The following is a 72,089-nucleotide window of genomic DNA, read 5'->3' on the forward strand; positions in this document are numbered from 1 at the left end:
ACATCAGCTTGCACTACTTCTGTAACAGATCTTCTTTATCTAGTTCTACATAAAAGGCCAACAAATCAGTCTTGAGGAATCTAACCCCCTCTCCTTTTCCCCTGAAATGATTATATTATTTAGGCTGGTTATGAAATTTGCTTTATTTGTGACTCCTTCTCCATCTTCAAGGTATTAAAACAAGAGATTTGATATTAATTTTATCATTCTCCATTGAGCTAGGCACCCCCAGAATGCTGCAATTCACATAATGGAAATGCACTCCAGTGAACTTTCTATAACAATAGCTTAGTTAGAAAATTTGGACTTCAATTAAAATGTGAATCAGCCAGAGTTAAAATACCATTTGTGGTGAAATTATTCTGCTAAACATAACAGTCCAGGACACTAAACAGAAGAGATCTAGTTATTATGTTGAGTTCTATCTATGTTATTCTGACCAGTACTAAATACCATTTGAAACAAAAAAGGCATGTATCTGGTGTATTATGAGGCTGATACCTTAGTTGATTATTATATTGTCATTACAACTTTCTTTTTTTTGACTGAGCACTGAAAGGAGTCCTAGAGATTTACATGAATAACATGTATTTTGTACTGACACCAATTTTACATTACGCTTTCTTGCTCCTGTGATTTGCTTAATTTGTTTTCAGACTTGCAAGTCCTAGCACATAACTTGCACTGATTAAAACAAGAAAAGCACCCTCCCCCAAAACCTAGTTTTAATTTCTCAAATTGTGCTCTGATTAGTCTTTTAGTGAGAATTTTACTGACAAATTTCTGCAAGGATGTTGTTTCTCATGTTCCCACACTAAGACAACTTTTAAATTATACTTAAGACAATTTGAATTCAAAATGTTGAGACAATCGAAGAAAGAAACTATCAGGTTATTTGAAATACCTCAATGTCATCAGGTTTATACAGGGTCTCATTTGCTGAAGCTGTAAATATTCAAAATAGGTGACCAAATAATTTATGGGCCATTTGGGCAGCACATGGAGTATCACTGCCCCAGGGGAGCACTGGAGGCATTTAGCCTGGAGCTTCATAGCACAGACAGGAGCACACAAATTGTTACGCCTTTCTGAGACTATGCACGCGGGAACAAGATAACCTAGGAAAACTCCAGCAGCGCAGACAACAAAAGTTTGTAAAATGAGATGCATTTCTTTACACTGTTGTACAGCCATACTTGGGAAGTTTTACGTGTTTTCAGTCTAAGAGGAAAGACTCTCTGACTCCAGCCAACAGTTACCTGGAGAATTTTCTTCCAACATAGTTTGCCTCAAGATTTCTGGTGGTAGGAAAGCTGTTTGCACTGCCATGGCACACGAGGTCCAACAAATTTCCATTGCCTCCCAGTTTTCACTGCAAGTCGTGTCATGACCACTGACTTTTCACAACCTATTTCCTTCTCTGCTCCCTGAAGCAACAGGAACTCTAGTCACAAACACTCATGTGAGTTAAAGAAATGCAACTTTCCATAGTCATTAGAAAGGCTGCCCAAAGGTATCGCCCTTAAACACCTACTCCATGTTACTGTGTGGGTCTTTGTATAGAAAAAATTATTACTGACTTTTGGACTGCTGTTCACATGTGTTTTAGTGCAGACCCTACCAAAACTTGGTAGAAGAGAAACTACCATCAAGAACAAGCAAACAGCAGAGATTCCAGAAAGTAAGTCACAGTGAGAACTAATCCCAACTATTCCATTTTACTACCCTCATGCCCTTACATACCCTCAATACAATAAAAGAAGTGGTTTACTGCTTCTACAGTACAAGGGGTAAGATTCTGCCCGGAGGCTGTTAAAGCAAAGCAACCAATACACACGGTCAGTAAATTTCCACCTTTCCTTACTTTATGGTAATTTGTTTGTGGGCCCATGTTCTTAAGAATGCCTCATTGTAAAACACTGCTGCTCTTTAAAATATACTATTTGGTTACAAGATAATGAGACTTAGAGTAATGGGTGAGATGTCTAGGAAAAAAAAAAAAAAAAGCAGCTGCTGCTTCAGATTATCCCTGGTCAACCAATGCAATTCCATACTATCACATCTAATCCAAAGGCTAAAACTCCTTCTAAAACAGTGCTTTGAATATTGAGCATAGAATAGGATAAACAAAGACAATGTTAAATCCTCAGTATCCTCATACTATCTACACCTGCCCATATTACAGGCTTTACCTGTTATATTTATACCAGGCTGTTAAATGCATTTAGTCATAGTAGCTTGGAGGGAAAATGGCAAATATTTCAACTGATTATATTGGGTTTTATTGGTGTGGCTGGAGACTTGCATCATATCCATGACAAAATACTTCAGAAATGTTGCTGCAAATACTTTCCTTCAGCACTATTATGAGCTGCATTAAGCCAGTCGTGTGAACAAAGTCAGAGCTGAAGATGTGCATAATAGTTCTCTTAAATATGAAAAGGGAAGAGATTTTTAAAAAGCTTTGCAAATCCTTCACTCAAATATTTCTGATTACCCTAACACATCACATGCTGTGGTTCCCAGCTTCTCCCATCATACCTCTAGCTTCTTCAAACCTCTTTATAAGAACCTTCTCAAGATCATTTTTTCCCCAGAAACTTGATCCCATTTCTGATTTAAAAACATAAATTAGGTGAAATCAATAAAATAAACCCCCCAAATCTCTGATTTTAATATCTATTAAGCCACTACACCACAGATAGACGCAATCTATTGCACAAAAATAAGTAAATCAATCTGTATTCTACCTATAATTTCACAGTTCGCAAAGTATATTCCCTAAATCACCGGCAGGTCATGAGGCATTGTTATTTGCTTACTGTCTTCTTATGCTGACCTAAACCCTTAATTAAAAAAAAAAAAAAAAAAAAATTAAAACTACTTCAGGACCAATTATCCTGCATGACATTCTAATTTTCCACTCTTTACTTTTTCCTTCCCTTAAGGCCGGACACAACAGCCATCTCCACAGCTGGGCAGGGTTGGAGACAGCTCTTACAGAGCTCATCAGTACCATTCTGGGTGCTGGCCAGAGGTATCATCAACTGCGAGCAAGTTGCTCTTTCCCCCGGCGTCTGGTGTGCTGCCTCGCTAGTGCTTCCACCTCTTGCCAGAACAGGTCTCTGAAAGGAACAGAAACCAACCATCAAACTTAATCTCCGATACCCATGTGGTTGCACAACACACCAGAGCCTGGCCACTGCATTAATCCCAAAAGAATCATCTTTTAAAGGAATATATGGCATGTACTGCAGCAAATATATACTGGGTTCCCACGTACAGCGTACAGCTACAGGGTACTACAGTGCAGCTGTTATGGGTGTTCCAGGCTCATTTTCCTGAGCTGCACATAGATACGTGAACTTCCTGAACAAGAGCAGATAAAAAAAATTTAAGCTCAGTGCAAAAGTGATGGCCATTCGGTTCTCGTAACACTAAACCACCGTGTAGTCAGAAAAACTGCCAACAGCAGCCTCCTGCAGTCATCGGTAAGGTCCCCATCCTGGGAGAACAGACTACGAATGGACCGTCTAAAACTACAACTGTCAAAAGATAGCGAATGCTAACAGCTGCAGAGAACAACCCCGCGATTTTAAACCACGTAATTAAAACCAGAAGTCATTACCACTCTGATGGCTGTACAATGACTCATGTGAAACCAGCTTATGGTCCAAGTGCAGTTCCTAAGGACCAGGTGTCCACAGTCCTGCAACTCCTGTCAGGACTGGCGAGGTCTGGGCGAGAGCCACAGCCCCGCGCTCCCACGCACAGCCTCTGCGGGTCAGGGACGGATAATTACTTCACTTAAATGACTAGTTATGTCAGCAAGTGACTGCCTACAGGGGCCAGGGTTGCAAAAACAGGGCTTTTGCTTCTTCTTGTAATTATACATACTACTGGGCCAAACTTTCTGCCAATTTAGCAGTAAACAACTCTGAGGAATGTAAAGGTATCACATTGCATACACTTTAAAACTAAAACATGCTTTCTTGTAAACTCCTGGGTGTAAGTATACAATCTCTGTAGCCCTCAGAGAAGCACTAAGAAAGCAGTGTGACTCAGAAATATTGTTCCACAGCACAGTACTGCCTTAAGTGTTTTGGGGATTTTTCTTTTTTTTTTTTTCATCAGTATGCTGAGCTTAAGTGACAACATAGCAGTTAGACAAGAAGCAAAAATCGTAAGACCACTTGATTTTAGCTATGTACCCTACTTCTTAGCAATACAGTTTCCCAATATGCTGGATCACTGAGCATTTTTATCCCTCCTGCCCAGTGTGTTCAGAGACACCAGCAAAGTAAGTATTGTGGAACACACACTGGAAGGAGTAAAACAGAGATCCCAAGCTCTCTTTCACTACTTATTCACTAGCCCCTAGGGCTAGGTAAAAATCAAAGACTCAATTTAATTTTCAGGAAAAGAAAGTTACCAGTATTTACTTAGCTTTGTGTACCACGTGCTTTCCTAAAATGATGGAAGGAGATGCATCTTTCAGCAGCTCTACCTCAGGTTTTCCTCCATCATCCTCAGAGATTTAACGTTTCAGTAATTCTCTTTTTAAATATGGAATCTGAATAACAGAATTTAAACCAAACAGACACACAAAAGTAATCAACATTTAATTCGTTAGACTGACCACACCAAGAACCCATTTTGCCCATTTTTTTCCCCTAAAAGAACTGAAGCCAGCCATACAACAGCAATATTCCAGATGGCTGTAGAAAGTCCTCCCTCTTTTTCAACAAAATGTTGATAGGGATCCAAAAGGCAGGAAAGTGATTTTGATGGACATGCATGTCTTTCTGCAATGTGACACATCCTACAAAACGGAAGAAGAAGAAAAGCAATCTCATTTACAAAGAAGTCTGAGCTTAGGATGCAATTTGGAAGATTAGAATGAGGAAACATATAATCGACAAGACTAGTAATTAGAAATGATTTATTGCCTTCCCTTGTTAAGCCTATTATTAAGAGAATATTTTCCTACACTTACTACTCCTAACTTATATAAAACCTCAATTATTTACATCTTTTGGTTTTTACAAAAACTTCAGACAACTGTTTTAATAACTTCCACTTAACTAAGAATCAAAGCACTGTTAGCTGCGTTTGCTCACTAAAAATCTTTAATGAAGCTAGTAACTACCAAGGAATTCAAAAAACTATACTTTATTCCACAGTGAAAAGCAATCAACTGTTATCTCTGTGTCTGCATTTTCTGTGCTACCAAAGAAAAGTGTTTCCCAAAATGACTGTGCATCTCAGCACGCTTTGCCTGCAAAGCTTAATTTTTTCTTGACACTTGTCCCAGGGTAAATTTTTTAAAAGAGTTTGCCTTAATTTTGAAAATTACTTTTAATGATACTCATATTTCAAAAGGCTAGATTTTAAATACACTGAATTTCTGGTGTCACTTGGATAAATTCATGAAAGGACACAGGCAACAGGTTTTTTAAAACAAAACAAAACAAAACAAAACAAAACAAAACCCCCACAAACAAAAAATCAAACCCATCCAAAAAACAAATATCACAATTTTCTTGCTCTATCCATCAAGGTCCCTAACTCTCCATATCTGTTGAGGTCCCTAGCATAAAGACCTCATAACAACCTAACCAACTAGTATTATTTTTCCTCAGCTAGGAAAAAAAAAAAAAAAAAAAAAAGAAGCTGAGGGACAAAATATCATCTTCCATTTATTTGGCTGCTCAGTAGTTAGGTTAGTCAGAGGCACAAGAGTACCCATATTTAATTCCTTTCCTACCAAAAAGAGATTCATGTCTATACCACTTCCTTTTTTGACAGGTCTTAACCTCCCGGTCCTAAGCAACCATCAACTGAAGCTTATTCTGGTGTAAGAGTAACTGTCAAAGCTAAGCAATTTTACAAGAAATAATTAAATGTTCAATAGGTTAAAATAAGAAAGCAGACACGAGCAGAATTCTCTTTTATGATACTTTTATTAGTGGTGACACCAATACTAAAAGTCACTGTATAAAATATTAAATGCTTGCCTGAAAACACACACCTCTCACAACCCCTAAGATTTTCTACGAAATACCAGAGACTGAATTCACAATTGTTTTTCTCCAGCTTATGTCAGCTTAACTTCACCGATTTCAACTGAACCAAGCTCATAGCTATTTTTTCCAGCAAGAGTCCCCTGACAGCTCCATCAGCACAATAGCAGGTATTTTCCACTTTTGCACAGTGGTAGTTTTCTACTTTCTGAATGGTAGCATAGTAGTTCTGCTAGCTGTTTAAAATACAAACTGTATGATGCAAGATACTCACCAAGTTCTGCCCATGAAATACTCCATAATAGAGGTTTTTGCGTTAAATTATTTGAACAATACACGCTACCTGTTATTGACTTGCCATTCCTTTCTGCTTAAATTTCCCTGTGCTCCTAGTTTATTGGCCTGTAATGAATGGCTGAAAGAAAAAAGTGCCAGTAGTGAAAGCATTGATACAGCCTTTGAACACACATTTTCCACCACTTTATCTCTATCTAGAATAACTTCCAGAAATGAAAACACTTATTTCCTTTGTCACAAGTGATCACAACTAAATATGAGAAAACTTAGTTCTTAAGAGTAATTTTTTTTTTCCTTTTTCCTTCTCATTTTTGTCTTTTATCAGTGTAAGAATGCTGCAAATCAATGTCATTTACACTGCAATATCAAATTGATGCATTTTATTCTTGGTCATATCCTGCCAATTTCCATAGATGTTTCAGGCAAATTTTCTTTCAGAGGACTTCGGGGACTTAACAGTAAAATGCTGCTTTGGTTTAATGTCAAGGCGGCATCTTTAAAGGTGTCTTTGTTCATTGAAACTCATTTCCTCCCACTCACCTGCTGCAGAAACGAGTATCTTGGTCAGCCCCATGGCTTTCTGGGCATCACATCACTTTTCTTGACTGCTGTCAGCTCAATTCAGTCAAACTCTGCTTCAATTTCACATACTGCAGTTGAGAGCAGTTAAGAGCTCTTAAATGTTACCTACTTACTCTCTAGATGAAAAGCCTTATTTTTAAGTATTTCTTAATATAAAACATTTTAATTAAAAAAAAAAAATATGTCTGAAACGGCCTTAAAGGTATGAACAACAATGACAGTGCAGTGGCTTCTGCCTGAGTTAAGAATATCTTAAAACCAGTTTCGACTCAGTTCACTGACAAGGATGTGATTCCAAGTCCCCAGATGGCACCAAAATAAATGTTTTTTCTATTCACCAACACATGCAACAATGGCAAGAGAAGAACCTAAGCCAGCAATTTGTGCTATTTGTAATGAAGTTCAGAGATGCAGCCACTCACCCCCTCCCTCCTCCAACCTCTGCCTCAAAAGGAAAAAAAAGTCAGACCCAACATACCTAAGACAGTGCAAAAGTCCTTACGCAGAACTAAGCATCGCAAGTCCGGTGAAGGGTGCAAACTTGACAAAGAAAATACCAAACACGAGCTGTTTGCCTTGATGTGTAGGGAGGTGAGAGATGACTGCAACTTGAACACGTGGCTTTGCGTGTCTGACACAAAAAGCGACCGTTTCAGAGAGAAATGCCACTGTCACCTCTTTCCACCAGTCCTCCTCCCTCTGTTCCCTGCTGCTACACTTTCAGTCTAGACAGCAGCAAAGACAAAGAAAATGGATGATCATAACAGGAACTATCACCAAACTTGTCTAAGGCGAGGGCTCAGCGCTTCGTGGAGATAAGATGACAACTCCTAATGTAATTACATGATGCAGTGATTAATTCAACTGTTAATTTACAGTTTGAAAATTGGATAAGCTATACCATGATACCATTTCAGATCAGGTACAGGATTTCAGATTCTTGTAATTCACTCTAAATAAATCAAGCTCTATCATCACACGTAGAAATAAATTTTCCTATTGTCTCCATTTAGGTCTCACAAAATAAAGTACTTTGAGAAAAAAAAAGTTCAAAATTATCAGAAGATTTTTTTCTCTCTCTCTCTTTTTTTTTTTTTTTTTTTTTTTTTTTTTTTTTTTTTTTTTTTTGGTTAAGAAAAACTGATGTTGATGGAAAAGAACCAATCTGCTCTCAGGACCAGACAAAAGACCACAAAGCTCAAAACTCATCACTTTTTCAATCATGTCAGCCATTCTAATTAAAAAATTACTACCTCTTCCTACAAACCCCGCATCTCTGGTCTTGCTTCTTGAGATACATAACATGTATGATTATCATACATAACATGTATGCTCTAACCCTGTAATACCACCTCTTCCCAACGGTCCCAAACTCCCATAGCACGATCCAAAAGTCTATGAGCTGCTATCAGATCACCTCCCTACCTCTCACAACAAATTTGCTCACCTTTCCCTCTTACAGACACAACGTCCCTATAGCAATTACAAAAACAGTGAGGATGAACCAATACCGGCAGAAATAGCAGCAGCTGGGACAGCACTACATGAACTGTCCTTTTCTATGAAGTTCTCCATCAATTATCAGGGTTGAAACGTCCACTCTGTGTCTAGGGGGACAAAATTCACTCCTTCCATCTTGGCATTAGAGAGTTCTTAAAAAGAGTGGTGGAAACATGAAACGCAATAAAAGTGCTCCTCACCAGCTGTATCTCATGGCCTAAATGATTCCAGGATGATCAAAATCAGTAAGGAGTTTATTAATTTGAAAACATTCTTGTTATTCCTTACACGGACATAAATACAGAGGCCAACCTTTCAGCGGAGCCTTTTCCACATTAAGGATTTGACAATGCACTCGAGATTTTGCAAGAAAGTATCTAACAATGTTTAAATAATGTTTAAGCTAGTACTTACTAAAATTAAGGGGGAAACATTTAAATTCTATTCTACTCCATAGGCAAATGCATATTTTCATAGATAAGCCAATTATTTTGAATTTGCAGATATAAAAGCATTCAACAAATCATACCTCTGTTTTCAACCAGTAATTAGTTCTAGGTAATATCTCTACACTCATGCACTACAATTAAAGACTAATAAAAGATAATTATCCCAGTCTCAAATGTCAGAAGGTTGCATTTCTCTTTTCTAATCTAAAATATGTTTTGTTTTTAAATGTAAGGCTCTCATTTGCAGTTAAGATGATCTGCACTTATTTCTGGGATGTCTTGGACTAATATTTTTGTACTGCAGCAATATTGGAATATGAACGCACACATATTTTTATATCGCATATTGCTGCAGGTTTATGTTTATCTCATATTTTAAAAAAAAACCTTATATGACTTTTAGATTTCTTCACAGTGCAGAGGTGAGAAAGAGATGCTAACATGAATTGTTGGGTCAGTGAGCATTAGTCAATCTAAAAGTTTTAGGTTCATAAAGCATATGTGAAGAACAGGATTCAAAAGTTAACTTGTGTATGTCTCAATCCGGTGAAACTCTAATTTGGATTTCTCACAAGACTTTTACGAGGTTCAACTAACAAAAAAATTTAGAACAGTCTATTATTACTAGACATAGAAATACAAAATACTATTAATACTTTCTGCAGGCAGTTATTATATGTTACTACAGAGTGCATGTATGCAAAGCCAAGAAAGGATAATATAAAAATATCTGAAAGCGTAATATACATAACTGCGATTCAGTGAGCACAATGTTAAGAAAGGGTGAGGCATTAAAAGATTTGTGTCATGAATTAATGTTTTCATTAAATAAAGTAACTTGAACCTTTACAAAGATTTTCTTGAGAACATTATAACTGTATCAATATCTCATTTGCAATTCCTTACAAGCAGCCAGGTTTATTGTTTGGCAGCAAAGCACAGATGTTTTACAAGTCAAACCCTTGAGTTTAGGAAAGGTTTTGTTGATTGTTCAAGGTCTTAACTGAGAGTTTAAATGTATTAGCACTCTGCACCGCTGGTTAACCCAAGGCCATACAAGGTAAGATGTGTTAGACAAATGCAGTTAAGCAGCATAACTATACAGCATGTGCTCGACAATGAAGTAATCATTGCTGTTAAAGAACTACCTCATGAGTTTTCCAACACTGGCAGGCTACAAACCATCACTGTCAAGATGACTTTTCTCCTGGGTGGCCGGTTGGTGGTGGTTCAGCACAGATTCCCCTTTCTTGACAAACGACAACTGCTCAAGCTGTGATTTTCTTTCTGCTCATTTTCTTTTATAGGTGGCTCTATTCCCAGTGCTCTAATGTGATTCAGCTTCATAGCCAGTCTGGTTATATTTCTTCAAGAGATTGCAATTATATTTCTAAACTATTCTTTGTGTTACTATGAGAATCAAACAAAAGGAAAAAAAATTTAAAAGTTTCAATGAAGAAAATTTCCATAATATGTGGTGGCTGTCACAATCTTGCTGATAGAAATAATTACTCCTCCTGATGTAACTACACTAAACCACCAAGAAATGTGGATAAAAGCTCTTACCCATCTGTGCAAAGCTCTTTCATAAATGCATATGAAAGAAGAGCTAAATACGGAGATTAGTATACTCTGGGATGCACAGCAGGACACAGATCCCAAGGTGATAGGCCCCTGTTACCTCAGTCTCTGAGATAAGGAAGGTATTAGCTCTCCTTTTAACAGCCGTGAGGGAAGGCTACATAGGATACATTGCGATTTTGGCTAACTTTGTGCTTGGCCTTCATGTGATCCACTAGATTATGCATGCTAATCCTCGTTTTTGGCTGATAAACTGGAAGTATCAAAAAACAAAAGCGCAAGCTGCTGTAGCATGAGCTAATGATGTTTTTCTGAGGCAAGAGAAAACCACATCGTCTGCAGATAACAGACACTGCTTACAGATAAAACACATTGCTTTCGTGGTTGCATTGGTGAACAGGGAAAAAAAAAAAAAAAAAAAGACCATTTCCAGTGACAGTGTGCTTCTGCTCTTACCCAAACACCAGCCATAAGACAGTTCAATTTATTACCAGGTGCACCTCTCCAATCACCGGCACTTTAGGATACAGCCGCTACAACACAGAGATGTGTAGATGCAGCTCGGATGGAAGCACCTGAGCACTGCTGAATTTGCTGTCTCGGGTACTTGTAAGAGGTTTCAACAGCAGAGCTCGAAACCTGCCTGAAAGTGAAGTAAATAAGCCACTAGGCAACAGCTCTTACGGAACTTTTTGAGCAAAGCTGTATCTAGGTAATCAGTTAAAAGTTAACTGAGGTGGCAGTCGCTGAAATGTAACCATGTCTATACGGACATGTAAGGGAGTGCTGCTGGATATTAATACAGACACCACAGCCAGAAAGCATTGCAAAAAATATTAGAAGAGAGAGAGAGAGTTATTGTAGATCTGTTCTGTTGCTAAGACCTAATCAAAGTAAGACCCACTGTTAAACTGCTCTATAACAGCAGTGTTGCCAAGTTAGAGACTGTACCCAAAATTAGCGGAAAACTTTCATATTGACAACCCTAAAAAGTTACAGGCAGTCTATTATGGAAATCTCTGTACCAACCTACCTGAGCAAAATTACCTTCCCTGCTCAGTGCAAAATCATAACCTCTTAATACAGCCCAACACCGCTTACTAGGGCCAACCATTCCCAGGAGCCACAGACTCCTTACATCACGCCTGCCCACTTCTGGTGACCACCCTCCACAGCTACACTGGCAGAGAGACAGTCCTCCAAATACCTTTCAGTAGAAAAGAAAGTTGAACAACAAACTAGATTGCCTAAGGGTGGAATTGCACCTGCAGCCCAAAGCAACTTGAGCCCAACAGCACTATAAACTCTTCATCCAGGAGAAGTGCTGCTAAAACACTACCCTGCAGCAAACTCACTGGCAGGCTAAGCTAATAGCTCCAGGGCTGCTATCTCCAGACACCCAGTCTAACTGATGGGGGTCTTACTGGTACAAACTCTAGTCACTTTATTATTATTCTTTTAATCCCTAAATACAAGCTAAGCGTATAGTGCCATCATTATGGTCGGACATAATAAAACCCTTTTGCACGAAGCATCTAACAAGTAATCACGATCAACTATGGAAGACCAGAACGTCCAGAGTTGTAAACCCAGTAATCCATGTTAATACACATCCCCCTCCTTAAAAACACCCATGGAAATACAGGTTAGAAAGATCATAGATTATTAACAATGCTCTATAGAGCGACCAAGAGCTAGCCACGTTTTTCTTAGCATAGGAGAAGACCCAAAGCATCTGTGCAAGAAGAAGTATTGCCAGCAAACATTTTTATACTGTCGCTGAACCCTCACCAGCTCCTTAAACAGCTGTCAGGTAGATGAGTTCACAGATTCTGTTTGTTTTTCTGCATGAACTAAAAGCATCCCAAATATCCAATGCAGCATTTGAACCATTATGTCATCCTCCTTGAAGCTGCATATTCAAGTTTAGGCACGGAAAAACAGCAGTTATTTTTGAACTACTCCAAATAATAAGCATTATTTGAGATTAACCCTCAATGTAATGTATTTTTTTCTACTTCAATAGATTTCATGGGCCTATGTTTTCTTACTTGCAACATTATATATCATAATGTTTAGAAATCTTTTCATTTTAAAATATGCAAAAATAATTTTTCAGTGTCTTCTGAATTCATCCCTTTTACGTAGAATTGAAACATTTAAGTGAAAATTATCGTATTCATAAAATGACAGTAAACAGCAATAATAACAATAAATAATGATTATTTGAAACATGCCTCAAACTGGAACTACTTCTCCTAATTACTAAGTCAATTATTTTTGTGTTAGATAAAATGACCAGAATCATCAACCTTTTGAATTATTTCAAAAGAAAATTCTGAACGAGATTGCTTTGAGAAACCAAAACCCTCCTTGGAGTTATTCCACCTAACAACAGATCAGGAAGATGGGAATAACTTACCCAACTCTCTACAACAGTGGCTGTGAGTTTGGATAAACAGTGACTGAGTTACAATATACCTGTATCTACAGCAGATGCAAACTCAATTAGAGGTTGCGATTCAGAAGGAATTCCCACATTTCCCCCAAATTAGAAAAAAAAAAAAAAAAAAAAAAAAAAAAAAAAAAAAAAAAGCTGCAAAATAACCTCCCCAACTGATAGGTTAACTATAGAAGAGTGGAACTTCTCTCATGGCAGACTAAAAATTATCCCCAACTCTGTTGTCAAAAGTGGGAATTGTCCACAATTTGTATCTTATAGATTCCCAGCTCTTAGGTTTGGGAAGAATTCAAAAGCAGTCGTGAGTTTGCAACAAATGAGAATGTACAAAGAAAAGCATCTACTTGGCTTGTAGCTAACAAAAGAAGAAAATTATTTAGTTGGCCTGAACCCTGTCTTTTCCAGAGATTGGATTCATTACATGTATGCTTCTCCAAATGATTTTAATTCCATCACTGTCAACACGAGTTCTTCAAAGGAATGTAGGAGATAACGATGACTTTATTGGACCTGTTGGCCACTTTGTTACATCTAGCTGTGTTCTTCCTTTCTAGGGCAATTAAGGGATGTTGTGGTGCTATTTCTGAGCATGATACAGCAAGAAGTCACACAGATCTAAATCTCGAAGTTGCTTCAGGTTGCATTTCAGTCCTGTAACTTAGAGGATGCTGCCACCAAGAGTTTTGAAGACATAAATGGCATGCTGACAGCTGTTGTCAGTGAGGACAATGAAAATTGGCAGATTTAGCCAAGTATGAAGCATGACAAATTGCAGGAAAGCAAAAGGAAGGCAGTGCTTCGCTCAATTCAGAAGTAAGATGACATTTGCTAGGAAGCTTGTGGGAATTCTTCAGTCAGTCTACAAGATGTGCTAAATGTTATTTGCATTATAACAAATCATAAGGTATCGACTGCAAAATCGTTTCCCTTTAATGAAGACTTCTTGAGAAAAAAAAAATCAGAGTCAATTAGAAAACTGAAACTACAAATATGTTGTGCTTTAGATATCTCTGAAGCATGAAGAACCTAATAAAGTGCATTTAATAAAAACGAACAGCAAAATCACTGCAGCTTATCAGATTGACAGTATTTTTGAGTTTATGGCATTCTTAGGAGGTCTCCTCTCCTCTCTTCACATCTACACTAGTGGTACATTTTCCAAAAAACATGTTATTCTGCATGAAAAAATACATCCTATGTACATAGAATCATAGAATGGGTTGGGTTGGAAGGGACCTTAAAGATCACCTAGTTCCAACACCCCTGCCATGGGCAGGGACACCTTCCACCAGACCAGGTTGCTCAAAGCCCCATCCAACCTGGCCTGGAACACTGCCAGGGATGGGGCATCCACAGCTTCTCTGGGCAACCTGTCCCAGTGCCTCACCACCCTCACAGTGAAGAATTTCTTCCCAGTACCTAATCTAAATCCACCCTCTTTCAGTTTAAAGCCATTACCCCTTGTCCTATCCCTACCTGCCCTTGTAAAAAGTCCCTCTCCAGCTTTCTTGGAGACTCCCTTTAGGTACTGGCAGGCTGCTGTAAGGTCTCCCCGGAGCCTTCTCTTCTCCAGGCAGAACAACCCCAACTCTCTCAGCTTGTCTTCATAGGAGAGGTGCTCCAGCCCTCTGATCATCTCCTCTGGAGCCACTCAAGTAGGTCCATGTCCTTCTTACGTTGGGGGCCCCAGAGCTGAACGCAGTTGTATCTGTTGTTTATTACCATCGGAGTGGAATAGTCACTTCTTTTCTTCTCAAAAAGCAACCCAATTTCACTGCATCAACGCATTACAAAATAATAGTTGAAACCATGACCTACATTTGCTTAACATCAATAGGAGGGTTTTTTTTATTTTTGACAGATTTGTGGGGTCTTTTAATAAACAGGTTTTGTTTTGTCTGTTGATCATGTTTTCAGCTTTTATAATATTTGGTTTCAATTGCTTTAGAATCTGAGTAATTTTTCATTGCACTGGAAAAAGAAAAAAAAAGAAAGGAAAAAAAAAAAAAAACCCTGGCTTTTTAAGTACTACCTGTCATCCCGAAAGAACTCTGCAAACCGATAATAAAGAAGTAATAATTTTCTTTCAAAATACTACCATCTGTAGGAATAAATATAACTACATTTTAACTATAAAGAATTCAAGCAACAGTATATTTCAATACCGTAACAGAAACCAGCATGCATCTGAATTTCACATTTTAAAAGCAGAATAGAAAATTTAGCTACAGCCCATGATTCCAGTATTACTCATGGAAGAAACAGTAATATAATAGACAGACTTCAAGGTCCTTGAAGCAGTCTGTCTCACTACATCTGCCTGATCTTTGACATGCATCCAAAAGAGAAACTTTGAACATAGCCTGTTTCACATCTTGTTATTCTTCTGAGCACATGGCATCCTCAAGGACACCTTGTTCACATTTGCAGAGTTGCATCATTATAGTTTTAAGGAGACTCATTCGATCTAACTCTAGGCACCTAACTTAGTTCGCCTACTAGTCTCCGCGGACTTCCTTACAAAGACTGGAGAGCATCTAGGGGTTTTGAAAAGGTTATTCTGAATAATAGCCTATTCTAGGTGATGTGGACTGCTTCTGGAGACACGTAATTTCACCTCATTTTACAGGGGAAATCCCAGAGAGAGGAGCCAGCTACATTAAAGGCCTAATGTAAAGACTGATTGCCCGCACTTCCAGCATCTACGTGCTCCCTTTCATTTTGTCTTTATTTTTTATCTATTCTTATATCAAAGTCCTTGAAGGTAAAGAATCATTGATACTGCATCAGTAACAATGCTATGCTATTTTTCATGATTTACCAAAAGGCACTCAGAAAGACCCTTTTTTTCTTAATGATTTGACTATCATCTAACTTATATAGTCGAGAGAAACAGCATCAAACATCCTTTATCTCTGAAGTTAGAGCTGTTCAGTTAAACCCAAGGGGTGACTAAGTCTGCTATATTATGTCCCACTCCTTGGCCCCTCTGTGGCAAGAAGTGACAATTACAGCACGCTAAGTGACATATTTAATTGGATACCATGCTTCTCTGAGTTAAACAAGTGACCCCTAACACCTCAGCTAAGAGCATGACATTTATTGCATCCTGAAACCAGGTAAAAAACTTTACTCTTAATTTGGATGCCTATTCTTTCTCATTAGGTAGATTTTCATACACTTTGTTCAGGGAGATGGTGGGTACACAAAGGAAAAAAAGATTTTTTTTTTTCTTCTCCTTCATATTTTATAATAAAGTAATTTAAATTATTAAGGACCAGCTCATATTTCTAGTTTAAATGAAAGCCTGACTCGGAAACACAGACTATGCATAATATACAGGGAGGAAATTGGGTCATATACTTAGGAATCAATATATGGATTTCAAAATGTAATTTTTAGTATTTATGTTTGAGCATACATTTTAGCCCAATGCTCTGCACATATTGGTCTTTTTTAAAATATAAATTATCACAATGTGTTACACATAGCTTATTAATTACAATCTGAGCAGCCTCAAAGTCAATTCAATAGCTCTTGATCCAGATACAAATTCAACATGACTCAACAGGCAATAAGATAGTGAACTCTGATCCAAATCTGGGAGATACAGCCCTGTGAAGAATTCCTGCAAACTGAAAATGCCATGTAAAGAGACACGGGCAGTGAAATGCCAGCCAGTTCTAGTCTCTCAACACTAACAGGTAGTTCATGTAATTTAACGTGAGAGAATGTAGAGTAACGAGGACTGGGACAAAGGCTGAGGAGGAGGAGGTTGCTGAGGGATCAGTGGGATTTGCAAGCATAAACAGGCTTTTGAAAAGCTTCCCCAGATGAATGCTATGATTTCCCCCACTTGCAGGGCGAACCAAAGCAGAGGCAGGGATGCTGTTAGTTTCAGAGGGCACCACCAATTCCAGCACTTCTTTCCTTACAAAATTCCCACCACCCAGTTCAGCCATAGCACCTTGCGTGGCAACCTGCTGATCAGGTTGCTTTATTCAAATACACCTCAGCGGAAGGTGTTTGAGCTGCTTTTAAAAAAAGCTCAAATACTTCCACGTTTCTTTGGTATAGCAGAAAAATAACAACAGGTTGGGCACATCACTGAGGAGCGAGCAGAGGTCACTAGATTGCAGTGGAACGAAACTAAGGCTGTTGTGAGATGGCTGTCAGGTAAGGTGATACAAACCATCCTCTGAACAGCACCTTCTCCACCCCTAGACATACAGACGTGACTGCAGAGCTCACACACTTCAAGGAAGCTGGATGCAAAGAAGAGAGAAAGCAAAAGACTTAGAATCAAGACTGTTAATGTTGTATATATTGTAATTTCTCTACTTTTGAATCTCACTTAAAATAGGAGCTCGGCATAACCTACATGAGGTGGTTTCATATCCAATAGCCATAATCGCTGTGGATGAAGGGAGGAATTGTCTTAGGCTGTAAAGAAGTAGGAGCTTAATTGTCATTACTTGGAAAGACCCCTCCTTAGAAGTTATGAACAACCTAACAGAGTTTGAGAACATGGTGCAGATCCTAATTAATATAACTTGTAGGAACACTGGTGAAGTATGAGGTATGAAAGCAACCCACACAACAGGCTTTGTTTTCACCAAAAAAATAAATAAATTTAAAAAAATCAGTAAACGTTTAACAAATTTTCATCCACCTTTCTATTCTTCACTTACAAATACTGCTGTTTCCCCAAGAGACTTAGGCATTTGCAAGCTCTGCTGTACATGAGAAAAAAAATAGAGCAAGACATTCAATGTTTTTGATAAAAGAGAGTTAAAAGGGAAATCTAAAATCCCTAATGTTGTCCTCCATGTCAAAAAGGAATACTTTTATCTTCATAAAAAGATTACAACAACAAAAATTAAATATTCTAAGTCCCAATTTCTTAGGCCTTTCAAAGATAAGATGGTGAGAAGTAAACTTTTTGTAAGAAGTAGGAAAAAAGGCTTTGCTATGTGTCTAAATTCATCTGCAGCTCAGGAGTGACCTTCTGCCTCTTTGCACTGCAACAAAACACTACAGTTTTTGATTTATTAGTTATTTCTTATTAAGATAAGCATGAGCCGCAAAGTCCAGCTCTGTATCCTGTCTGAGTTACTGAAAACTGGGTAAAATCTATCTGTTGGGTGCTTCCATCCTGGAAGTGACAGTGGTTAAGTCCCAGCTTCCAAGGCAGATGATAACAATCGTACAATTTGAGCCTCCTCTGCTGAGATGAATCCTTCATTGGTAGAAAGGAACAAAATCACTTCTGTGTCTCATTAACACTTCCTACTCTCAAGGATAAGATTTGCCATCTTTTAATCCCTTATTATTTTCTAGGGATTTATCTTCCCCAGTTTTTTTCTCTGCTTTATACCATTGAATTCATAGCCAAAGCAATGGAAACCAGGGTAAATATTCTGACAAACATTACAGTTTAAAAAAAAAAAAAAAAAAAAAAACAAATGGCTGTGAAAGAACAATTACACCTTCCTATAGCATAAAAGCACAACAGCATGATATCAGAGTGGTCTCAATTCAAATTGCACACCAATGTTTTCTTGAAACAAACCATATTTCTTGAAAATAAAATACTTTGAAAAGTCACTTTTTCCTTCCTCCCCCTCTTTTTCTTTACTAACGTTGGCACACTCTGGAAGTCCTTGTATTATGAGACATCCTTCTCCCTTTGATCATAACACCACAAAGAAGCACTCCTCCCAGATGAGGCAAATGAGATATAGCAAAAAAAAAAAGAAAAAGAAGAGCTGCTGAAACCAAAAAAATAATTAAAAAGTAACACTTCTTCCCATGTAGGATCATTATTTTCCTTTCACCATACAGCTCCTGAAGCTCTGTTGACCTTTGCAGGGTCACACTGAGCAGCACACCATGCATATGTATGGTAGTTCAAAAATAGCATTACAGTGAAGGTAATTGAATGGAATTAGGGTGCATTTTTACTTCAGTAACTGCAGTAGACATAAAGGGAGCCCTCGAACTCTACATACTTCCCACATGGTGGCCCTTTGGTTTGCTTCGTGTCTTCGAAATTCCACAGGGAAGCCAGCCAAAATAAAACCGACAGTTGCTCAGCTTTTACATTATAGTTCAGTTGGATTTAAGGCTTGCCCTTTATTTTTGTAGCAGGAAAATAAAAGGGATAACATGCAGGAGAATTCTCTATATTATCATGAGTGTACTTGTGTGCTGGTTTTTATAGTGCTGTGCTCAATGGATGTGATGTTCCTCCCCAGGAACAGAGCACACTAAATTCTGTAATGGCAGAAACTGCTGTTTTAAATTGTTTTAAGGTCACTGAATGGAAACATACTGGCTGCAAATGTCGCTCTAAGTTTCATCTTGGCAACATCATGCAGTGGTGGCAGGGTGTACGAGGGAGGGGAGACCGCCAGCATCCAAGTACGTTTGGTGATTTTTAGTCAGCTGCAGCTCTATTTAAATCATCATCAAAAAGTAAAACTATTAAAGGACAATCACCCCAACATCAAGTTGTTTTCTGGTGCAGTCACAGCCATGTATACAAGGAACAACTCCAAGGCAATAACATAGGGGGAAAAAATTTCCTCAAGCTCATTGTGTAATCTCAGTTTAGATATTCGCTCTCATTTTAACTTCATCTATTCTACTTCCCTCTATTAGACAAAGTTTCAGGTGTACAAGAATTTAGCAACACTTTTTCTGCTGCCCTATGATTCTTGAGGAACATATTTAAGCCCTCACAGACATACGATACCAGTCACTCAATTTAGATCTCAGCACTTCTGACTTCCTTGAGAATTTCTCATGCGCCTGCATCCTTATCCAAATAAAAAAGGCAGACACATTTCTAATCATAAATTCGGTCTTGTTCACAGTAAATTACTAACTTCCTTTTAACACTGAGAAGCACAATGGCAGTCCACATTGAAGATGAATGTGAAATACCTTACCAACCCACAAACGCTGGAGTGTTACAAATATTAAGATAAAAATTGAGTATACAAAATCTGCCATAAATCTGGAGGGGGGAACCACACTTTGAAATAATTTTAATATTCCTTTTCAAGAATTTGAATCACTGGAATTTAAGTCAAACTTCAATTTTACAGGCAGGGGGTTGATTCAATGTAATTTCTTCTTAAATTTTCAACACAAGAATTTGAATTTTGTTAAATAAAAAAATCCAATCTGTCAACTGCATGAAATATTTTTTCAAGATGGTTGACTGTAGAAACAAATCAGAATAAACTGGCTGCCATCAGCAATTTGGTTTTGACAGATCAGCACATATCAAGAAATTTCATGGGAAATACCTGTTAAATTCCCCTCTCAGAAACAGTTTTTATCATGGAAGAGAAGTGGACAAGATAAGAGAAGTAACTGATGTATCATCCAGGATTATCCTTCATTATTTTCATTCTTATTTAAAATGCCTTTCTTTACTGCTGTTCAGAGTGATTCAGTACACACACAAATCACCTATGTCTTCCCCAAGATACCTATCTTTATCAAAACAGGATCTTTCAGTAACAGGGTATCAGATAGAAAAACTTCAATAAACATCAGCAGGTTCTTGGACTATGGTAGCTCTGAAAATAAGGTGTTTAATAGCAAGCTTTCTGCTGTTCTGCACATTCTGAAATACACGTTAAACATATTTATGGGTTCTGTAGTTGGCAAGTCAAAGTAGTTATTCCAACTGAAGATGCTCACACATGTTAACACAGAAAAACACGCTATATATTTACTTACATTTCTGAAAGTCAGCATGACGCACACAGAATACTGCTGATTGACTTTTAATTGCACCCTATTAAAAATGTTACCACTGAATTAAAATTCCCTTAGAATAAAAGGTTACTTAACACACATGCCAGCACATCTCTACAGTGGTTTGGTGACACTGCAAAAATCTACAGTACTACAGAGAAAGGCTTCAGTACAGCTAAATACACAATTTTAAAACACAATAAGCACATGCCATTTTAATGTATGAGTTCAAAGCCTATAAGCTTATAGATCATAGTTCAAAAAAAATTTTTTTTCCTTTAAAAAACAGCTTACAAGGTATTTCACTTTTAACATCTGGAAATCTTACTGTATCACTTTAGAAAACTTTAATAAATAGAAAAAAAACCTTTAATATCTTCTCTCTATATGAAAAGCAAATATGCACTTTCTGTTCATAGTCATCTTACTTTAGATGAAGAAAAAACCAGCAAGATGAGAACCAAAGTAAAATCTGAAGGAAAGAACAGTGTGTGCATGTGCCTGTTTGGAACAATACACTACCAACAAACTCACAATAACAGTAACAAATGGATACTCATGAAAGTGAGTTAATGCAAACACCATGCACTGATCCGGTACATTACAGATTTGAATTTATTTAGATACCTTTGTACCATCTGCTATCACAATTAAGAAAAGAAAATAAAAACAGTGAGAATAAAGGAGCTGCTTACAAAGCAGTGAATTTTAAGCAAACTTCTAAAATCTTACTTTGTGTTATAACCTTATGACATTCCCTGAATTTCTCAGCATCTTGCTGTAGCTTCACAAATGAAGAACTTCCTTGCAACTTTCCTCCATCCAGGAGGAAGAACCTTCTCCAGCAAAGGCATGAATTGCTTTTCACTTTACCCTTAGGACACCAGGGGCTGTAGGTCCCACAGTCCAAATCCCAAAGCCCAGCTGTGCACCCAACAACTCCCAGACAGCAGCACCAAACACACACAGACAGCCCTGGAGGCTCTACTACCGATCGGGAAAGGATTTCATCATCCTATAGCACTGTGGTTCCCCCAGACGCCAACGTCGTTTACTCTGCTTGCACAAAGAGATCACAATAAAATAAAAATAAAATCTTAAAAAAACCCCTGTTCCTTGTTGAAACATTAGTCCACCCTTCACTAGAGCCAGACTTTTTAAGACCTTCCAGTACAGATAGGAACCTATTTAGATATTTAAACTTTCTGGAATTTAATGGGATCTAGTTGCATTTGAAATTCCCATGAGATGTTTAAGTATATTTCAAAAATAAAAAAAAATCTAGAGCTGGACAACTTGAGATTAGCAGTTTCCATTTAAAGATCAAAGTCTCTACAGGTATTTAGAATTTGTAGCCCAGGAAGGAGTAGAGACATAATCATCCCCAAAAGTCTGCCCTCTAGATTTGTAGTCCCTCAACACATTTAACATTCTGAACCTACTTAACTTGATAATCTAATACTATAACTCACAGTTTCTTCCTGCTAATGAATTTTGATTTCACATGTGCTAGACTCTGGCACTGCAGAAAAAAATTAAGGAATCAGAAGCAGCTGATTGGAAAGAAAAACAACTAATGATTTTTTGAAATGTTAAGTTTGCAGCGATCTTTTAAAAGTTTGCATTACTACCAAACTCCGATAAGAAATAAAAACAAATCAGAGTGATACTGTGGAAGTTGTCTCAGGTATCCAAAATTATTTGTTTAAGAAATGGAGCCCATTTTTTATACTTAGAAAATGCCTCCGCCAAGTATGTGCCTTGCAGCTTTTCACTGTTCAAATTATTGAGTGATTCACCCAATTATGTCATCATTCACTTGTACGCCCTGCCTATGTACCCAGTGCATATGGAAACCAAAATACAGTAATTCTAAGTTTGTTAAGGTGTTGGTCTGCTTAACATTGCAGGGTCTTTTACAGGTAATTAGGTACAGATAGTCATTTAATGGTTCTTTTACTTTTTTAAACACACAATATTCAATACAGGCAGGTGTGCATTCATGCAGACTAGTGTTTACACTGTGCCACAACTTAATCAAACATATAGAAACTATCCAAAATATCTTGGTGTTTCTATTCTCTTTTTCATACCTGTTTTTCTTATCCAAACCTTGGAATTGTGCTTAGCAAAGTTCCTGACTGACCAAGAAACTGAAATACAGTTTTATTCCCTACCCAACAGATTTTATACTCAATTTTCTTTTCTTATTTCAACACCAAATAATTGCTTGTGCATGCATGTGAACAGTTGCTATTTAAATGCTTGTGGAGAGCTCAGTTTCTGGCTCATTTAATTGCCTGAGGCCATTGGCTAAGAAGATCTAAGGAGCTGTGTAGGAGGGTGGTGAGGCACTGGGACAGGTTGCCCAGAGAAGCTGTGGATGCCCCATCCCTGGCAGTGTTCCCGGCCAGGCTGGACGGGGCTTTGAGCAACCTGGTCTGGTGGAAGGTGTCCCTGCCCATGGCAGGGGGGTTGGAACTGGGTGATCTTTAAGGTCCCTTCCAACCCAAACCATTCTGTGATTCTATGACTACATAATTTATTTTATCTGCCCAGAATGAACCCTCTGGTATCCTTTGCAATAGTGATGGTGTTTGTCCTCACTCCATAATTCAGAAGCGTCATTAATTGCATACATGGACAGGACCCTTTGCAAAGTGTGCATTCACATACCCTTGTCTCTCTCATTTTATTAGCTGCATAGTGCCAGGCCTCCTGGCATTAGGGATTAGGAAACATGTCTTTCTGATGGATTGCTGGGTCCCACCTGTATATGCTCATCCATAGTTTATAATTCTGCCAAATGCAACTTTTGCTGTGCTGTAATTCACAAGCCATTTACTGCAGTCCTTAATGGCATTTTTGTTATTCCCACACTAACATTACATCAGCCCATTTGTACAATCCCTTCTACACAACAACAATGTTGTACATACACTGACGGTATGCATCGCTTCCAGTGATCTTACGTCAAACGTCTTTCCCACTGATACTAAGACGTTTTATAGTAAGGATTCAGAGGGGTTTGGATTGAAGGTTTCATTTGGAGCTTTTCTCTAGGAAAGTTAAGCTCATGCCTGTGTAACCTTCCTCATTCACACCATTCCAGTTCTTGCAATTATTGCCACAAAAACAAACTCTCCGATTTGGAGTTTCCAGTGTAGTCAGTGAAATAAACCACTCTACTCTGAATGCATTAATCACTTCATATTGTGGCCTACAGCTTCCCCACAGAAAAGGAAGCTGTAATCAAGAAGCAAAGATACAACAGAAAGTCAGAAATGAAACAAGGATTACTAGAAAAGGTCAGAGTAGCCCTGCACAAAGAATGCAGAAAAGCTTCAGATTTCTTCCCTGACTCCTGCTCGTATTCGTCCTGTCGGGGTACCTCAGACTAGTTAAAGAAATTCACAGCTCTGGTTACGAAACCGGGGGTCATCGAGGGTATTCCCAGCAGGTGTCTCTGCTTTTCTTACCAAAAAATTTGACATGGCTCTGCAAGGATGATAAACCTGCCCGGTGCCCCCGAAGTACTTAAAAAAGGGATATAAGACTGTTCAAAAGACCAGAGCTGTCCATCATTAGCCCATCCCTTGTCCCATTAAAGTTTGGAACAAACTCCTGTCAAACTGCAAGGGCACAGGTAGAAAATGCCTATTGGGGGGGGGGGGGGGGGGGGGAAGGGAAGGAAAAAAAAAAAGAAATAACAGTTTTCAGAACAGCTTCTACTCAGATTTGAATAATCATTACCCCACAAAACTGAATTCCCATCAGGCTGGGTATGGTAAGATTTAAAGTGCGTGTAAGCAAGTTACTGAAGGCAAGCAGTAGCTACGCCCATGTCTAAACTGCATTACTCTGTAAGGCATTTAGCCCTACTTTCAAATAAATAACATAAAAATAACACTTCTGCAGGTAGTTTTGTTCTGAGTTTGTTGCTCAGCTAGTCAGACATTTCCTCTGAGCACAATGCTTTAGTTTCAGATACTCTGACATACAAAACACAGGAAGAATTATCAATCTTTGGTATGTTTAAAAGCACATTTTTCTGATATTCTGGTAAGTATTTGGTAGTGTTCATCACTGGATTTATCATATTCTTTTCAGAAGGTCTTGAAAATTACAGTAAAAGTTTCGTTCTTAGATGTCTTGAATGGTTAATGCAGCTTTTTTCATTGGTTTGCTCTGACATGGAACTCTCTAGGGGTTACCAGACCTTAGAGCAGTATAGAAACAGTCAAGATAAATGAAGGGTTGTCTTGTTGCCATTACTTAAAACCAAATTATAACTAGGGATTTTCTATTTTGATTATATGTGTTCAACACAGGTAAATTCATTATCTTCACAACATGTACTAAACTTAACCACATTCCCAAAAGATTAAAAGGAGGCATCAGCAAAAGAGCATCTGCTTTTTACCCTCGTCATTGAAGTTTATATTCTAAGACACCTGTTCACATATAAACCTGTAGGAACAGGGACAAATTCAATTTACCCTTAGTGAGGGGAATGGTCCCTGCTCCATGCTCAGATGGCAAGTAATGCTAAGTCCTGCACAATGTTGCTTATGCCTGCAAAGTCAATACATATTATGGGACTGAAAGTCTAAACAGTTGAGGGTACAAAAAAAAAAAAGAGACAGCATAAAAAAAATAATCTCTTTCGGCCTTTGCATACAGCAGACCACTCAGAAGGTAGAGAGCCGCCTTCTGTTTTGTTCACACTCTCTCTCTAGGGCTTCCATTTTCCATTTGCCTCTCAAACACCGGCGCTGATCCAGGGAGACACTCAGCCTCTTTCTTATTCCTTTCACTCCAACGGCAATCAAATAATGGCTATTTCAGTCACTTGGAAATATTTACTACCGTAATTTCTTACTATTTAGGAATTATGATCTACAGATGAAACGTCTGGGGCCAGGTTAAGTATTTATATGTAAAGAAGTAGGGTTTTGCTAGTTTGATTTTGCCCTCTGCTCCTCTGGTTCAGGCAAATGCAGTGAATAATGACATTCACTAATGATAAAATACAGGTTCCAGCTTGCTGCAGCTTAAGTGCACTGACTCTGTGCTAACTTGCTCTATGAGGTCCAATAGTCCTGCAAAGCATTCAAACTATCCATCTATCAGAATAACAAAACAACAAGCAAGCTGAATAGTTTTCATTAAAAGAAACTTGAATAAAAAGATTTTGTTCTGAATGGAGGCAGTGCTCTCCTATGAGGCTTGTTTTCATGACTTTTTTTTCCTTTTTAAACAGAATTCACAATGCTCCCATTTTCTATTTCTTCCTGCAAAACACCTTAGATTCCCTGAAATTGAGCAACTGAAATAAAAATTAATTAAACATCAGACTAAAGTGAGATTATCGGGCTTTATAAATTCTTTCCTTTGGGATAGAGGCTTCTGTTCAAAAAATTTAAAATTAAAAAAAAAAAAAAACCACCTAATACCACAGTGTTCAGTGTTTTGGTATTAAGCTACTTATCAAAAGCTTTTCAGGGAGGAAAGAAATTATAATGTTAAATGAAACTCATGGGTATAGTTTATGCATTTTATGGAAAAGAAAAAAACAGCAGCAGCTGGGTCATATGCAGTAGACTTTGTGCTCTCTGTGACATCATTCAGAGAATCTCCAAACGGAATGAGTTAAGTTATTTTGGGGGAAAATAGCAAGATCTCGTACATTGGAGTTATTAATCTGTATTTCTCTCTTCTTGTACTCTTAGAGACATCATCCATGCACAGACTACAAGGTAAAAGCAACAACCGTGATCAACTAGCCTCCAGCGGAGCACAGGCCACGGGATTTCCCTGAATTAATTCATCGTACAATGCCCATTTAGGGATCTCACTGACAAAATACACATTTGACTCCAGCTCCTAGTGCATAACTGGAAAAAGCACCCATGCACCAGGAGCTGCCACATCTCTGCGTTCCTGTATGTATGTATACATCTTGCTCAGAAAGCCTGACAACTCAGCTGCCATCCCAGCTCTACTCAGCTGACCTCAGAAAAGGGAAAGCTCTTTAGCTGTAGATCCATCTCTATGGCTCCAGTCACAGTCCCAGTTCACTCTGGAGCTCTACACACAACATATAAATCAGAACACCCTCAGATCTTCATAAGTTCTTTTATATATTCCCTAGAAGAAAGCATAGCACATAAAAACCAGCTCAAGTGTTCCTAATGTGCTGAGCTGGACAGATTACAAAGCTCTTATTGCCACAAAGAACACTAACTTGATGCTTCAATGATCTTAAGACTGTCTTAAGCTGTTTAAAAATCCTCTGGAACTCAATTTTCCTGAATTTATTTTCCTGAACTTTGAGAAACACAAACAGCAATTCATTGTTTGGGAAATACTAATAATTGTAAGTAACTGAAGGGGAAAACACTGCTGCAAGGTGTTTTTCCTATGTATAAAGATTCAAATCAAAGCTCAGATGGGGTTTGGGTAGATATTACCATAGAATGGCATGGCAGATGTCAATATTTTTTCTCCATCAGAGGTGTAGTAGAGTAGAAAAGTTCTCAAAATGCAGTCTGACTCTGAAGATTTCAAACTTACCACAACAAACGGCAGCAAGATTTTTTTTTTTTTTTTTTACTACAAACAAACCTAATGGATAAGATCCTAGCAGTGTACTAAAAGTTCATCCTACCGCCACATATCAAACCTAAGTGTCAAGATTTGCCAACAGGACAGTGCAGTTAGAATAACTCCATAAAAGTATACTCAAACACTCCATGTACTCAACAGCCCTAAGACTTAGGCTCTTTCTATTTTATCAGTACAATTTAAAAGTCAGAACTTAGCTTAAAAAGGCAACGAGATGGGAGATCCTGCAACCTAATTGCATTCAGATGTCTAAAATTGTAGCAGTCAGCAATGACTTCTGGCATAAACTGCAAGACAGAAATTGGGCTGCAGCTAGATACAAGACAAGTACAATGAAGCCCTGGGCTAATAAGCATTAATTTCACTGTAATGAAAGCAAAAATTGGATCATAGAATAAAACAGAAAAACTAGTAATTGAGTGTTGGAATGCAGGTGATACTGAGAAGGCAAACTTCTGAAATTAATTCCTAACAATTGCATAGTACCTCTTCACCCGCCACGGAAAAGCTTGATTCCTGATCCTCCTCCGAAGGTGTGAATATGGGTCCACTCTGGATGCAGCACGAATGTCAACAATAGAAGGCAATGGTACTCCAAGTCTTGTACTGAGCCCACTGTGAATAAAAGGTCCATGTCTTCTTTCCATGTCAGTGGCAAAGCTCTTGCTGAATTTTGTGGGAGCAAAACTAAGCCTAGAATGAAGCCAAAGCTCTGTAGCCCATTTAATCTTATCGCCTGCTCTACACCTGCTATGGCATGAGCAGCAGCCAATGGCTGTCTGATAATAAATAGTTTGCCAAAGCTTTTTTGATAAATTGGAAAGATAACAGTCCCCTTTCTCAGATCCATACCAGTCAACAGTTTAGAAGGAAAAACTGGTCTCTGCATTGCTGCCTAATTACCTTAAGAGTCTGCCAACTCATTTCCCTGCACCATATATGATCCTGTTGGTTTTTCAAGCTCCACTGAAATACACACGATACTGAAATACCAATGAAAGCCAAATGCCAAAAATTGATCTACATTATTTCCTGGAGAGACAAAAAAAAAAAAAAAAAAAAAAAAAAAAAGGCAGGAGCACTTAAAACACAACAAAAAGAGATGCAACTAAATTTGTTATCTATACTGTTCAATAAAATACAATGGCAAGTACTCAGGCCAGCAAAAACTGCCAGGTCTAAAAAACAGGAAACAGCCCCAGGACTTAAGTATTCAATCAGTGTACTTTGCCCAAAAAATACGCTGCTTTCAGAACTTAGTACTTTTGAACGGCAGTGAATTAGCTCAAAATGGGCATGTCTCTGTCACGTTACATTAAACAATTTGGATCTGAATGTGGCTAAGCCAGTCATCTTCTCTCCTTCCCTCCTCTTCCCAATTCTTTATCTCATCTTGATATTCGGCCCGCCCAAGACAGTTTCTAGTTTGGGTCTCCTTGTTCAGGTCGGTCCCTTTCATCCAACTCCAATTCCCATCTCATGCCTTGCTCTACTCCAATCTTCATGCCTTGCTCTGTGTTTGAGTTTGGCAGCTCCTTACCCCTGCTGCCAGGAACCAAGAGAAGGAGAAAAGGCAGTAATTTTAATGCAGGAGCTGGATTTGCTGTTCTTCTTCCCTGAGCCTGGCAATCTAATGGCCTTCTCTCTGCTGGACATCACATTCACAGGCAAAGCTCTGCTGAGCCTCTTCCATATCTCACAGAGACATTCTCACCTTAGATGGATTTTTCAGGGACTCTAGCTGATTGATATTTAATAGTCCCAAACAAATATAGCTAAATATTCTTCCCCATTCCAAGGTACAAAGTCCTTTACCAAATTTTGATATAACTGCCAACAAAATGGCTATTACATTTATTTTTTGCTATAAGCATAATGATTAATTCTGTTCTTAATCTCATTCTGGAAAAGACACAAGTAGTTCCTGTTTATATTTTCCAAAATCTTATCCTGAAGAAGAGAACCACTCCTTTATGATAAACTCATAAAGGAGAAAATAGAAACATCAGAAATGAACAATTCAGGGCAATAATTTTTAACTTACATTTGAAGAAATCATACATTCCTGGATATATATATATTCCTCCAATGTAGTTGGTACACTGTTTACCAAGATTAATAACCAACTACTTTTGTTTTCTTTTTTTCTTTCTCTCACTTTGCATTTTGATGTAACTTAGATACCTACACAAAACTTAGATATATATATAATCTTACTTTTTTTTTTAAATGTAACACGGAATGTATGTTGCTAAGTACTTAAATCTATAATCTCACAGCTTCTACAAAACTGCTTCACTGTCATTAGTCCAGATAGGTGTCTCCAGGCTGTATTTCTCCACGAAATTTCATCAGAATTTAGCTTGGCTCTCAAAATTTAGAATCCTATTGTTATATGTCTTCTTTCTGAGTCATACAGATCAAGTGAAGGTAATCTTAGTTCAGAGACTGTCATACTAAGTGAAATCTGAATAATCTGGCAAGATCTAAAAATTAACTTGCAATTCTTTGAAAAGCCTTAGAATATATCATCTTATGTAACTCTTGTCACTGTAACAGACTTTCAAATGCGAGTTACACCTCCAACCTCTAACCTCAGATTTCCTTTTCAGGGGCTGTGCAACTGCATTTTGCATTGATCCTTTGCTTTTTCATCTCATTCCAGATTGTGTTCCTCTTACTAAAGCCAATGGCATTTACGGTTCAATGTATCTTCTTATCATCTCTGATCTCCTTTGTAAGAAAACACTTTTTTATCTTTATGTTAAGAGATGGCCAATGACTTTAGTTGCTACAATGTAACTTGAATGTGGATGAAATTAGAATCACTCCTGGAGAATAAAAAAAACCTTTGGGATAAGAACCAAGATTCCAATGGAGAAAAAAAAAAGTATACTAACCTTTGTATATTTAAATGGGCATGGATGTCTTTCTTCCTTGTGCAGGTACAGGAAGGATAAAAGATTGTCAAGAGCTTTGCAGTAAAGTATGGAGGAGCCTGAATTTTAAAACAAAACATTCAGAATCTTGTGTTTTTAAAAGACCCTAATCAACAGCCATTTCCCCCCTTTCACACATTACCTGATGTTAAGGATCTTCTTTCTTAATCGGCTTGCACTGGGACATAAAGATGTCTCAGCACAACCACCTTTAAATACAGATGTTTTTGTGAAATAGCTATTTTTTAGGATGACTATTCAGTATATATTCACACAGCCATGCAAAAGGACACACAGCAAATTAAAAAGGAACAAAAGTGTCACATTCACAAGTCAAACTATCACTATCCCTCTAGATAAGCTCTTTGACCACTAGAAAAGTCTGTCTGACATCTAAAATGTCTCTACAGCATTTAAAAGCTCAGTGCCTCGTCGTGTACCTTGAAATGAAAACCAGAAGATTCCCCTCCTTTCTGTAACCTTCTACGTATTTGAAGGTCATTAACAATTTTTCTATCTGTCTTCTTTTTGTAGAACAATTATATTTGTGCAATATGCAATAAAATATTCTAGTTTAATGAGAATAATTGACTTGCAGAGTAGGATGTATACAGCTTCTCATTTTCCCCATAATTTTTGTTTAATATACAGGCATCTACGATGTTCAGCAGATTGAACCTCTTTGTCCTTCTTGTGGTTCTTGATTTGAGGCCCTGTCCATGACATCAGTGTTCATACTCACCTGAGGGCTTTTTGCACGCAATCCCAACAAGACTAGTTTCAGCTCCTCTTGCTAAACTAGCAAGGCAGCATACAGGGACTTGCAAGAAAGTAGAAAGAATGAACTTAAACTGGGAGAGGTGCACGCAGCTCTTCTCTGTCTCTACAAAGGGAAAAAAACTGCACCCTCTTATCACTATGATTTCTTATCTTTTGTGTTATTACACAGGTATCTCAGTCTCACACGCGTATATGTACACACACACACCCCAAAGTCCCTTCTGTTCTTGCAGGTGAAGGTACTGATTTCTGCTGCCACAGGTTCTCAGTACAGGAGGAAGCTGCATCCTCCCCCACCCCAAGATGAGATCGACCCCAAAGCCATTCTATTAATTTCATTAAGTTTTGAGTTATGACTCATCAGCTAGGCCCTACCAGCAATTTCAGAAAACATATAACAGGATATCATTTTCACTCCCTGAAGTACATCACTATTTTAATCTAGAGTTGTAATTGACTCCGCTCTTAAAGGAGGTGATAAAACGTTCAGAGAGTTGCCGCAGTACCTCTAGATAAGCAGCCCTGCCAATATACAAGGGAGATAGCACAGCCAATGGATGAGAAAATGATTACAAACACATTAGAATGATCCTTTGCCACATTGATCTGTAATTTTATTTTATGTTATCTATTAATCTCTGAACTGTATGTTTTGAATCATATCCAAGTGAATTGTACCCCTGGTGATTACTGTTCAAACTTCCTCTAAAGTCACAGTCAACATAGCAGCATGTAATACATTTTGTTACTGTGAATATGATGGGCAAAATTTGATACTGAAAAAGATAGCGGTGAAAGTGGGTGTGTTATCAGGGCTAATATTGTTTCCTGTTGTGTAAGATAAGGAAGCACAGTTTCCATCCTTTTTCAGCAGGCAAGCATCATGTTTGGTGACAGCAAACATAAAAATCCTTTAAAGATATAGACTACTTCCAGGGCTTAAAGTTGTAGTGAAGGTCAAAAGCGACAGTGACTCAGTCGGCCTCTGTCCACTGCTATCTGAATTCAAACAGAGCTGCTTTCACCAGTCGCTTGAAAACAGTGAGTTTTTGTAACAATTGGCAAAGGCAACTGGGGTGGGACAGGAGAGAGAAATAGAGAAATGAACTGAATGTTCTCTAATCCTACCTAATCCATAATTGTGTCAGCCTCTGAAATGGGATGTTTCTACTTGCTTCAGCACCTGCTAGACTAGAAACCTGCCCTTTGCGTCACAGCCATGGAGCATAACTTGCTAACCTTTACGTTCATCTTTTCCACGGATCATTTGAAAAGCACTCAAAAATTAGCAATCATTTCAGCAGCTTGGAGAGAACTCAGCTCTTCTTAATCATTTATATTCTGTGAGGCAAGGATTAATTCCTTCAATGAGCAAAACAACATGCCACAGGAAGGTGTGATCTAATTGCAATAATATTTTCTACTGAATGCCACCAATATCCAGACTCTCTGTTTACATACACTAAATCAATGTTATGGGGAAACAATAGGACCATGCCGGTCATGCACGCTTCAGCTTCTCGCTGTAGGAGTTTAAGAAGCTGAGAATGTATAGCTGAAGGAAAGGTATTCATGTTTATACCTACATGCCTTTATGGTCATCAACTCACCATAATATTTGAGACTTCCGCCAACAGGCTCTGTTTTGCTTTCCTTTCACCCAATGGATACATCAAGTTTTATCTACAGGGAACAGAATCACAAAAAGATAAAGTAATAGATTTAATTTGTGTCTTTTAAAAATCACTTCAATTTCTCTACAATGCCAATCTCTGTCTAACGCACCCCAGCCTGGCAAATTCATTCTAACAAATCAGAGCAGCAGAGGATGCTGTCGCCTAAATAGTAAACATCACAGATATTATTTTTAGCTGACATGACATCAGCAGTTACAAATCTCCATTCAGCTATGCCCTCTTACAAACACCAGCCCTTATGCTGGTTTGTTTCATCCCTATGGAGCCCAAACTCTGCACACAACCTCAGGTCATCTGCTTTTGTGGGTCTCATTACAAGATACTGACACAAATTGAACAGAGGTGATGGAGACCTCCAAGATGACTAAGCTCCTACAAATTTAGAGAAAATAAGCATCTACGCAACAGAGAGCACATGCGTTCAACTTAGAGAGGCTGTAGCCTACATAGACATTTTATCAGATGCTAGGGAAGCGTCATGGGAGAGCATGCCCTTACACATTACGATCATGAAGAAGTATCAGCTGGACTTTATACTCCCTCAAACATCAAAGCCATCAACCACAAGCCACAGATTTCTAGCAAATGAGGCTTAATTAGCACTGGCGCTCCTGAATTTCCTTATTCCTGAACATTCCCAGCTGCTATGGAAAATTAATTAAGGCTTAAATCTTGTGGCTCTTTCTTTAGTACTTGTTGCATGGCAACATTCATTTTTATGTATGAGCTTCTTCCTCCAAATGACATTATAATAGTCTTATCCAAAAGATGAGCTGTTAAAGTCTTAAGACAGATATTTGCACATCTTGGTTTAGTTTTGTTGGGTTTTTCACTCATAAAACATGAATTATTCACTGATAAGAGAGACTGTAAAGCTCTGGTTGGTTCTAGGCATCAGTAAAATCAGTCAGTCATGGCAGAGGATTTAACTGGCTTCTTTTTAACAGTCATTTCCACAACTGTTTTTAAAGATTATCCACTGAGGCAAGCCTTGCTCATTACAAATAGGTGACCTCAGAAGACTGTGGTGGTCCTCGGACACTCACGATAAAGTGCTCCAAACCAGACTAACTCTGCCACTGAGAAGCACAGGTGCGTGAAGGCATTGAGCAGTCTACTCCCCCAGACTTCCTTGGTTGCTCCAATACTTACTGCATCTCCTGACCTGGGTACAGCAAACCCTGGCTTTGGCTCCTGTCACTCCTCACACCTTCCACCAGCGGAGAGTGGGAGAGACTCTTTTTACCTTCACCTTGGACAAGGAGAAGTGGCTCCCCATCCAGTGTCCCTTCTTAATCTGCCTCTTAAGATTATTTGTTTTCTCTAAATTTAAGTTCTGATCAAGAGGCAGTTTCCAGAAAAAAAATTGCATAGGTGAACTATCCCATACAGGGGACTTTTCCTTCCACTGAATTATAGGTCAAATTCACCATGTGATGAAACAGCCTGATTGAATTCATGCAATGGCACAGTAAGATTAATACACCAATGGCACAACTTGAATCGTAACTCTTTGTAACTTATGCTAATAAATATTACTGCTGATTTCCATCAATTTTTCCCAATGCATAAAAAAATAAATCTTAGAAGAAAAGCAAAATGCCTCCAGGGCACACTTGTCTCTCTTTTTGAATACCCATAATCTGCAAATGACTTAGTTCATACTACATTATAAACAGCTGATGAATTCTCCCATGTCTTCAACACGTCATTTCTAATACTCAGCTCATTTTCCTTTACTGGGGGGTCAGTGGGACTCCAGGTAGCAAATTAAGTTGAGACAAGATTGGCCTGAGAATTTGTACATGAATATACTAACAGGTTGCAAGTGACTTCTGTTGAAATTCAGCTCTGCTTTGTGTCCATCAGCATTTTGTTTTCTTCAAAATCTGAAGACCTGTGGTGATGACAATGACAATATTTTTTTTCATGTGACAAGCAATCAACTCACACCAAACTCCAAATATGCTGTTAGTATAACTCTTATCATTTCTCCCCTGCCAGTGCCTATTTTGGAGGTTTAAAAATTTGACTGCAATAAAAACAGCTACTAAGAGAAACAATCGGCACCCTATTTTATTTCTAACGAACCACACAAGGTCATATTCCATGAAGGTTAAGATTTCTGACTGTGGATTGCTTAAAGGTAACAAAAAAAAGTAATGGAAAAACTCATAGACCAAAACTTGTATCTAGATAAATGTGAGCTAAAGTATACATTTTTGATAGTGAGGGTAACTAATAGTGAAGGCTGCTGCAGACTGTCTCTCACTTTAGAATCTTGAAATTATGATTAGATACCTTTCTGAGGTTCCAGTTCATCTGTCAGATATAGAATTGATGTAAGAAGCACTCAATAAAGCTTGGTGGGCTTCATTTAGTATGCAATGAACTATCAAACCAGCAGATCTGTAAAAACCTCAACTTTTTTGATCTACTGATCCTGCCTTGCCACTTATTCTGCTATGGACCAGGAACTATCTCAGAAGAAAAAGAGACTTTAGCTCCGACTATAACAGTAGCATGAAAACAAACTTCAGGTCTCATCATGCTTAGATTTATGCAATGACCCTTATGCAGGGTAAAAGTTAGAAGACCTCAGTCTACTGATTTTGGGAGAAGTAATAAATTTAAAAGAAGACCAGAGATTAATGAAGCGTTCAGTTGTCTGCTGTTCACTTTGCATAGTTTCCACATAAACAACAGTTTGGTGCTTCTCTCTCGCTCTCTCTTTTCTTTAAAAAAGAAAAAAAGAAATTCTGGGCTTCCAAGAAAGAAAAACAAAATAATATGATAGTTCATAAGAAATAAACTGAAATAACATGGAAGGAATTATTAAAAACACAGGCTGAGAGAATATCACAAAGTTCAGGTAAAAAGAAACTTTCCTAGCAGAGCATGTACAAGCTTGGAGTTTTAACTATGGCTCTGCAACAAAAATGCTAAGGAGTAACATCAAGGTGACAGAACAGTTTCCTTAAAGTTTTTGTTCTCTTGTCACAGCTTCATTTCTAATCCCAGTATTTCATGACATCACCTGAGATGGCTATGGAAATGTTTTAATGCCACATATTGTCAAAAAGATCACAGTAGCATTGAAGAAGATAGATTTAAATTCTACACAGATAATTACTAAAGTGAGGATTAAGTAACTAAAATTAGGAATAAAAAAAATAAGACATTTCTAACAATTATGAAATCAAAGCAATAAGTTACATTAAAACCACTGTACTCAAAATCCATTACCCAACTTTATAAATTAATTAAAAAAATTGTACTGAACTGATTTTATGCCTTGCAATTCCATAGTTAAGACATGACCATTTTTTGCAAACCAGACTATGTATTAGACTAGGAACAGTGCACTTTTCATTCTTTGTTCTCTTCGTATGCTAGACTTTATTAAGACGCACAGGATCTTGTCCGTGTACTTTGAAGATTTTAACAACTACTATCCTTAGATTTTGAAGCTGTACCAGAGCTTCCCTAACAAAGACATAAATATATTTCAGTCTTCAAAAGAACATTGCATTCCTCTGTCTGGGAACCTCTGACCATCAACACCAGAAATACAATTTTAGACATAAAACCCGTAATATTTCAACGCAAAATAGATTCCATAAAGCAATGGGGAAATGCAGGACAATATAGAGTGACAGGCAATCACTGGATCTTCACATCTAATTTTTGATACCAGTTCACGTACTCCAAGGCCACTCCATAACATTAACCACAGCAGGCTAAGGATGACGGGCACGTTCGCTTCAAAAGCACTCTCCCGATGGAAGGGTGAACACTCCTACAGCTGCACCCACGGCTTCCTCACTGATAAGCACCTACCAGAAAAAACTCGGAGGAAATTAGGCCAATCTCTCATGAAGGCCCCAAAAAACTAATTTCCTCAAAGAAACTGCTGAATTAATAATCTTATTCTATTACCTTCTCATGATCAAGTCTTTTTTTTAAAGTATATTAATTTTTTGTCTCTGTCAAAACAACAGGAATTTTTACTTTGCCTAATCACTATTTCCTTAAAATTTGAGCGAACAGAAATTGTTTGCACTGACAAAACTGCTATATCCAGAGGAGAGAGGAACAGCTAGTCTCTCTCTTCAAAAGACATTTTTATTCAAAGAGATAAATTATACTTCAAACTGCCACCATAGCACTGCAATCTGTTAGTATATGCTAGGACCAACAAGCCTGTTTCCAAGAGGAGACAGGTTCATAATGGAAAATTCAGACCTCAATGTCTAATTTTCCAGATCCAGTGTGTGCTTAAACTCCATTATAAGAAGAGAGGTCACCTGAGGATTTTGAATTGAATCTCAGTTTAGAAGATGTTCAGACAAAAGTTGTTCCTAGTTTCAGATAACTCACAACTACACTTTCCCATTAGTTTTTCACAGTATTTCAGTATTATGAAAACTGCAACCAGCCATGCAGAGAAAGTGTACATGGTACACACATTTCTTCAACATGACCTCTCTTTGTCTCACCAAAGCTTTAAACGTCCAGGACTCTGCTCCCTGCCAGTCCTTTGCACTGGATTGGACATATTACCAAGAAACCCAACTATACTCATTCAAACAATTTTACTTGTGCTGTCCCTGCTAGTCTAAAATAATATATTCAGACTGAAGAGGAATGAATTATGTGCACAGAATACACAAAAACAAACATACCAATGTATCCATATTCAAACATTCAAATCAAGTGTGAAAGAAAGCTCCTGATGGGAATACCTCTTTTTTTTTTTTTTGGTATGGGAACCAGTTCACCTACTTCAGTAATATCTCCATAGTGTTCAAAGGGACATGTAAACAAGTCCAGAAGTACTGAACTTGCATAGCACTCAAAACCAGAGAATGTCATACTCATCTATCATTTATGGCAACACACTGAGAGCAGCTGTGAATGCCATGCTGACAATTTGCTTAGGACGATGTAGTGCAACTGGAGAGGCAAACCTAGGATACGTTACCCTTATAATAACGCATGCAGACAGAGAGCTATCTGTTATGCAAGTAAGTTATGGTGACATACAGTTTAATGCACCAGTTACCAAAAAGGTGGCTAATTTGTCTTATCTTGTGGTTAACAGCTATTATAAGATAGCCTTGTACTTGTGAAATTCATAGGACAGTATGGCATACGCCAAAGCAATTATTTTGTGTTAGCCAGTACCCCAAATGCCAGGAAGGCATTAATTTGAAGATGATTGGAACCTGCCGTTTTCTTTGTGAATAATTTATCTATCTGTTGAACGTAGTATTCATTTATTGATAATTTACAAATGGAAAATACTGCACAGTTCTGCTTGCTGTTGGCAACCACTCACTGAACAATCCCCAGAAACGTGCTTCAGCCAACGCAGAAGTCCTCCTACTCTCTTTGTTAGTCCTCATGTTTAAGAGACAAGTAAATCACGTGCTGGGTGTAAAGCCTGCTCACACCATACTCGAGACCTCCACTTGCCAAAGGCCTTACAATCTAGCTTCACTGGAAATACTCAAAGGAAAGTAACGGAGGTGCGAATAGATATAAAATTCACAGCAGAATGGGAGAATGAGTAGAAGATTCCTTTCATGTACGCAGAAAATGTCTGTGATAAATTATGCTCTTCCTTTCACACATTTATGTGGCACAAGCAGCTCCTGAAAATGGTATTAGAATGAGGAGCGAAGAGACCTCCTACCTCAACCAAGGAAATATGTTCCATGACAAAGAAAAAAGATGAAAGATATTTGTAACAGCAATAAAAGAACACCAGTGATAAGATTTTTTTTTTTTTTTTTAACTCTGAAGGACAAAACAGAAATCATATAAAAGACAAAAATAAAGAAACAAGATGAGGCAGAATTAGTAGGGACTAAAAGCAAGGACAAGTTACAGGTCCCTGATGGTGTAACAAATTACAAAGCAGGTAGAAACTGATGTCGAGAACTATTTATTCATCTCTATAATGGGAACAACTTCAGGCAAGGACAATAATCACAAAGCAGGAAAGTGTTCATTAATTAAATGGAAACAAATCAGAATTGTTCAAGGGACAGCTTGCCAAGGATACGTTTGGCAGGCACAGATATGCAATGTTCTTCTTTGTGCTCTGAACTTTTTGTACGACAAGAGGTTAAAGAAAGTTTATCAAGGCTCCTGGCTGCACAGGTAGCTATTTGGCAATAACATTAATCACATTAAAAATGTAAATCTAGATTATCTATACATATAAAGTCCTTAAAAAAAAATACAATGGTGTACAGCAGGCGACTGTGAAACCCTTGACTTCTCCACCCAGCTGTATGCTGTGTCCATAACTACTAGATTATGAAATCAGGCTCTCTCTGCTTGCCTATCTCCTCCTGATCTAATTGACTCCCATACACAGTGCACAGTTGCAACATCAGATATGTAGGGAACTTCCCTATTTCTGTACCAGCATTTTGTATAGCCTAATAATTAAATACTCTTCTAAACCAGCAAGATAGAAGTTCCTATCCCTCAGACTAGAAAGGGAGATTCAAACCAGATTTTCCCTTTACTGGAACGGGCATCTTTTTATTATAAAATACTCACAAAGCTTTCCTCCGTAGGCCTGTTCATGCAGATATGTCCTACTCTAAGCAGGGCTCTCAGCTCTAGTCCTTCAGTGACCCGCGTGCCACTGCATGAAGACACAGAGTCCTATAGGTTTCTGGAGCAAAGATAACTATTAGGCAAAAAAAGAGGCATTTCTGGAGACAAGCAGTGTCCCAGCTTGAGGCTCAGGTTGCAATTTTGAATTCCACTGCTTGAAGTTTACAAACTTTTGTCAGAGTTGGGGATTTTTGTCACCTACATACTTTTTAAGGTCTGGCTCTTTGTGGGTTTTTTTCATCACCAGAGCTTAAAAGGACTTAACCAATTGAAGCCATTAAAAAAAGACGACAATTTGCATGCAGAGTAACAATTTATTTGCCAAGTTTCAGCATGTTACAAATTAAGCGGGCTGAATTATGAACTGCTGAATAACTGGATGTACAGCGGAAACCGCAATGAATCCTTAATTACAAAACCATAAAGATGATGCGATAAATATGACATTGCAAATGCAATAAAGGAATGACTCTGCTATAATTTAAGCATCTTTCATTAAATGCAACAGGGTTGTGTCTTTTTGGTTCGTTTTTTTTACTACTGCATCATCACTGTACTTGTTTTTCAAATTGTGAACTCGAGTAGAACACAAATCATAGTGTCAATCAGGGTAGGGCACATCGCTTAGAGCTCTTCATCACCTGGCTCTCAGACAAAACAAGTCAGACCTTTGTGCCTTGTTACAGTGGCATGGAGGTATCATGCTGAAAACAAGTTAATAAGATTTTGGCGATGTATATTTACAGCAGCAGCACAGTGCCACCAAGATCTTTTCAGAGGAATCTATCATTTTAAGGGTTATTAATGGAATGTAAAATCTTTCAAAATTTTAGAAGTTTATTTTTTGTCTTATTGACTATGCATTTGTTTCAGGATCTAGACTTTTTTATTGGTTTTCTTTCCCCTTTTTAACCTAAATGCAAACTACTTTTTCTCATTCCCTCTGTGTAAATATGTAAAGCACAGAAACAAAACTGATGGAAATACATCAGATATTCAGCACATCAAAATCCCTCTAAAAATAACTAAAACACTCTTCATATTAAATACAACTTCACTTTTTGCAAAACCCATTTCAAGTGGAAGCTTCCCACTTTTTTCTTTGCAACATGAGCTGTTTCATGCAGCTCAATGACTACTCTGCAACCAAAAAAAAGTTGGAAATTTTAAGACTACCATTATTGTCCTCTTTATTCAGTGAAGTCACTGTAAGAGTTTTTATGGAAGTAATTTCTGAAAAGTGAAGTGAATGTAATATCCATGGGTTGATCCTACAGACCATGTTCAAAGAAGCATAAAATTATCTGCCTATGAAGGTCAATTAGTTTTGACATTAATTTTGGTAGCATAAGTTAAACCATTTTTTTCTACACCAGTAACAATATATATAAAGCAAATTCTAGAAAAAATACATGAACGTTTGCAAATTGCAAAACATTTTCCTTATTCTTTCAATTTACAAGTGAACTAAAACATCACTAAAAACTTTTACATTATTTCAATTTCACAAAATGAGCATGTGCTTGCACATTCCTGTTATTGAGATTGTGCCTGATTACTTTGCAGGAGTCAGAGTAATAGCCATTCAGGAAAAATACTTAAGAAATTGATGGAAATTATAAGTGATTTTGAATCAAGCACTGAAAACCAAAATGAAACCATATTTCAAATTAATTATACTTTTTAATCAAAACAGTAGATATGGCACATATCTAAACAAAATACAACAAAATATAGAGTAAAAAGAGTTGGAAGTTAAACAATTTATGATTCTGCATGAGAATTTCATTTTCTACTTTCAAAAATACGACTTGCCAAACTAATCCAGCAATAACTGGAAACAGACCAATTTCCACAAATGAATGTTTTATATTTTCAAGTATACTTCTGTTAATTAAAAAATTAATTGGCCTTGAAAATACTGGAGAGACTATGTTTTTTTCCCCCACAAGCATATGGGGGGATATTTTTAACCAAATCCAATTCTCTGGTCTGAAGGAAAGCCACAGGAAGTAGCATTAATAACTTTAAAAAAAAAAAAAAAAAAAAAAAAAAAAAAAAAAAAAAAAAAAACACCAGTCATCTTTGTAATAGCAACACAAAACTGCTGTTCGAGGCTCTAGGAAGACCTAGCTCCCACCAAGGAAGATGGGAATGCACATATGCTGAAACTTAAGAACAGCTTCAGCACATAGTTTCTCACTCTTGACATTATAGGTCCTTTAGATATTTTCCCCATAAATTTCCATCAATTCCTGACCAAAATTCCCCAAAAGAGAAAACTGCAGTCCAAGACTACCTCTGAACACCATTAGTGATGTTTTTTCCTATACGCTTTGTCTTCAGTGAAAGGTGGCCTTCCTGGAAATCAGTGAGCATGGGGGGGGATTTTTGGACTTTATCTCAATGCTACTCTGCCCAAAGCTGTATTTTCTTCACCACTTCCACTCTGCCTCACAGGAGACAGGACTTCTCCCCAGGTTCTGGAAAATAGATTTGCTGTAGTCCTTTCCTAATATATAGGATGCTAGGAGGTAAGAAGGAGCAGGAATGGCTTTGAGAGATTTATGAATAATCTTTACGAATGAATAATTTGTGGGTTTCTTTCCAGAAACACAAATAAATATAAAGAACAATTTACCATTGCTCAATTTACCTTAACCAGCTGAGGGAAATTCTGCCTTGGCAGATGGTGTTTCTGATCAAGAATTCCTATTATTCCTTGAAATGCCAAAATCGAGTTTTCTTATGCTTGTATTAATAATTATTTCTGTTTTCTCATGTCTTGTCAATTCTAATCTCAACATTATTTCTTTTTTTCTAACAAGAAGTCACTTCTGGCAAAAAAAGTGAAAGCCTAGAGCAGCCGTACACCCCAGCCATGTCCTGAACAAAATTTGGTCACTACACCTGCCAAGCACATCACATCGGAAGGATGCTTCTCAGCCCAGTGTCCCAGTCTCCTATGCTCTACCCAGCCTTTCATTATGGAATACCAGGGCTCAGTTTAGTTGCTGACACATGCACCTTTATTGTCACCTAAGATATCCTACGCTATCACAGAGGCAGGCCTCCTGGCAAAGTATCAGAAGTCTATCAACAGCCTCACATCGTATCTATCAGCCTCATGCAGCGTCCCTCATTCAAATAACATGTGACTTACGAACTGAACCCTTAGGAACTTTTAAGGTAAGGAACTATGAAACTTGCAGTTATAATACCAAGAAAAATAAAAACGCATGTTTCATGCAGATATATTTTTCTATCCCTCTGTTTTCACTCAAATAGTAAATTAGACCCAGTAAATTTTGAACAGCCTGAGAAGCATGCCTGCTTAGAAAAGTTTATTTTTACATATCTATGGCTTCTTTCAGCTTTGGGGAAAATGAAACACCTGGTTATTCTGGCCAAGGTATTCAGCACCCCGCTGCCAAGCAAGCGCTCAAGTCAATGGCCTACGGTTTTTCCCCATACGTCCTTCTGCTGGCTGAAAAAAAGCAGAACTACAGGTTACCCATTTCTACTTCTTTGTGCAAGCATCGGTTTCAATGTATTCTTGTGCTATTATTAGGTTGCCCTGCTTCATACTGAAAGTCCTCCTACAGTTCCCAGCAGGATGCCAGTTGCTGGCAAGCTCCGAGAGCCTGAAGGCTGTGCATCTGTTCAGAGACTGACAGGTAGCACAGCAAGTTAAAAAGCCTATAAATTTGCAGCAGGAGGTTTAGCCTAGACAAATAAAATCCCTGCTTTGCTTTGTTTTTCCAAGCACCAGGTCATGTTATGCCAGTGTTTTCTTGCAGGGAGCTGCTTGCCGTTCGGGCACAACCCCACCGCTTCCTGGGGATGGAAGGGAAGAAGGATTGTCCATGTCAAGTTTTGTCTCCCAAGCGTTGATTTTTCTGGGAGTGTCTTACTATTGCCTTTACTCACTGCAGGCCAAACCCACAGTACGGGGCTCATGCCAGTGTTTTTCCACCGCGTGGATCCATGGGCCAGGGATTCAGGTGGTATAAACTGACATAACGCAGCTGTTGAAACCACTGACACTGCATCAGCTAGCAACAGGTAAGGATCAAGTTCACGCATAACACCAGAAGTAAAATAATTGCAAGAGGTCCAGTAAAATGCATCTGCACAAAGTTTCAGTATCATTAAGAAAAGCAATATTTCACACATTGGCTTCTATTCCCTATGTTACGAAATTACATGAACTTCTTATCAAGAAAAATAGCAAAGTCGATGGAAAGGTTGGAAAAAATCAAATAAAAGTATGTTTACTGGTATCATTCAAAACACCAGCTTGCCATTATGCCTAGATCTACAGTTTAAGTGCTTACTAGATGGGAAACAGGAGGTCCCCAATTTCTTTCTGTCCACTACATATTACAAAAGGCCAGATATAATCCTCAACATAGTCAACACCGGGGTCTGAATTCTCTTCTGGAGGCAGATGGCCCCTTAGATAGGACATCCAAGCAGGTATGAAGGAAACCCTCCAAGATTCTTCGGCATCTGGCAACTGATACTCATCTCCTTTACCCACTGAAGAAAGCCAAGCTCGGCCCACAAATTCCCCATATCGCCCAAATCCCAGTGGAGCACGGCCTTCTGTTAGGCAGCACAAAGCCATCTGCTTTCAGATCTTATACGCCTGCAGAAGCTCAGACCAACATCTCTCCCTCCCCAGCACATGGCACCCTCTCTCTATTCCACCGCTAATGAGAAGCTGTTGTCCGAGACAAGGACTGAACTAAACAAAACGGAATTATTATACTCTTTAGCCAAAGGAATCAATTTATGATTCACATTTAACTTTTCTGTATCAGACACAATGAAGAACAAAGAATTTTGGTTAAAGGAGGAAGTCGAACACAGATTTACCACCGATTTAAATAGTCCTCCAAAGATATTACATTTTGGCTTCAATTACAAAGACAAGACGTGTCAGGATACATTTTAACTAACTCTTGTTGAGCTTAAGTGACATAAGCTTCTTTGTTGAGCAAGAAACTAAAAAACCATTTGGGATTCTATGGATTACAGAGCTCTCTTAATTCAATGGTACTAGCTGTGGAAACCATGCATCCTATAGCTAAACCCACCTTACCTAAAAAAGAAATAAAAGTTGCAGATAGTTTCCAAGCACAAAAAGTGAATGATTAAAAAAAAAAAAGAAAAAAAAAAAAAGAACAAAACTCAAGAAGTCAAAATGTTAGTTGAACCCACCCATGTCTCATTAATGTTCTATTTGCATGGTACTTTAGAGAAAACATAGTCCTCTGCAGAACTATCTAGTTCTGTGCTATCTTGCCCCTGCTGCTAGGCTTTTAGGGGTAGGAGAGCAAAAGCTGCAAGTCTTTAATACTAAATACTGACCACAAGCCCAGAATAATGATCTCCAACAAGCTTATTTCTATTACAGTTTTAATTACTTTTTGGTTAAAAACTTCATGAACATTTGCTTTTTCAAAACCATCTCTGAAAATCCTCATGTTAAACTGACAGAAAATATAAAAAAATTAAACTCAGTGCTTGGCCTTCAAAAATCAGCATCCCACTGAGATGAATGATGGTAATTCGTATTCCTTGTAGTGCTATTATTTCTATCACATGGAGACTGAATTTTTGTCTGTATTAAGAAAATGTTTCTAAACTCCTTGTGGGCATATTTTTCTAGTTCAATCTACTCTAATGTTAGAAACATTTGGACACAAACTACCTACAGACCACACCTGTTACCATCTGTGTTTAAAGCATTGTGCCATTCTCTTCTCAAAGATGACCTAATAAGACAGCGTTGAGAATATAAGAGTTAGATCATTGTCCTGTGATGACAAGTGGAAAAACTTGGTCTCACAAAAGCAAAGACTAGGAATTAGTGCTTTTGAAATACACCTCTCGATTCAAACTCATGTGGCTGTCAAAAACCTATCAGGTACTACTGCTAACTTATTCAGTCTCTCTTCTCTCATTTATTCAAGCCTTTGATGAAATATTTTCAGGAGCTGTATTTCTAGGCTATTATACCTATTTTGTGGGAGAAGCTTAGTACAGAGCAGTGGCAAACATTAAGCCTTGACAGTGTACACCTAACTCACTTCTTCAGACTGGTGGACACCAATTATTTGGTGATTTTAATAGTCTAGAATCTGTACAACTTGAAGGAAACAAGGAGAGGGGAGGAAATGGAAACACCTAAGCAACATCTTTCTTCTGCAGTATCATGTCCCTCCCTAAAGGCATGGGAAAATGCAGTTAGAAACAAAAAAAGATGCAGCTTCTCTGTGTTGTATAGCCAACACAGATCTACAACTTAGCCTTAAACAGCCCCATCGATGCCAAGTCCTCCCACCCTGCAACAACCTGCAAGTAGCCAATGGACTGAGTAATTTGTATTTACTCAATTAGTAATACCAATTCTGAGTAAAGAGAATGGACAGAAAGACCTTCATGCAAAGCAGCAGAAGTCTAAACCCTGTTGCCTTAAAAAAAGTGTGATTACAATAAAAATCAAATCTTAAATAGTTCCTAACTCCCTGTCCTCTAAGGCGTATTGTACGAAACTCCTATGAGAAGTTGCACCCTATTCTGATACTTATATTCCAACAAGGAAAAAGAGAACACATACATTTAGAAGAGTGGATGCTGCCATTCTGAATGTTGTCAGTTCATAAATATGACAAAAGTGGGCTAAGATATTCCTGCATCTGTTCTAACTCACAGAATTTCCCCATCTCACTCACACATTGCAAATCAACAAATACAGGATGATTACCTGGTCTGTGAAGAAATGGAGCATCCAAGCAAGGATTAAAATCTTTATATGGGCACTTCCCAAACACCTTGTTCACATTCTTCGACTGCAAATCAATTCATAGGCTTCAAAGGCAGACAGATAGTTGTAATCATCTAATTGACCACTTGTATAATAGAGGGTGAAGAATTTCAAATGAGGATTTTTGTAGCCTTGCAACTGCTCTTCAATCCATAAATCATATTTAGAAAGTTATCCAATCTGGATAAATCACAGCCAGCAAACACTTGAGAAAGTTCTGAAAAAAAATCACAGAAAAGGCAAATATTTCACTCTGTTTATGTTAGTTATAAATTAGTATTTTCTTAATTCTACATACAAACCTAGAAATCTGTGGGCCAATATGAAATAAGTGGCTTCAGGTCAGTGTTGCACTGAAGCTTAAGGCAAAAGAGGACAGTGAACTGCTTTGATTGCTGGATCTTCAGCGTGGGGTTTGCTCAGGGCCACCAGACAAGGCTGACGATAGTAGAGGCATCAGACTGGATTAAAGTCTGCAGCTAAGTGAGGTAGGATTGCAACAGTTGCAATGCCATATAAATTACCACACCACTTCCACTGTTTCCCCCCCCCCCCCAAACTATTGCTCTTCTATCACGCAGCACTCTTACCTATGCTCAGGAGAGATTTATTCTCAAACTGTTAAATAACATAAAATAAACTCGATTTTTTTTTTTCAGTTGCGTTGAGCAGGTTTTGGACCTGGCCTCTGTTAAAGCTGTTTGAGCTTTTTGTTGGTTTTGTTGTTTGGTTTTTTGTTTAAGTCTAGCCATAAATTATTGTTTATTAATTGATAAGAAAATGCCTTTTTTTTTCTTTCTTTTTTTTTTTAATCACAGTGCTGTGTGGTTGTTACGGTTGATTTCAGGTCATTCATTTTTCACATAGCTACTATTCCTTACCTTCATTCCTGTTTCATATAGCTATTATGCCTTACCTTCATTCCTGTTTCATATAGCTATTATGCATTAACTTCATTCCTGTTTCTTATAGCTATTATGCATTAACTTCACTGTTTTTTCTCAATTCTGTAACAAAAGTACTTCATTCATCATTGGCAACATGCATCATTCCGACTGCAGATTTCAGCCAGTTGTTACAAGATGGGAATTGGTGAGTGCTAACATGAGACACAGTGCCTTCTGCTGCACCTTTAGAAAGTTAAATATAAGCAGTTATTTGCAGTTTGTACCTGTAAACCTTAGTAATGCACTCATGCCACCTATTGGCAAATTACATATGAGTCACAGCTGAGTTCAGATTTCTGATGAACACAGATTAAGTATTTTAACTACAAAGTTGTGTGTTGATAATGGATAATAAATATTAGGAAAAAAATATCAGAAAAAAGCTAATGGTCTGCTTTATTTACAGTAGTTGATTTCCGGCACAATGTGTCTAACCTTTGGCTAAATATATCATAGGCTATCAAAAAGACTTGTGCAGAAATAAATATTTAGTAGTATCATAGAGAGCCGTAACATCTGCTTCAATTACACTCATCCGAATATTGTTAACCAACTCTTTGCAGCAAACTTAATAGAACATCATCAAACTTCTTTTCATACATTGTGGAAAGATATGAGAGACAGGCAGTGATAACTTACGTAGCTGCAAGTCTCACAGAAAAAGCAGCACGATGGCTTTTCTGATTTAGAACATTTTCCAAAATAAAGCAATGCATCTTGGAATGGTTTGTTTAACTTCAATTGCTCCAGTTCACAAGAACTTAAAAAAAAAAAAAAAAAAAATCACAAATTCCTAGCTCCAAAACAGCCCGCAAATTTGCCCATTCTCCACAAAAGCCAGGAAAGTCCAGTGAGTCCTCCAGAATTTTGAAAACATTCTCCTGAGTCAAATTTCTCATTTTTTCAATTTCTGCTTAGCAAAAAATTAGGGACACATCATCTATGGGTAGAAGCATAGCTTAAATGATATTCAGGTTTGTTTATTCATTTCCAGATATTTATATTTTCAAAACAGTTTAAGAAAATATGGATTCACAGAGACATTATGATAAGTTTGTCAAATATAGCAGGGTTCTCCAACCAATAGTGTTCTCTCAGAATAGTTTCTTGTAAAACAAAATGCAGTGTCTAGTCAGCTTTGGGAGTACTGCCATTAAAATGGCAATAAAAAACACTACAGGAAATATTTACTGCTGTCAGCAAAGCAACAGATATGCTCTCATTACCTAATATTAGAAACTGAGAATTTCTTTTCCTTTTAGAGAGAGCATTTTTCCAGTCCAAAAGGTTGATGTAAGAATCAAATACATTTATGAGCACGTGTTTTATGAAACTATTGTGTGCGGTATCTCATAGACAATGAATACATAACATATATGCATTTTTTTAATTTCTTCTGAAAACTGAAGTAAAGCTGGCTTAAAACCTAGTGCTGTGTGTGGCTGGCTTCACTCTCAGTTCTTTTCATCTTTAATAGAAGCATTTCCTTCTGCATAGGATGGTCATCCATTTAATTGCATGGTAGAGAGAAAAAAGCAAAGGAAAACTCAGCTGTGGAGATAAATCTCAATAGAAATGTAATGAGTACTCCTGCCAAGAATCATTTACAAAACTTCCTATTCAATGCTAACCATCAGAAGTGGGACATCCACAATCCCATCTGTGAATCTGGAGATAAGAAGCTGCTATTCAATGCCCAGAGCAGTTTGCTACCGGCCAGTAGCAAATCCACTACTTCAAATTACCAGTAGCATGATATACGATAGCATTTTGAACTGCAACAATTACAGTCCCCTAAGCTAGTGAACTCACTGCCTTTGGGCCCTTAGATCTGCCCTCCTTTGTGAGCTCAGTGTCATTCATTAGGTTTGGAGTGGAGAAAGGCAGAAATTGGGGCACCGACTCAGCCATCCTGATGCTATTTTTCAAACAACTCCAACAGCATGGGCCCAACAGAGTTATAAAAATACTCAGTGAGATAAGCACGGTGAGGATCTCCTGCATAGCTGGATTTTTTATTTTTATAACTGGTGAGCTAAATATCAGACAAAACAGTCAGACAAAGAGAAGGGGAGAATCCGGACTGACAACCACATCTTAAAACTTTTACAAGATGAGATCACAGAAGAGAATTCTAATTATGAACTGTGGACAAAAGGACAGAAGTGCTAGCCTTTTTAAATATCTTTTCTCCCAGCTAACTGATGCTTTTCTATATGTCTCCAACTACACTTTAGACTACGTATTCTGTGGTCTTTTATAGGACTTCCAGACTTCGCTTAGGGCTTGGGGGAAGAAAGAAAGGGAGAAGTAATTCTCTTTCCAGCTGAAGATATTTGGACAATACTCTTCAGCATCTGCTAAAGCTGCTGTCAGCTGTCTGGTGGGAGGATAAGTAGACCTGAAGTATCTTACTCCTAGCAAACTTCTAAGCCAACCAAAAAGCAACACTTGTGAATTCAACTGAGATTGTACTGAGATAATGCTCATCTTCGGATAATGCCGCTTCATTGTGTGTGCCAAAGCAAATTATTACTATTAATTGTTCATTATTCTATCATTATTATTAATCAATTCATATAATTTTTTCCTATCCAGTCAAAAAAACCCCAAACCCAACAACCTCCCCCCCCCAGTTAAAAACTAAATGTATTAAGATCAAAGTAGAGTTGCTTCAGTCAATCCTTTCACTCAAGAAAAATGCTGGATCAATAAAGTAAGTGTGCTAAGCCTATAATTTGTTGTTTATGTATCAGCATTAATGTGAGGATCTGAGAGAGCTGTACACACCTCAACTACAAAATAGACAAATATTTTTATACTGCTACAAATATTCAGGTAACTCAGATTCAGCATCTACTGCCCTGGTTTGGTACCACCTAGCCATTCCAGCAATTATTCCTGTAGTTCCTCAAAGACAAGCTCCCAAAGCTTTTCCCTAGTTTCTTCCTGCTCTCTCATCTCCAAAATCAGTCTCTGATGACTCTACCCTCCACTTTGTATGCAAGTTTATTTTGTACGTTGGAACAGGACACTTGCCAAATTTAAACCTTTGTTTTCTGCTGCTCTGAACTGCCAGAGCACCACTTGACTATCATCCAGCTAATGTCATTCTTGACTACCAGGTAACTAGCACTTGTTATAAAAGCTCTGAAGTTTTCTGAACATCCTTTCCTCAGATCTGCAAAGTTCCCAGCATTACCTAGATAGCGTACCTTGGAACAACACAGAGTCAAGAGCAATGGTCTGAGACCCGTCTACAAGAAGGCTGCCGACAGAGACAGGGACTGGCACTATGAAGAGATGCAGAACCATGCCTTCTCTTGGGACACAGACAGACGCACATACACATATGTTGATATAGCAAGGATTCCAGGAAGGAAAAACTAGCATCCCAATCACGAAACATGAGAATGGTATGGCTTAAGACCCATTTAACCTGTTATCCTGTCTGCAACTGGGGGCCAAGAGAGGATGGTTGGTGTAAGTACTGGCAAGCACACAGCGATACTTGTCCTCAAAATCTTTTCCTCATATTTGCTGTCTGTGGATCATGATCCATTCTGAGCCAAACATAGCATTCTCATATTTAAACAACCCTCAACAGTGGGATCGAAAATTGACCTTCACTTTACCCTGATGAGCCCTGTCAGCTCCAGGCAGACATTTTTCTCTTGCATCCGCTCAATGATTTTTCCTCTGCTGCTATTTATGCAATGAGAAAGCAAATGGAAGCATAAGCATTAAAATAACAATAAAAAGAAAATCACTCATCCAGCGTGCACATAAAAATGCACAGCTCGAGAGGGATCAAGCCATTCCTCTTCCTGACCCTCCACGCAAAATCACTGCAACAGTCTTCAAAATTCTGCCCAGAGGGCAGCACTGCTGCATTTAAAGTGTAGTTGAAGACAGCGAAGCCACAATCCCTAACGCTTCTCAAGAAAGCAGGCACTTTTATCAAGCCAAGTGTTCAGTCTATATTATGATCTGCTATAGGCAACACTGCCACGCATCTCGTACACTAAGCAGTGTGGTACAGTAATGTTCAGAATCAGCACAAAAGTGTCTCCTTTCCCCACTCGCACGTCCCTCAAATGCTCTCCTGCTCTGTAATCTATATCTCAGTTCAGTCTCATCTCGTATTATCCCACATCTAGAATAAATCTTTCTGAAACCTAAGGAGAAATCAAGAGGGATCACATATGGCTCCGGAACATAAAGGAAAGCTTAGGTGCTGAGTAATGTGATAGGGATCGGCAACGTGAAAGCTGCAGACAAAATTAGATTCTGCTGCCTGATACGCAAGACTGATGGTTACTTTGGCAAGATATTCTACGAAATTTATGATCGTGTACTGCAGGGCTGAGCCGGGGAAAAAAGGCTTGCTCCCAGTACAGTGGTTTGTGTGCAACTTAATAAACAGGAGCTCTCTAATGGCAAACACAGGGTGCATCAACCTTCCCAGCAACAGTGAATTTCACCTTTCATAGGTATAAGATAGGAGAATTATCATAAAACTAATCCAAGCAGGCTCTCAGGAGAACAAGTAGTATTCAAATGCAATCAAGGCAGTATGAAATTGACTCCGTGGAAACTACTGGCACATACTTATAATGTATTGCTCAAATATGATAACAAGTACACTGATTTTTCTCTCTGAGGCAGATTAAGACAGTTGCTCTAAAAACACAAGAGTGCCTTGAGATTAATATGACCACTGCTTTGAAATTTATTTTTCCAGTATTGGGTGAAAAAGTTATGTGTGACGATGCAAAACCATTCAGATCGCCACCCTCCAGAGTGGCATTAAGAGGTAATATTGCTAAGCAAATATATACCCGCTCAAGCAGCGCCATCCAGCATACTCCATAAATGAAAATTAATTAAGCTGAAGCAACATCTTTGATGGGAACAGAATTTGCACCTGTAAATTTCATAATGAATAACTGTGTAATATTTTTATCAAACACCTCTATAATTCTTTTAATCTTTAATTGACTTGTGGCACTTTCATTTCACCTTTTCTCATACACCCTGGAAAGGAAAACTGAAAATGTAAAAAAAAAAAAAAAAAAAAAGCTTTTCAAAGTAATAGTAATTGGAGTATTTTTGATCAGATGCAAATCAATACTGTAGAGAGAACCAGCGGATTTCCTATCAATTTGCTAGGAATTCAATTCCTTTAGATTTAGTCAAGCAAAAGTAGGACTAAATATCACCAATATTCACTAGCCCTGGTATTTCACTGGCAAAATTCTACTGACTTCAAGGTACTTAATGGGAAAGTATAATGATACAACAGAGTAGAAAAAAATAGCACCCTTTAGCTAAATAATTTTATATGTGGATAGACAGATGAAATAAAATTTCACACCATTAAATCATCTGGGAAGTGACAGGAAAGGTTAAAATAAAGAAAGTAATGATTTGTTTTCTTGCCAAGAAAAGTACTGCTTTCAGAAAGAATCAGAGAATGCTGCCAGAGAAGGGGAAGAAGGGAATGTCTGAAGGTAAGCTATGGGAGTGTGAGTTTGTGGCTGGAAATTCAGCAGCAATACCACCTGCATCAGCTGAAGCAGTCAGCATCCTCTTCCCTTTCCAATTACTTCTCACCATCCTGCACTGTACAGGTGAAAGTATCTATGTAGCTGCACAGTCAGCTAGACTGGGAGCCTATCCGGCTATAAAATAATTAGCAAAAGAGGATATTTTATAAAGGATGGGAACAGATCATTTGGATACAAGCGGCAAAAAGAGCAAAAGAAAGGGGAAATGACAAAAGAGGCAGGAAAGATTCAAGTCTTGTCTTTGTAACATTAACTCCAGTACGGAATGGACTAAAATATACAGCCCCAAATAATTATAGACATTAAATCTGGCTTTCCAGACATTTCTGTGCAATTTAACTGTTTCCTCCATATTTACAAGGGCAAGAAAGACAGAGGAGGAGTGAACCCCTTGCACTGCGATTTTACCTGCATTCCAGCACTTCAGAGTAACACAAAGAGCACAGACTAGAGCAAGTTTACTTTTTATGAGCATTTGTTTAAATGGAGGCAGGTGCTTTTCTTCCCTTCCACCTTTTATTGGACTGCTGACTTCTATGGGACTACTTTACCACAATTAAAAGTTATATTTCTCACCCCAGTGTAACTTCCAGCTCATTACACTCACTCCTCCAGCAATCTTTAGCTTAAACATCATCTCATTCACCTTATCAGAAAGAACAAATGGAGGACATCATTCCTTTCTAGTTGTGTTCACAGAACATCCTTTCACTGAACTGCTCTGGTAGCAGCAATTTTCTTGATGGCTGCTGCATGGAGTCTACTCTGTTCATCATTTCTTTTCAAATGCCACTTCCTGGCTCCAGCGCTATTTTCAGTTTCTCCTTTATACTGCAAGCCTTGATATTTTGAATAATACCTCTAATAATGCCTCTGGGTAGCCAAAACATTTCCATTAATTATCTCAGTAACAACTGGAAAAAAAAGAGCAAATATATTACCTGAACAGAACCTCACTACCAACAGGGCCTCCCCAACACTGCAATTTCAAAAAGGTCATACAAAAAGCCTAACAAAATTAATTTTAGACAGAAATCATAAAAGAGAGAGAATAGATCGAAAAGCAGATATCTTCTGTTACTTAGGTATTTATATAACCTTATTTTCTTTTCTTAAGAGTATTTAAACAGCCGGTACCTTCTAATTATTTTCATTATTTTCCACTATTTTAGAGTGTAAAATTCTGAATAAAAAAATAAGGTCTCTAAAGTTAATAAGCAATGACATTTTTCAGATAATTGAATGAATATTATTTTAATAACCGGGAATATATATTACTTGAATTTCTGACTGCAAAAGGGATTCCCCAGCACTCCTTAAGCAAGTGCTTTCTACTACCCAAGTGTTGGACAAGATATTTCACATTCTTTTGAAAGGAGAAGAGAATGCATTTAGTTTGAGAGCATAACATCTGATACCACACAAAGATAATAATAATATTCCTTTTATCCTTCCAGGATTTCATTATTTTTTCCACTAACATGATTCAGAAACAAAACAGATTTAAAAGAAAACCAATACACATCTTAAAGATTACTTTGATAATGCTAATATGCCCTTTAAAACTGAGTCCAGCTGGGAAATTGAAAGGGTGACAAGTGGAACCAACTTGTATTAGGTTGGCATGAGACCAGTCACTGGCATGGCCTAAATGACAGTTACTGCATCTGGAAAGTGGTTGATAAGGAAATCCTGTTACAGTGCAGTGCTAGATTCTTTTTTTTTTTTTTTCTTCTCCTTCTTAAATTACATCTTATATGATTTTATTTTTGTCATTTCTTCATTTCCTGACAAAAAAAATTATTTTAATTGAAATACTGTTTTGATTAAACAAATGCCTAAATTATAGCTTCCAGCACTTTTTTTTTGGTGAAAAGGAATTCTAGTGTAAACTAACCTGATCACTCAAAGATTTTTGCTGGGCATCCTTCCAGTCAGAAGTTTAAAATTTACGATAGTACTTTACCAAGTATCTTCCAACTGAAGTAAACAGAGTGCGTAGGCTCTTTAGATGACCTTGATCCCTTCAGTTTTACTGGAGGTAATCCCAGGGGAAAGGTTCTACTGTAGCAACACTGTCTGTTTGCAGATGTTTTAAACAGAAATCAAACGGAGGATAGTTACTACATGAAAATCTCACTCTTGTGTGCAGACATGCTCCAGAAGTACAAGGTGGGAAAGTGATCAACCAAAAACCGCAAGAGTTAAGAAGAAGATAAAGCAGTAAATTCAGAGTATCTTGTCAAAGCATTACATTCAGCTTAACCACACCTCTGATTTTCAGTTGGATCTGTCACTACTTTTTCTTCCTCTCAAATGCAAATCTTCTTGGTCTTTAATTAAGCTGTCCTGTGAGTTTACACGTTTCATGAACCTGGCATGGCTGTCACAACTTTGTCAGGAGAGGTGGAGTGTTTAAAATAGCCCTCCTGCTGCTGACATTTGTGTTTCTAATGAATAAACACGATCCCTGTCACCTATGACTGTCACAGGCTTTTTCTGACTCTGAATCGTATTATGCTGCCAATAAAGTGCTCAGGATAGATTACCTGAAAACTGATTGACAGAATTTATAATTTCTCACCATTCAACATGCTGGCTAATGGCAACATTAAAAATACAAGCCTGAAAGATGGCCAACAGAAAAGAATCAAGTAAGCCACTGCAACAGATCTCAAAGAGCAAATATTTGGTCTTATTTCATCATTAAGGCTGGCTGAATTAACAAAAAGCAAAAAACAAACATAAAATAATCTGAGCTAATAATATGGCTGACTTTTCTCAGGAAAGAAGGTCTGTGGGCTGCGTGCAGGTTTCTAAGGAATTTTTGGAACTGTTAGCCAATTTCAGTCAGATCTGTCAGATTAAATGTATAGGAATATAATTATCTTCTCATTAAAAAAATTGATTAAAAAGCATATTAGAACATTGCAGAATGTTAATGTAAAGACACCATGTTTTGCATAAAAAGATGTGGAGTAAGTTTGCTAAAGAGGCAGAAGCATCTCAGAGTCAGAAGGATCTTCAGCCAAAGCTTTCACAGCTCCTTAGTATCCAGGCTTCAAAATGATGCTCATCTTCTCACTCTCTAATGACATTTTCCTAACTATGTTCTGGAAAAACAGTGTTCCTGCTCTTTAGCAGCCTCCTTCAAATGTTCCTTGCAATGGCTAGGTGTTCACATGAACTGTTGGACTTCTGAGGATTTTAAGGAGCTTCAAAAATACTAGGTAAAAGTCAAAGCAAAATTCCTAAGCTGCTTAAAAAAAAAAAAAAAAAAAAAAGGAACTCCTGTTCTGCAAAACACCTCAGAGTTTCGATACTGCAAGATATTTTAATCTTCCCTTCTATCCTATTTTTCCTATGTCATATTGAGTTCATGTTTCAGGAAGCTGGGGGTAAAAATAGGCTTATATTGTTAGCTAGATTCCATTCACCACAGGACACTAGTATTTCCAAACAAGCAATCAAAAACCTGTCAAAGTCAATGGGAAGAACCTGAGGAACTTCAAATGGACAGTATGGTTCAGTATTTTGATTCACTAGTATTTGCCTGAGAGCACCTGCTACAACAAGAAGCATTTTCCATTTAAACTGGGCGATATTTCACCCAACTTCCAATCCATTTGTGCCTATAAGTCCTGTCAGGTGCAAATTAAGGTAAAATACTACCCAGAGCCTAAAACAGGCTGCATGGCTGGCTCAAACTAATTTTCTAGTATAGTTTTATACAAATGTGCATCCTAAAGCATTGATTTAGCTATACATTTGTACAGCCAACATTACTCCTGGCACCCCACAATCATTAATTTAATATTCATTTCATATTCCCATGCAGTAGAGAAGCTATTTTACTTAACTACAAGATGAAATGACTGACTTACAGAAATGCAGTAATTTTGTGAAAATGCCGAGAACAGAACCCAGGTCTCCTGACTAACTCCACCAAACCATTCTTCCAGGCATAGTGCACTGTAGCTGCAAGTTTTAAATGCAGAAATTACTCTCATTTCTTGTCCAATACAATTGATTTAATTTTTCTTCAGAATTAAAACTAATATTTTGTCCTCATACAAGATAGCTTTCTCGTTGTTAAATTCAGTATTTTAGTGCAGGTGTTTGGGTTTTTTGAAAAAATAGAATTCTTACTCAGAACACCATGACATACCTTATATTGGTTGAATTTATGGTATATATATGTTGATTATCATCAATAAAGCTAAGTTCTACCAGCTGCACCAGCTTCCCAGATATTTCTCATCCCTATTCTTACCATTACCTGCTGTCATGAAATGACCTGACTATAAGAGACTCTGATATGTGCAATCTGTGGTTAGACCATGGTTTTTGACTCCAAAGTACATTTAAGGTCCACAAATACCAAGCCATCCGTCCCAATCCAATAAATGTGGAGTATAAGGCTGCAAAAGTCAGGTGTTGTATGTTCAAGGAGACTGATGTTTGGAGAACTACACTGATCAGCACACAGCTGGATAACAATGTCAGCATTTTCCTGTAACTGAATCAAAACCAGCATGGGTCATGCTGTTATGTAGGAAGATTTCTTCTTCATCTTTTGTCATTTCTGCTCAACTAACAACTCAGATTTCATAAACCTTTTCACTTTAAAAAACAAAAAAAAGAAAAAAAAGGCCCTCCTAGTACAATACAGATCTATGAATAAAATGTTAAATTATAACTAATGATTTTTGCTTTCTCCAAAAGAAATAACCTAATTATTCAGAAAGCTCTGAGTATTTATCCTATACAAGTCAGGCCTTAAAACAAGGCATCTCATATCTGGACAACAATTAAAATTTCTTGGTACATGAAATAATTTGTTAGTTTTCAAATATTAGCCTGTGTCTTCTCTTCAATGTATTCTTTCAGCAGCTTAAGCTTTTATATTACCTCAATATATGCTTCCTGTACATGAACATTACATAGCTGCAGAAGTTACGTTTGCTGTAGTTTTCAATCTGAATGAAGACAAGCCAACTGATTGTGATCTTTTCCTCCCTGTTCATTTACCAAATCATTTTAAAAGAGAGAAAGCAAACACACAAAGCTGGCAATGAATACGAAGCTTCTTTCCCCCTAAGCCTGATTAAAGGAAGTCTTTCTGAAGTTAATGTCAATGGAAATATCATGGAAACATGACTGCTTGTGATATTTCCAATGGAAATACCAAACAAAGAACTATCCAAATACTACTTCTCCTGTAAATATCATAAGGATATTTGCTGCTCAGCTCAAAGGTAGGAAGATAAAATGGAAAAGAGGAAGAACAGAGAAGAAAAAGGAAAGCAAAGTAGGAAAACCTGAGGAGCAGACTGGCAGAGAGCTCTTTGAGGATACAAATCTACAGAAGCAGAAAAAGTTCTCAGGAACTCAAATTGAACTTTAAAGGATGGATAAGATTTAGAACTACACAGGAAACGAGTAAAAAGGAGGCAAGTGGAGAAGACTGAACTATTAGAGCAACAGCTGGAAAATCATGCTTTCCAAAGGGAAAATACATTGCTGGTTCTGGGACGGAAAGAACAGAAGCAGTGGGTGAAAGTACAAGATTGGAGTATATAATCAGTTTTGAAAATGTAACTGTCACCTCAAAATTCATTCAGGTAAGAGGACTATTAAGATATAATTTGAATCAACAGAAATGTGTATTGCTAACATGCATTAATGAGGATAAAGGGTAATGTGAGGATGTTCTTTAAAAACATTTCAACAGTTTCCTACTGCTTAAAATCATGACTTCAAGAACATGGTTCTTTTCCTGTTTTAGTAAATAACTTCCTTCAGCAGATGACTTGAGAGGTAATCTTTAACTTATACACACTTAGCATAAGAAGTTTAATACAGTTCTAGTGCCAATCACAACTATCTCTAACTTTAATAAGTTGTGCCTACCTGAACCAGGGGTATAGTCAAACTCCACAAGGTAAGCAGCAAAGGCACTGAACAGTAAGTAGCGAAATACTGTGGATCTTAATTATCCAGCTTATTCCTATTTCACTTCGTATCCACTCTCCAAAGAGCACGATGATTCTAAAATAGCAGATGATAGCAGAAGTGGGCAAACCAACTACTTCCACACTTACTTCAATATCTAGTAGTGCATTTAAAATGTTTAGCTTTCAGTTTAATGCTCAGTTTGTCTCTAGGATAAATATTTAGCAATCAAAGTGATTTAAATAATTCCCTATTTTTGCTATTATATTCATTCACCTAGAAATAGCAATAACAGTATGAAACACCGATATGAATACTGAGTTTATGGCAACATCTACAGAGCGGCTCTCATAATATTTGAACTTTCAGAATGATATTACCTTTAATTTTAAATCTATTTCTGGAGCCATTTTCAAAATCCAATATTAATGAAGCATTAAATTTCTACAGGTATTCATTGCAAAAACTTAGCAAAAATATCCCATAGTCCTGTATCAGTTTGCCTGTAAGAAACTGGACCCTCAGCTGTACTGTACAACACTTTCTTGTTTGTTTCAAAATGAGGCTTTCCAAGACTCCTTGGAACAGGAAGTCTAAAAAATAAAAATCCCCACAATTCTCATAATTTATTAACAATCATGTTATTAAGAGAACATTTTGCTGAGACATTAAAAGAGTGCTATTTGTTGATTCCCTTCATGATCTGCACTTCCTTTCCTCTTTTCCTAAGCTTTAGAAGGTGAGGGATCAAGATCTTGGATGACCCCTGCTTCCCAAAAAATACTAGAAAAATAAGACTTAACAGTCAAACACATCATTATATCTTTACTTCCCATCCACATCTCAATTAGGAACTCAGTTGGACAAGACAGAAAAATCCTCCTATATGTCTGTTCTTGTGTACTTCATAGAGTTACTGGGAAGTGGCAAATGATAGGAGGTTAAAACCTGTTAAAAATAGCTTTTCAAATGAAAGAGTAACGGAGCAGGGACTTGCCGAGGTGAGGAATCATAATTTACATAGACACTACTTTCAAAAAATTGTTTATTCATGGTTACTCTTGTGGGGGTTTTTAGGATGTAATTGCCATGAGAATTAATGACCCAGTCTCAATCCGGGAGTCTACTGCAGGAGATAATTTTTAAAAATATTAGGGTAAAGGAAACAGTGGTGTTTATGGAGTTTCATTGCTTTGCCTACCATTTTGCCAGAATGTGGAGGTCTCTGATACTTAGAAAATTAAGCTAACAGGCAAGAAATTAAGACACTGAGATGGAAGAGGCATACTGGGAACTGAGGTAAGAATGAGAGGTGAGAAGCTTTTTAAAGCTTTTCAGGAGTAATATATATTTACAGACACACATGTCCGCCTTATACACATACATGTGTAATCCTTACATATGTCACTAATTCAAACCAATATATGCAATTTACAGTTTTCATGCATATGTATTTTTTTGTGTGTGTGTATATATATGTGTATATATCTATAAAAGTAATTTTCTTGACAGTGTTTTTGTCAATGTAAATATATTGCAACACTTATCTTGATACGTCCTCTGAGTAAATCATCCCAGAAGCCAAAACATATTAATGAAAGAGAGAGACCGTACAGCCCAAATGCTTGTTCATTTTCTCAGTCCATCCTACACATGACAAAATTAGCAATGGACATCTTTAGATGCATATTTAAAAGTTGCAGTTTTCAGCTCCTGTACAGAAACAAGACAAAATATGAAGAACTATGGTTATTATTTAATTTCTTTTGACATTAATTCTTTCCGGATGATTAATTCTGTATTTTTTCCACTACAATTATTATAAGTGTATAAGAAGTCTAGAAAAACTTTTTGCTATGTAAAAAACCCCTGTAGAGTGAGAAGAAATTCCATTCACAAGTGAAAATTATTTGTATTCAACTGCTGTAAAAAATAAACTAAATATCTCACCAATTTTGTACCATGGATTAATAGTGCATAACCACACAAATTGTATGGGAAGGCATTAGCCATTTCAAAATCCTTCTGATCAGTGAACGTACTGTAAAATGCCATGGAGAAACCATTCCAAATACCATTGTTAAAGGAAGCTTTAGATAACACAATGAACACTCCGTTACTGAACAACTGTTTATAACAACTCATGTTTAACTGATAAATAATTATTCATATTACAATTCCTCCTGGGTGTCTCACACATAGAAAAAAGTCCTGTAGCCAAGGCCAGAAACTCTAAAAGATCAGGAAAAAAAAAGTGGAAGAAAGCAGAGAGAAGGAACTTGCCAAGAGATTTCACAAAACATGCTATAACCAGCAGAACTGAGAAGAGCTATGTCTTCAGACTGCCAGTTGCAAGTCCATCAGAGAATACTGTCTCTCAGCTGCTAATACAGGTATTTAAAAAAAAAAAAAGTGTGTGATACTTGTCTTCCTTGGTTCTTGACAAAATTAAATCCAAAGTTAATATGACATACAAAATAAATATACATTACAAGTTAAATATATATACAAAATAAATATAGAATACAAATTAAATATAAATTAAATCTTATCCTCATTTCCAACCTCACACTCTTCCAAAATAGCTGATAAGACCTTCTTGCCCTTTAAATGTATTCAAGTACATAATATCTTCAAAAGGATTTAATTTATCATGCTGAGATGAAAACAAATTTACTTAAATGATAGTCTTTGGTGTTTTTTCTGTATAGTTGTCTGCACCAACTTGAGAACATAAACCAGCTAGAAAACAGCTCAGAGATACACAATCATCTTTAGGATTCATACGGCATAAGTGTTTTATTGACCTTTGTGTTACGAGATACCATTTAAGACAGAAGTCATTCCATTTTCAAGTACATACTTTACTAGTTCAATAAACATTTCTATACTTTCATGATCAGATTGCATACATTAAAGCAGTAGTTGCTTTTCCATATACCTTGGGGATTGAGATTCATAATCCGTTGATTGAACTGCCTGTTTCATTGATTCAGCCAAATTTTCTAATAAAAAAGATGCCTGTTGTCCTGACTGAACTGTGGAGTCTAATTATATAATTCACTTGGTTTGGCGTATCTTATTGATGTCTCTCTATAGCTCAAACCATGATAATGCAGTGCCCAATTAGCATTTTCTAGTGCATGTGTAGCTGCTATTTTCTCAATAAGGAGCGGTTTAATGATGTGCTTTAAGAGAGCCCAGGCAAACACTGGAGATTTTTCAGTTCAGCATAGGCAGCTTGGCACGCAAATCCTTCCAGAGTGTGGCTCTGGCAGCCAGTTCAGAGTTTGGATCTAGCATAAGGAACTGGGCTTTTCTCCTCATTCCTGCTTGTAGGGCTCAGCTAAAACTGAATTCATTGTTTCGACTAAGTTCCACTAAGTTTTTTTCACCTTATACCCCCAACTGGGTACATCTGCTTGCTAGTACATCATCCAGTTCTCTCTTTGATCAAATAACTCACAGTCCTGCCTTTATTTACTACCTGCCCAAACATACTATATATACACACACAGAGATACATATGCACAGACCCCAGCACTGCTCTGAGATGTCTAAATTCTTACAGCTTAGCTGTGTGATAGAATGACATTTTCATATTAAGGGGACAAAAACTATCCTGTAAGCCACAATTCAGCTCTCCCTACTGTAGCAATTGACATGAATGGACGGAATCACTTCCATTTTCCCACTTTCATCAACACCGTCAAATAAATTTAACACATGACTAGTTAATAGAAAAGTTAGTTAAGCTGACAGCACATCTAATAAATCAACCTGGTATCAGCTATTTTGCAAAAATAAGCAGCTTGACCAGAACAGCAACAAAGACAAAACTTGACAAGTAGAAGTCTTGAAACGCATACCTGATTCAAAAAACAAACAAACAAACCAACCCAAAACACAGCAGGACAAGACAGATCTTAAAATAGCTTTTGAACTCCGCAAAGCAAACAATAAACTACCTTAGTTATGAATTATGTAAGTACATCATGACTTTAAACAAAAAAACAGCTTAAAAAAAAGCTTGATTATTTTATCCCGAGGCTTGCATGGTAAATAGGAACGGTCTGGTTGACAATATCTTTAAATAACTATGATTTCTATTAAGCATTCATAACAACCACACGGGCATAATGTTTCTAAGAAAAATAAAGTTCTAACTGAAAATAATTCAGCTACAAAAATGAGAGGGGCTTACACCTACATCATGCAAGTTACTACATGATGTGGTCATACATACCATACTTCGAACTGGAATGCACCTGCATTCATTCCTGATAGAGCACAGAAACAAAGCAAATGACTACATACATTCAAGGGAAGACACAGTTCATCACAATGGAGATGCAAGTCCATAAAAATAATGGAATTCTAAATCTGAAGCTTTCCTTAAGCAGTTCCATTTTCTGGATCGATTCAGGTATTCAGTGAAAGGCAGGATGATTGTAAAATTGGCTTTCAGTCAGTCTCCAAATACCTAGGATTTGAAAGTGTGAGACCTATAGTAAAAGCCTACCATTTTCTGGCAATACCTTCAAATTACAGCAGAGCTGCTTCTTCTACATTGTCTTGCAGTGCAAATGTGAAAATGAGTTTGCACCAGAACATACTAATCAAGAGGTGAGAACAATAGTACTTTAGAAATGGAGATACTAGGAATTTGGGTGCTTCTTCATTACGGTCAAAAATGAATCATTTAGTGAAATTCATCCTCTATGAAACCACGTAAAAGAACTAAAAAAAACAATAATTACCTTTTGACTCTATCATACAACACTGGTGGTGTTTTCCAGCTGGTTATCCAGTGACACGCCCAGACAGTGACACATCACTCAAGTTTGGCAGAATCCAATCCTCCATCCAGCCCAATGTGACATTCAGAAGGGAAATGGAAACTCTCTGGTTCCTGCATTTGTGGAAACGGGAGTTCTTCTTTAGTCCACGTCTGTCGTGCACCAATAAAACCTTACCAAGCAGCACTATTGTCTAACTGAAATACAAAGATATAACCCAAGACTAGCTTTTGACTAGATGAATTGGGTTAGAGCCAAGTCATAAACTCCAGGTGAGCAAGTAGCCCAAGCCTCTAATATACTTGTCTGGCTTAAACATTGTATAAAACAAAACAGAAAAACCTTACAGCTTTACATCCATGACCCTTTCCAGTATTTCTAAAAGTTCACTGTCTTCTGTAAGTTGTATTACCTCTCTGGGGCAACTTAGAATTAGCCACGGATGTCCTAATAGACAGTTAGAACTAGGAGATAAACCAAACAGAGATGGAAAACTGTAACTTATTTCCATTCTATCCATGATGTTCCCTTATTAACATTACAAATGTGCAAACATTTTTAGACAACAGGGAACACTGAAAGCAAAAATTCATAAAAAGAGATCTTGGAGATGTTCTGGTTATTTAATCTCACTGAAGGGTCACGCTCACTCCCACATTATTTTCATGTTACTTCCACAGAGGTCCAGGTAAGAAGAGATGACAGGACAGGAGAGGAATCCCACATAAAAATAAATGAATTTTCCTCATAAATTTTTTTATCCATAGCTCTACAAAGTCTACCAGGTCTAAACGATTCTCACACAAGATGGAAAAAACCACAGACAGACAATGTTAATGAGAAAATGTAAAATATATACACAGAACACCATTATTAAGAAAGAATTACATTAGACTGTTGCAAAGTTGAGCAAGAGTAAGTTAGATGAACGTGCACTAGAATTAAATCAACATTTAATCCATTCGCAGCAAAACAGTGGTGAGCGCATATTGTTGTTTTTAAAAAGAAATGGTTCTTTAAATTCAATGTCCCCAAATCTAAACAAGATGAGGGAAAAAATTCAGTACTAAGTCAAAACATTTGGCTGATGCCAATATTGTCCTGTATTACTTGCTGCTCTACTACGTAGCCAAGGAATTTCTTGTGTTTTGGTAGGGAGGGGGTTAAAGTACCAGAAGTTTAAATGTGCCATGAAGCACATCTCATTTATGTCAGGATTTCAAGTTCAGGTCTCACTTTGTAATCCCTGAGAGAACCACAGCCTCCCGTTTCATTGCTTCCTCAGGACGTTAGTTTCATGGCCTTCTGCATTCTGAGGCAGGAATGGTACTTTCTGTTTTTTACAGTACGTTGTAGAAAAATGAAATTAAGAAGTAGAAAGAACAAACTGTTCTGGATAATCTGTCCTGCCACATATTTCCCTATTGTCTTCAGCAGGGAGAAAAGGGAAAAAAAACAAACCCAAACCAAAACCCAACCACTTTCTTTTTTTATCTTTTGGAGTAAGGCCCACAATCCTGGTTGCACTTGTCTGTGGTGTTCCCAGGATTACACCGCGTAAAGAGCAGCAATCAGTCCATAGTGCTTGTAAATTTTGAGTTTGCCTTTTCTCTCTCAGAAACAAATGAACAAAAGCAGGAAGTGCATCACTTAAAGGCTCAAATGAGAGAGCATGAATTACAGTGCAAAGACAGCCCATCTCGCTTTCACAGCATTCAGAAGCTTGAGCTTGGACTCCACATTTTATTTTTATTGGTTTTTACATACAAATAGAAACCATGTTATAGTGTGACTCACAGGTCATATTCAGATTGTAATCACAATACTGAACACAATATATGTTTTTCTTCTTGTATGGCTAGCAATCGTCTTGCCAAAATATATGCATACATATAACCTAGAGCAAATTCAAGTGCACTGTCTAAACAAGTGAAATGCAAAAATCAAGAGCTCTGCATACCAAGTATATAAATGATTTTATATTTTCTCTACCTTAAGACATGTCCTTAGTATCTTCTACACAAGCTCGTGCTTACTAACCCAATAGCTTGTCTGTGAGTGAAGACAACAGCCAGCTATGTTAAGTGAACACTTACAGGTTTTCAGAATCAGTGCCTACAAGGGAGAGCACACAAAGATACCATCTTTTCCATCTAGCAGTTCAAACTACATTGAAGGTGCCACAAAAATAATAAATAAAAATTCAAAAGCTACACACAACTGAACAGTAAAAGACAGTTTAGCTCAATAAGGTCTCCTTAAAACAGCAGAGGCCCCTGAAGATATATAACACCAAAGTACATTCTCCTTGAGGAGCTGTAAACATTTGAGAGCTATTTACATCTTGAAATTAAAAGCAAAAGAAGTCAATGAAACAGAAGGCAGACAGCCAATCTGGCAGTAAACTCCTATTTTAAAAAAAAAAAAAAAAAAAAAACACCAACAAAAAACTATTTGGATTTCCAGCTACAATATATTCAAAGTTCACAAAAGTTCCAAAATCAACCTAACACAGCATTTTAGTTCAGGCAACTTAAGTACAAAAGCAACTTGACTTTCCTTTGTACTTAATGATTTAGTAATATTAAACCCACCAGAGCATTCTTAGCAAACATCTTGCTGACAGTAAGCATCTCAGGTCAGACTGAGTCATTTGGTATCCCACCTTCATCATGTTTCCTTTCTGATCAAGCCAGTGGATCCTTGCAGATCTACTTGCTTGGTCACAAAGTGCTTTAACTCACCTCAGACAAATCCTGCATGAATTCAGAAAATGCTAGATTCAAGGGTCCCCTTTTCTAGAATCTGCCATGAACTATACAGTATATGTTAAATGTTTTACTTTTTTTTTTTTAATGCTTATTTTTCTAAGGCAGCTGGGAGATATAAAAAGTAGATGGGGCTTACATTCATGTATTCCCAAAGTTTGTGAGTTTGTGCATCGAGAACCTTGATTCAATTCCATATTGAAATTGATGCTGGCTTCTTTTTGTATTTAAAAAAAAAAAAAAAAAAAAAAAGAAAAAGTCTCTTATTCCAATAAACTTTGGTGTTGCAGATGACCAAATAATACTCCATCAAGGTACAAATTTAATAAAGCCATTCTTATATATGATAAAGACTGTGGAACTCACAATGTGTATATTATGTAATCAGCAAGCTGTACCTTCATATACTTGTTGCCTGAACAATAAACTAAAAAACTGAGGTATCTCTCCACATATCAGCAATCCTTTTACCAGTACAAGTCAGGTCCCAGCTTGCATACTAATGAATATTATGTAAATGAATTTATAGATAAAAAGGAAAAATACCTATTCTGATGCAAATCACACTCAGCACATAAGCAGTGGGAGTGACTGAAGCCTAAATGCCTCTTCTGTTTTTTCACAGCACAAAAAAAAAAATTTAGGAAAAAGCTGTTCGGGTGTCCTCACTGATGCTGACATGGAACCATGAGAAATTTAAAATAAAAAACCCAACCCAAACCAAACAAAACATTTAGTATTTCCTTTAGCTCCTGCTTGTTTAATATCAATATGACACCAAGCAGCTGCCCTCGTGATGACAGCTGAGGTTTGGTGCATATTACCTGCTGTAAGCATAAGACAACAACATCTACTCTGGTTGTCTTTATTACTGCTTTTAAGAGGACAGTGCTTCAGTGATGCCAACTCGAGATATGAACACTTACCTTCCCCATCCCCGCTCTAATTTTGCGATGGAAAGAATGAAGTTAAAATGGGTGAGGGCACTCCTGCTGGGGAGGGAATCACTGCCAGAGCATTCCCAGAGCAATTCTTTACTGCCGGGCACTCTGTAGAGCTCCGCAGGTATCGAATCAGGTGCTAGAACCTCAATTATAGGCTAAAGACACTGCCCCTTCCTCTGCCCCTCTTTCATCTTTGCAGTTCAGCTAAAGTAAAAGAATAATTTCAACCTAAATTAGGTGGAAGAAAAATACAGACCCCAAAAACGCATCTTTCATACATTCATTTCAAGTTACAAAAGAAAATTTTAGTAAATAATTCAGTAAATATTACTGAACACACAATTTTATTTTTTTTTAAAGCAGCAACTCAGTAAAAGAAATCACTAGTAGTAGGGAAGCAGCCCAATATTTCTCTGCTGATGAGAGCTGTGCCAAAGCACAGATGGTGTTATAAACTTTCCAGATATAGAGCGTAGGTTATTTTTACCATTTTGCACCTGCATATTTCCCTCTTAAAAATCCTGCAGAAGAGCAACAAAACACAGCTCATTCCTCATGCAAAAACCCCACTCCTAGTATTACTCCCCCTCTCCATCCACTCTCCCCATTGTATCTGCAAATAGAGAGAGATGGACTGAGCTATGAAAAAATCAAGCACATAAAATTTACTAGCTGAACCACAAAAAAGCATACTATTCTTTCTTCCCGGCCCTAGGTCTCAAGCTGACGGCATGGGAACCCAGCAGACACACGGCTGCCCTTGCCTGGCAGACAGCTCAGGATGGGGTAGGCAGGACGGCAGTCTGGCTAAGAGCCAGTGCGAAAAATCCGGAGGAAACTTCTGGGAAGATGGACACTTCTAGAGCATCTCTGGGTATCTTGACACCAGCCAATGCAATGCCATGCAATGATAACACCAGTTAGAGTTGAAAGAACAAATTCAGGTGCCGGAGGCGGTCTACCTAGGAGAGAGAAGCACTCTGCTACAGGTAATAACACTATCCTGCTTTTTGCAGGACTGGTGCAATCCTAACCAGCGTTACAAGTCATTGCTGTTAAACCTACTCAGACACTTTTACTGACTACACCAAGCCTAAAGCAGTGAGGAGAAAAACAGCCTACAAAGATTTAGTCCTCATATACACCATGACCACTTGCACTGGTCAGGAAAAGCAAAAGGCTCTGTTTTCCTCACTCTCCTTTCCCTGAATACTGATTCCTCTGACCTATTGACTGGTCCCAGGTGATGGAATTTATGATAGTAGGTGCTTGATTTCATTTCTAATTCCTTGTGTACACATAAACTTGCTCTAGCTAATTTAAGTGAGCATATACCAGCACAAAATCCTGTGAGGACGTCTTCAATTGTAGTCTAATTTAATGGATTATTACATTTTAAACTAACGGTGTTCCTAGCTGATTTACACTAACCTGAAATAAACTTAGTTTATGCTGAAATAAGAGTGGCTGCGCAGCCTATTGGACTAGTTTAATGAAACTGATTTTAAATTACACCTTAATTTAAAGAGGTACAGTAATGCATATAAACAAGCCTTAAGTGATGCTTTGAATACAAAGAGAAAAAGAATGAATATAAAAAGCTACAGACAGTGCTAGATCGTACATGTCAGCTTCTCAAAACCCAGCTCTGAAGAGCTCCACATCAAATCTGACCTGGTAGTCTAGTCAAGAAGAATAAATGTAGCATAAGAAACAGAGTAATTAATCTTAATTTCTATGTGGATTGCCTTTAAATTATGCAAATTCAAAGACTCAGTATTTCTCCAAAACTCAATAAAAAAAGGGGAAGGGTGCATACGTGAGACTACATATACTTGCTCTAGTGTGATATGGGGGAAGTTGTTAAATTCTTCACTGTGGGCTTGATTCTAATGCTCAGGAAGTTTAATCTGAGATACCATCAATTTTGTACTGGAAAGCAATCAAAGAATAGAAGCAAGAGAGACTGGGGTCATGCATTTACTCTGTAGCTGAAGTTATGAAATTCTGTCTTCTGTTAATGGTTTGTTCTTTGGACAAAAAGAAAGTGCATAACTGTGAAAGTAGGGTTGATAGTTACACATATAAATAAAACAAAAGAATAACTACTTTGGCTCAGTTTACTTAACTTATGCTGTGTTTCAAACAAGAGAATTTGGTTATTAGCCACTTCTGAAATTTTTATATCCCCCAAGATTTAGTTCATTATGCTGAAATAGAGTGCAAATAAAATATAATAAGGAGAAAATGATGGTATAAAACATTGCATTGTACTGGGGAGAAGTAAGACTAGCCTTATCTTTCTTCTGCAATGCATACTCCATTTTCTTCTTAGAATGGGTTCATATATAATTTTAAGAGTTTAGAAATAAAGCTTTCCATTTTACTATCTGTTTAATGTCAGCTGCTCACTATTTCAGGGTAGGCATTGTGACAGTCTAATACTGCAAGACAAGATAGTCCTACTACCTTCCTAATTTAGTCAAAGGTGGTGATCACAGACCTTAAGGTTGACCTCAAACTTTGAGAGCTAACTCTTTTCTTGCTTTATACCCTTTTGAGTCTAAATGAATACAACTTTTTAACCAACAGTCAAAATAAACCTTATTCCTCCTTTCCATGGGTACATAGCAAATGCTCATTCTTGTTCTCTCATCTCCTGCCTGTCTGGGCAAAAGTATGCAGATACCAATTATGACATTTTCATTTTTCACGGCTAATGGCAGGTCCTTTAAGACTATGAGTAATAACTAATTAAAACAGAATAAAACTTACCCCTAGATACAGTCCATGCCTCTTAACAAAAAAAAAAAAAAAAAAAAAAAATCATAATTTTATTATATTCATGACTCCTGGGAGAATTGAACTGCATTCAATTATAATTTTATTAAGTTGGTCAATTAATATATGGTAGATACAAGTCTCAGAGAAGAACAAATATCACAGCAAACTACAGGTACGTCATCCTGTTTCTTTACTAAAGTCTCCCACTGCTCCACTGCACTAATCCAGGTTTATGGCTGCTTTGCATCACCGGAGCAGCACAAAGTAGCCAGAGCATATCAATGAATATGGCCTAATACATTTAGCAGAATGTTCTTGGGGTTTCTTAACCTGTTTTGGTGCCTGAAGAAGGGACTCTGAAACTCAGCGGTGTATTCACCGAACACAGAAGAATTTGGATTAAAACTAGGTAACACAGCAGGCAGAGCTTATTAACCTAAATTCTTTAGCACTATCAACCCAGGTGTTATCACAGACAAGTTTGTTCATTTTTTATCAGTTTTTTTTCTAACTCTCTAGTTCTAACTTGGCACATGATTACAAACAATCATTGCTAACATCTTGCATTATAGGACACACTGAAATCCAGACCACCTATATTCCACATAATGTCCAACATCCTATACCTCAGACACCAAAAATAAACAGGACCATCTTTTCTCCAAAGGAAGGTTGGCCTTGAAGCAATAAAAAAACAACCAGTTCTTTTGCAATACAGTTCTTCATTAGCACCTACGTATAGGTTCTTCTACATGTTCAGAAGCCGAACACCTAAGCACCTAGTTCCCACATAAACATTGTCCCAGTTCAGAAAGAAATGAAGCTCTGACTCTCTTGGAGAAGTCCCTGGAGGAAGTTTAAAGGCCGAGTTCAAAGAACACTTAACACACAGGTGTGTTATGCCCACAGTCACACCCAAATTTAACTCATATGAACAGCACCAAGACACACACAGAGTAAAGCAGAATGAGCCACTCACCTTTAAAGGAACATGTGAGAAATGGAACTCCAAAGTGCTCTGAGTGTCCCTTTCAGATACCTACTTTTAAACCATTGCTTCGTCTAAGCTGGGCCCTTAGGAAGTCTGACCTGCAAAACCCATTTCCATGACTTGGAAATGTAGTTAGTACAGCAAATCGCTTTTGGAAAAAACATATTTTCACCTCACTCCAAACTTATTATGCCATATAAAGGGCTGTTGTTATACAAATGTAGTCCAAGCCTCTCTTTGACCAAGGAGAAAGGCACAAGACCTGCAGATACGCTTCCAAAGAGCCTTTCGCAAACTGTAGTTAAAGTAAAAACTAGGAGACCTCTGTGTGTGGCCAGTAAGGCAGCCAATTTAACAAAGACACTCGTTAATGAAGGCAGGCCCTCAAGGCTAAGCTATCTGGGGAGCCTTTACAGCCCTTACAAAAATCTACTGCAGAAACCACCCTCCTCCTGAGAAGTGCCCGGCCAGCACCCATGGGAAGTGAGAGTCCTAGGTCACTCACCAGGCAGAGGACAAAAACTGAGTTAACCTCAGACCTCCTGTCTCAGCTTTACATCCTTTCACAGGCTGTATCTCTAATGAGGTAAAAGCAGAGAATTTCACCCTGAAAATGCTGTCTGACAACAGAGCAGTGGACAGAAGCCTACCTTTTTGTTTGCAAACTGGGCACAGTTCCACATTTACTATCTTCACATTTAAACCATTATTTGTATTTGCTAAATTGTTGAGGCCAATAAAGTTCAGCCTGAGACTATTTGTTTTGACTGTTCAGCTTCAGCTATTTATATTTGGCGGCTGCTCATTTGTTATTTCTGCCATTGCTGAGATGACAAACATTTTGAGGAGGAAAATAATTAGGGCAGAAGGTAAATCATCTTCCTAGCATGTTCTCTGTTAAAGCCTATTCCTGTTGAAAAGCTGACATACTCTGCAGTTTAATCTTGAAACAGATCCAGCAAGGTAAAACAGTGTCAGAAGTTCAAGGGCTTGAGCTGTAGCCAAGAAAAGGAAAGTTAGCCAAGGTGCTATACAAGTACATACACAGTCTGTGAATAAAAGCAGTATCTGTCCTTTCATCTGAGAGGAGGTGAGGAGAAGCAGACAAAAAATCCCACTAGCTATATGAATTACCCTAGGCATATCAGAGC

At 37.6% G+C, this 72,089-nt stretch overlaps 1 long non-coding RNA gene across 1 annotated transcript; it reads right to left on the reverse strand.

The window, feature by feature from the left end:
* Positions 1–17,088: 17,088 nt before the first annotated feature.
* LOC115347486 lies at positions 17,089–32,695 on the reverse strand. Its single transcript, XR_003925504.1, has 3 exons — positions 32,623–32,695; positions 30,975–31,115; positions 17,089–17,158 (listed from the first exon to the last, which is right to left on the reverse strand). It is a non-coding gene; the product is annotated as an uncharacterized LOC115347486 (long non-coding RNA).
* Between the last annotated feature and the right edge of the window lie 39,394 nt (positions 32,696–72,089).

Source organism: Aquila chrysaetos, chromosome 10 (genome assembly GCF_900496995.4).
Source record: "Aquila chrysaetos chrysaetos chromosome 10, bAquChr1.4, whole genome shotgun sequence".
Classification (NCBI taxonomy): Eukaryota; Metazoa; Chordata; class Aves; order Accipitriformes; family Accipitridae; genus Aquila; species Aquila chrysaetos.